This window comes from Uloborus diversus, chromosome 6 (assembly GCF_026930045.1).
Source record: "Uloborus diversus isolate 005 chromosome 6, Udiv.v.3.1, whole genome shotgun sequence".
Classification (NCBI taxonomy): domain Eukaryota; kingdom Metazoa; phylum Arthropoda; class Arachnida; order Araneae; family Uloboridae; genus Uloborus; species Uloborus diversus.
In genome coordinates, this window is record NC_072736.1 from 42,588,481 (window position 1) to 42,660,569 (window position 72,089).

The 72,089-nt window shown below is 31.4% G+C and overlaps 2 protein-coding genes across 2 annotated transcripts in view; one reads left to right on the forward strand and one right to left on the reverse strand.

The window, feature by feature from the left end:
* Positions 1–1,689: 1,689 nt before the first annotated feature.
* Positions 1,690–36,962, forward strand: LOC129223935 (signal peptidase complex catalytic subunit SEC11A-like). The gene is made up of 6 exons (XM_054858316.1): positions 1,690–1,851; positions 7,735–7,844; positions 17,149–17,298; positions 29,548–29,667; positions 31,663–31,720; positions 33,144–36,962. The coding sequence occupies exons 1-6, from the start codon at positions 1,807–1,809 to the stop codon at positions 33,192–33,194; spliced, it is 534 nt and encodes a 177-aa protein (XP_054714291.1). The 5' UTR covers positions 1,690–1,806; the 3' UTR covers positions 33,195–36,962.
* Positions 36,963–66,422: 29,460 nt separating this feature from the next.
* Positions 66,423–72,089, reverse strand: part of LOC129224364 (forkhead box protein N3-like) — a 17,752-nt gene continuing 12,085 nt past the window's right edge. Inside the window, exons 6-7 of the mRNA XM_054858806.1 lie at positions 71,805–71,877; positions 66,423–66,744 (exon numbers count right to left, since the gene is read on the reverse strand). Coding sequence (XP_054714781.1) covers positions 66,423–66,744; positions 71,805–71,877 — 395 coding nt within the window. The remainder of the gene's footprint in view (positions 66,745–71,804; positions 71,878–72,089) is intronic.

The window sequence follows — 72,089 nt, forward strand, 5'->3', positions numbered from 1 at the left end:
TTACAAACGAGTTTTGATAGGACCCCCTCCCTCCCTAGTTTATATCGTGATGATAACTTTAAAAGGAGGTTTCTTGAAAAAGCTCACGAATCTTCCATCCCTTTCTAAAATATGTATAAATATAGTTGAAAATCGAATTTTTAGAGCCTCAAAGGCAAAATATTTCCAGGAAGGAAGGATTCTAAGCACCTCCACACCTTCTTAAATGTAAGCAAACATTACCAAAAGGTGTATTTTTAGGCTGAACAGCTGAAGAACTAGAAGAGCACCCCTCCTCTTCTAACTTCTCAATGTATAATGACAGAATATTTTTTTTCTAAGCTTTATTTTCAAAAAGTATTTTGGAGCCAGCGCCCGAAACCTGACCTTTCTCTGTACATCATCAAAAATAGACAAAATATGTTTTTAGTTTCCTAATTTTCAAAAATTATTCGGAAATTTAAATTTTGAAACATTTTCGAGGGAGATTCCTAAATCCCCCCTCACCTGATGTCTCAATACCCCGAAAATTGAGTTTTTAAAACTTCATTTTAATAAAATTTCTGTGGAGTTATTAGGGTCAAATTTCCCAATAGACAGAGTAGGCAGCTGCCTAGGGCGGCAAGCTTTTCAGGGGCGGCAAATTTGCTATTCTAATACACGTTTCTTGAATTAAATTGTTATTCTTGAAAGTAAAATATTAGCATTCTTTCATTTTCCGCAGAGACAATTTTTTCTTGTCATTTAATAATGATTACTTTCACACATCTTATGAAAGTCAAATGTTTTTCAATGACGGTATTTATGAATCGTCAGCAAAATTTGCCGAATAAAAAATTTTTTGGAAGATCACTGTGATCATTTCATCGGGGAGTCTCAGAATGTGAAATGCCATCATTTCTTCATAAGTTTGACAGTTTGAATCTGGGGAACCCCTTTTTACGTTTTTTTTTTTTTTGAATCAAGGATATTTTGCTTCTTTTAGGGGGGGGGGTGGCAGATTTCAAATTTGCCTAGGGGCGGCATGGAGCTAAATTCAGCCCTGGGGAGTTTTTTCAAAAATTTCGGATGGCCCCTCCCAAAACAATCGGCTGGATCCGCCACTGCCGCAGAGTGGGTATGTCTGGCTAATCGGAAACTATGGTCCCGACTCAAATTTAAGTACATTGTGCATAGAGTAAAATTAGCATAATGGGAGGGAGGACCGGCTACTAACATGGTGTACGCTTTGTCTCTCGGCGGGGGCCCTGGTTATACAAAACCATGGTTCTTCAGTTAAAAAAGAAAATAATAATAATTTGAATTTTGACATCTGGAATTCAAATAATGTTTTTCGCAATCACGAGTGTGTGTGCGTGTTTGTGTCTGTGTGCAGGCATAAGTGTGTAGTTACGTGTGTGTGTGTGTATGTATGCCCGTGTGCATAATGGGCCTCATACATCAGCTTCACGGGAGTAAGTTGTGCAGCACGGCCCTATTAGAACGCGGCTGACTACCCCTATTATACGCGACAGAATAACGGGTCTCTTAGATCAGCTTCGCGAGCCACACATAGCTCGCGGGCTGAAGGTTGTGCACCATGGCTTCACTAGAGAACACGGGTGATTAGTCATTGGTTAACCATGGTTGCTCTACTCGAACATACCCATAGGACGTTAAGAAGGAAAATTCCACCTCAACTAAAACTTGATGCGTTGACGTGTGCTTCGCCGTGTGCTTTGCTGCGCTCCGTTTAGTTTGTTGTGACTGTATGGAGTTTTCGCGTGGAGAAACACGGCCGGTATTTTAAAAGTGATTCCTTGAAACTATAAATTATAACTAAGCAAAATGTGGGATTGTTTGGAAGATCTTAAGCGTATGAATAAACGCCAGGTGTGTTATTTATTCGTAGTTTTATTTTTAGCCGTTTAAAAAAATGGAGAAACTATCGGCGTTTTAAACATACGGTGTCATGCATTTTGCTTGCAAAATTGATCTTTTTATTGACGTTATGGTTGTAGAAATGAAAGCAAGTATCTTAAAAATGTAGATATGATTGCAAGGTTATACTTTAATCGTAATTAATACAGTATTCAGTACATCTGTCAATTACACTAGCTACGAATTTAAAACTTTTGTTTGCTGCCTAAAGTGAAAAATATTTTTATATCGTGTTAATGTGCTGAATCCGATTTTTCAGCCCATTTACTTCTATCACGTAAGATTTTCTTGCATTTACATGTATTGTAACTACTCGAATTTCATCACAAACATTTTCATAAAACTTCTTTATTTGAAAGAATAATACAGTATTTAATGTACAAATCTTTTTGATTGCTGAATTTAATTACATATAATTACTTTGAATCTATACAGAAATCATACTGTAAGGAAAATAGAAGAAATTTAAGAGGGGAGACTCAAGTCAGTATAAAGTAATTTTGATAGGTATAAAAGAAAAAGTATATTATCAATGTTTTAATAGCACAGTAAATATTTCGTTATTTTGATAATTATTTCATAATAAAATAACATTTGAAGTGCATTTTTCTTAAATTGATGCAATGCATTTTGAGAAAGTTTAATTTAACAAAATAAATTTTTTTTTCAGACCTAATCATGTTGCATATCACTGAAAAGGTCATTCAAGTGACACTTTTTCAGTTCTGTGTCTTAATTGGAAAAGATTCTAGGATATTTTGAAAATTGGTTCATTTATGCATTTTGACCAATTTTTGACACCTTTGTAACACTATCTTCGAAACAATTTCGTATTTTTTCAAAAGAAAAAAAATAACATTTTCCTATGTCTGTACAAAGACTGCTTCAGTACTAAATTTCATAAAATCTGAGAGGGTTGAATGTGAATGTTGTTTTTTTCCATAGGGGTTTGTACCCACTTGGGTAAAAATTTAAAGTTTCTCGAAAAAACTATGAAATTTAGAAACTTATAATATACACTTGATCACTAATGTCTGATTGATGATTTCACTAATGGAAATAATTGTTTGAGTTCTGAAAAAAAAAAAGCAGCTGACTTTCTCTTTTTTTAAGGGTAAAAGTTTTAGTAAATTTATGTTTAAAAAAAAACATGGTTTACACCATCACTGATGGCTTTATCATTTTTATGTTTTCTAAATATGGTATTAAATGCATTTTAATTTGTAAAAAATAAATTTTTGCAGAAAAAAACTTTTTCTTCCAGTACCCAAAAATTTCCGGAAATCTTCCATCTCCTGTACATTGTTAACCAGGGCCGTACTTAGGGGGTAGCAAACTGTGCGGCCGCACAGGACCGCTAAAATAATGTGAAAAAATGTCTTCTTTCTAGTGGTACCAACAAAAAAAGATGCAATGGGAAAAACTTGAGCTACGGTGCATTAAAAATAGGCTATCTTTCATGTGAATGATTTTGACAGCCACTTTGAATGCCAATATCTTTTAGAAAATCAATATTTAGGCTCTGCAACTGTAACCCATTAAAAGCATTTATATTAACAATAGAATTACAAAGCAAGAGCTTTTGAATCATTTTTGTTTTTTATGACAGAATTTATGACATTCTAAAATCCAGGAAAAAGTTTCTCTACTGCGTTTATCTTGTGACTTGGCATGTGTGCTACATACAAGTTAATTCATAAAAATACTAGAACATACTGACCACTAAAAGTACTTCAAGATCCTAAAATTTCAGGCCTCCAGTGTGATAAAATTTCTTGTAATCTGAACTTAAGCATGGCAATTCATTACGACAGACAGAATTTCAAACTCATTTTTCTATCCTTAATCAAAAGAACACCATCAAAGAAAAATCTTATTTTGAAAGGAAAAAAACTGTTCTTTCTAATGATGTACTAAAACCACTCCAAATGGAAACCCCTCAAATGCAGACACCCTTCTTATGCAGACAATTTTTAATTCCCCCAGGGTGGCGACAGATCAGGGAAATCAGGGAAAAGTCAGGGAACTTTATTAATCAGGGAAAAGTCAGGGAAATATCAGGGAATTTTGAAAAAATCAGGGAAAATTGATTTTATGAAGAAAAAATTTTTTTTTGCTTTACAAAATTAAGTACTCTAATTCCCTACGCATTTTCCGCCAATTAACTGTTCAAAAAAAAGTAAAATTAATGAGGTGAGATTATACACTGCCGCATATTTGTGCATCTGTTTTCCTCAACGTCAAAATATTGAATCTTACTTATTAACCACAGGATGAACGTCCTAAAATTGCTTTTATGTCTATTAGGTTGTTTATTTTACCTAGGGACTTGAAATTTCCTTTTACGCTTTCAATGCTACGTAAAATAAACAACCATACAGGCAAAGAGAAAGCCTTCATTAATGCCTTAGCTCCTTTGCCTTTATTCCATTGTCTCGAAGTAATTAGCGTACTGTAATCACGATTTCAAGAAGAAATCTTTGGTTTTTGAATTAATACTATGAAAGCTTAAAAGTTATTACTTCTTCGCGATTTTAATTTAATTGCTAAAATTTAACTTTCAATAAAAAAAAACTTTGTTTTTTGCCGTTATACTATTTGATGTCACCGCAGATTATAAAGGTTTTATTTTCTTCAGACTGAAGTGATTCTTTAATTTTACAACCAAGTTGTATTCTTCTTTTATATATTTTGAAATTAACTAATTGTTTTTTTTTCTTGCATTTCAAAATTGTTTGTTACAAAAGCAATCCAAGATTTTTTTTGTTACATACTGAAATCATTTGAAATAGAGTTAACATGTGTACTTAAATAAATATCTTAATTTTTTTACTGTTAAAATGCTGTATTCATTCATTAAAACCTATGTTCTTGATTAGAGAAAAACTCCCTATGAATAGATGTCGAATGGTTTCATCTGTTTTGCATAAATATGTCAATTAGTTATATAAGAATAACTACATTACTTCTATTCTTTCACTATTACTTGTTATTTTTGCAACAATTATTATACTCTTTGAAAACTTAGTTCAAAATAATTTCAATTACTTTTTAGTTCTATCATAAATACACATGTTTTTAAGAGTAATTTTAATAGTTTCTTAAAATTCTTATGCTAAGTGATTTTTGAAAGTAAAGTAGTTTTTTTTTCTATAATCTTTTCATTGTAGAAAAATTTAATATACTGTTTTGTAGGTCCCCCCCCCCAAAAAAAAAAAATTGATATGTTTTTTTAACCATTTTATTAAAAAAAGTAGCATCTTTTTAAAATATATCTTTAGTTCAACAACTTTACACAACTTAAAACATTTAAAATACTGCATTTTATGCAAACATTTCAAGTAGAGCAAAGAAAGAAAACCATTATCATTGGTAACGTAAATCAGGGAAATTTGGTGAACTTAATCAGGGAAAAGTCAGGGAACTTTTTTTCACAGTTCCTGTCGCCACCCTGTCCCCGATTCCAAGGCAAATAGCATTATTAAACCCCTGTCCTGCCGACACCCTTCTAATTGCGGACAAAAAATTTTGTCCTGTTAGTGTCCGCATTAGAGGGATTTTATTGTTTTAACGAAAAGGTGATGCAAAGTGACAAACTTGAGCTACAGCGCTTTGAAAAAAAGCTATTTTTCACTTGAACCGCTTTGATAGCCACTTTGGATAACAATATCTTTTAGAAAATACTGTTTGACCTCGGATTTTATGGAATTGGCAAACATCCAGTTGGGGCGACTCCATCTGAATGAGGGGAAGAATAAAAATATTATGCACATATTCCGCTCATTTGAACGAGACTCAGCTTAATTTAGAGGCTAACATACATCTGCAAAATCTGACATCCCTGAAAACTAATAGATGCTTCCATTTCCGCGTGAAAACCGGATGTTTACCTTTCCATACAATCAGTGAATAGACAGTAGATATTTAAGCTCTGTGAAACTAACCCAGTAAAAAGAAGTATTTTTACAATAGAATCTCAAAGTAGGAGCCTTTGAATTATTTTTGTTAAGGTTTTATGACAACCTAAAATCCAGGAAAAAATTTCCTCGCCACGCTATTTCATGAGTTAACACGCTTGCTATAAAAAATCTAATGAGCTCAAAGTTTCAAAAATGCTTGAATATTACTTGAATTAACAGCTAATTGTACTTTAAGCGGCAAAAATTTCAGGCTTCCAGTGTGATAAAATTTTCTGTAAACTTAGTCTAAACTTGGCAGTTTGGCACAAAAAGCTAGTTTGCCATTTTGGATTACATTTTTCTGAGATTCTAGATCCTCTGGATTTGGATCTAGGAAGCTGAAAATTTGCATCCAAATCGGAGATGGTTGAACAGGGACCCTAGGTTACTTGACAGGGAATGACTCTCTATATTTGCTAGTAGAAAAATAAGTAAAAAGGCAGAAAAATATCCAAATTTTTCATTCTTTTTCCGAAAGTTGTTCTGAAGTTAGATTTCAATTTCGTATTTTATCCCCCCCCCCCCAACTAAAAATAACGCAATTTGGATACCAATCTTTATTTCATCAATTACATCTCTTTCGGATTCCAAAAATTTTCTTTGTAACCATATTTTGTGTCATATTTTTTCACATTATATTGTAAATACTTATAAAAATCTCGAACTAACTTATACAGCTGGGTGACATACTACAGCGAGTTATGTTTTGGATGAGAATAAATAACTAAAAGGATTATTTATCGACTATTAAAACAAATTTCCCACAGGGCCGCTAAAACTGTAAGCACGTCCTTGTTGTAAACTATTTTTGTGGCATGGTTTTATTGTGTAGTAGTCAGGGTTGGCTTTCTGCCGGCAGAAACTAGTTTTTGCCGTGCCAGTGTCAGAAACTGGTTATAACCGGTAAAAACCGGCAGAAACTGGCAAAAACTTAAAAGCATCTTTAATTACTTAAGTGATTGCTAAATGATATTCATTTAAGTAAACTAAAAAATTAAACTTCATTTCATTTAAAAAAATAAAATCCTATGATAATGCCCTAGATTTAGTTCGAGAAGGGAACTTTTCAATTGCAGATGCTCGTAATGTTTGGATTAATCTAACAAAGGACGGAAAATCATATAGGTGCTCAGGAAAGAGGAGCGACATACAAAATTAAAAGGCATTTCTGATTTTATTTTGCTCACTTATATGTTTCATCTAAATTGTTTGTGATCAAAATTATCACGTCCTTCAAGAAGAAAGTGCCAGAATTTTATTTGCCAATATTAACATAGATTTTGTACCTAATGTCACAGCTTTGCAAAACAAATTATCCCTATTTCTCGAAACTTATTTTCCAGTTGGATTTCTCCCACTACCCCAGTTACTACATGGTGGACCAGTTAAAAAAAAAATTACAATAGATGAAAGTCTCACAAACATTGCTTGTTCCTTCATGCATTGCCTGCTAGCTCTTCTGTTGCAGGAATATTCTAAAGTTTCTCATTTGTACATATTAGATTGAGAAACTGTTTAGATTTTAGAAACCACCTTTTCTAAGAAGCAACTGCAGTGTTCAAACAATGTAACATTTGATTGTAAATTGTGGTATTATTGTAATTAAATTGTGCTTCGGTTAATAATTATTTTTTCCATGCACTTCCTATTGCATGTCAATAATATAATTTTTTTTTCATTTTGTGAGTTTTTGCCAGTTTCTGCCGCAAATGTGACAGAAAGTGGTTTTTGCCATGCCGGTTTTAACAGATTTCTACCAGTGGTTTTAACCGCCTCGGCAGAAACTTGCCAACCCTGGTAGTAGAAAATGATGAAAAGTTTTTTGTGCATTATATCAATTCTTAAAATATTGTCTAGTGTATTTTTTCTTTTCCAGTTAATGTACCAGGTTTTAAACTTTGGTATGATAGTTTCCTCTGCGTTAATGATATGGAAAGGTTTAATGGTCGTAACTGGCAGTGAGAGTCCTATTGTTGTTGTTCTCAGGTAATTTTACTTCTGCTTCCTTATTTTTTTTGAAAAGATCTTTAGAAGCTTATGATGAAAAAACAGATATAACTTTATATTGCTATACATTTTACTATGTAATGAATATTTTTCTGTAAAAGTAGAATAGAAAAAATAGATAAGAGCTCAGAAAATTTTAAAGCATTTTGGGATAGCAATTGTGACTTTCACAGGTAGCTCTCAAAAGGTGAAAACAAAAAAGTTAGTTTAAATTTTAATGTTATGTTCAATTTTTTTAAAGTTTTTCAAATTTTCCATCAATTCTATTTTAAAAAATTCAATTCTTGCCAGGGGAAGGGGGGAGGGGGTAAAACACATCTGTACCTATAATTTCTAATAATATGTACCTACACCTAGAACATAATATAGACAAAAGTCCCTGGTCTGTTATGTGAGACTTTTTAAAAATATTTTTAAGTTATTATGTGAATCTATATTAATAATAAAACGCGGAAGAGTTTGTTTGAACGCGCTAATCTCAGGAACTACTGGTTCAAATAAAAAATTATTTTTGTGTTGAGTAGTCCTTCTGTTGAGGAAGACTATAAGCTACTAGTCGACCCGTGCGGAACTCCGCACTATGCTTCGAATCGTTTCATTAGGCATTTCGCTTTTTAAAAATTTCAAAGGAAGAACATTATAAAGAAGAACCGAAAAAAAGTAAGCGCAGAAGAGAAGGTATGTAATTTAAAGACATCAGTAACAAAACCTCGTTAAATACAACATTGTGATAATTTGATCATGGCTCACCTTTTGGTTGTACGTATTTTCAATGCAAACAAAAATATCATTAAAAGTGACTGAGTAGTGACTCGTGAAAAAGCAATATTTGTGCATGTGAAAAAACAGGTTGTGGCAAATACAGTCCTGCCCATGTGTGCATCTGACGGAAAAAAAAGAAGCATTAAAGAGATATTTAGTGGCACGGATTTGAACTGGCGCCATTCCGATTAACAGTACGACCCTCCAACAAACCTAGCAACTGTGCCTTCCTTTTCGAATGCTATTCATTGAAGGAATGCGTAATAAAACATAGTAAAAAAGTTTTTCGCCGAAAAAAATATAATAAGATCATGCGTCTATGTTTTGTCATTAACCAGAAAAATACGATTTAAAATAATTCGTAAAACATGAAATTTGATTAAAGAATGCGGAAGATCTCACGTAGCGATTGAAACAAACATTCTAGAGAAGTAATAAATTCGGTTGAAAAAATGAGTGTTTTTATTTTTGAATATTCATCAATTTCCCATAGCAGGCTTCTTTAACCTGTATGGCTTAAAAGCCCGCACTTGTTTTTCTTTTAATCGAACACTTAAAATTCAAAACCAAAACCAGTTGAACTGAGTCCGTTTTTTAAGTGTAATTTTTCGAACGTAGACAAAATGCTTTTTTTTTCCAGCCGAAAGCAGAAAATGATTTCTTACTAATGAAGTTGATAATAATTTTAATGTTTTATATCCTATTCGAATAAATAAATAAAGATTTACTGGTTGAAACTCGTAGTTTTATTTTGGCGTAGTATTTTTTCATTTGTACAAAAGTTCGAACACTGCTATTAGAAAAATCTACATTTCAGCATACAATGAAAATGTTTTTCTGCACAAAAAGGATTCCCTTGAGGTAATGCTTACATTATGCTCAGTGGTCTGGACGGAGTCAAAGCTTTAAAAAAAAGGGAAGAACACCCTTTGATTAGCAGTCAACTTATCTGAATGATAACTGAATCCTGCATAAAGGAGTCGAAACACCAAATAGCATTTCAAATGCATTTATTTTATTAAGTGTGTTATCTGTTGTATGTTATGAGTACATGTAATGCGTAATATTATTGTAAATCTGCTATTATGTCGGTCAGCCCGATCTGGCCCGAAGTTCAGACAGTTTATAGCCGAACGCTCAACCGAAAAGAAAAAAAAAAAACCACAGGTAATTTTAAATTTTTTTTCTTGCCGAGAAGTGTTTTTTTAAAAAAAAAATTTTTCCAATTTGTTATCGCAGGCTGTTTGAACCGTTATAACTTAGATGGCAGCATGTGTTCATCATTTAACAGCACGGTTAAAATACAAAATAATTTGAACTAAGTTCTTTTTTAAGCGTAGCTTTTCAAATGTAGTAAAAATGTGATACGCTATTTGTTGTTTTTTTGCAAAAAGAAGAAATAAATATATATATTACCCCTTAAATTGAGGTAGCATTTTTTTTATTTGTACAAAGAGTCAAAAACTCGTTAGAAGAATCTATATTTCAACATACGATTTATTATATTTTACTGAACAAAAAGCAATTCCGATGTAGTCTGAAATCTTAAACCTGATACTTATATTTTCGCTTACATTATGCTTTAATTTTCTTCCCGGAGCCAAAGCTTATCAATTTAGCTCCGTGTTACATCAAATTTTCATAACAGCTATGAGCGTTTCTACCTCATGTATTCCCTCATATTTGTTTTTCATTGTTTATGTAATGCGCGATATTTTTCTAATTTTTTGATGCAGATTGTCCGGACGTGGGACTGAACACGCATTCTCCTGGTTACCAGTCGAATGCTCTGCCAATCAAGCTATTCAGCTCTGTCGGTATCAGTGCAAGTTAAAGTTATAAATGTAACCGAAAACCTCATTCTGGTTCTTTAAAACAGGTTTTTTTGCCCGAAAAAACAATTTTTAGACCGTGGGTCTATTTTTCGTCAGTAGCCTGCACGATAAGCTTTAAAATAAGGTGTAAATCAAAGAAATCGATCAAGAATTGAGGAAAATCTCGTGTAGAAACCAAAAACAGGCTACAGAAATAATATATAAGGATAATTTACATTGATATTTTAATTAGAAAAAAGGTTATTCTATGTTTTACGCAATTTTAGTGTTTTTTTAGTTTTTAGTGCTTTTTACCTCACAGATCTCGAACCAGTTGTGTCAGAAAAATATTTTTTCTATTAAAATGTAGGAAACTTATTTTTTGTATGATGAAAAAAAAAATTTTTGCCGATAGAGCTTTTTTTGTATTTTTTATGAATTTTTGAAAAAACCTTTTGTTTTGCATTTATTCCTAGGTTTAATTTTTTCTGAACTCGTCTTGCAACAAGTATAAAGGCCTCTTTTCTGAAATTTAACTATAGTAGTAAATCCATTTCATCTTCTTCAGAATTTTTTTAATGCAGAACACAGCACGACTTCTAAGCATAGCCAAAGTTTTGTAAATCTTCAGTTTAGGATGGTCAATACATCATGGAAATAATGTCATGGTCACATGATCCAACTGCAGTGCTCGCTTTTGTTTCTTTTTTTATTTCCATTTAGGAATTTTATTACCCCCCCCCCCCGACGTTTTACTGTTTAAGGTTACATTTTTATGTGCATTTGATTCAATAAAAGATGTGAGTTTTTTTTTATATTTTGCACATTGCAGAGAACAGAGCTTTTTTTTTTGGCTGTATTTTAATTATATAAAGTGCACTTTTTTTTGCATGATCTATGTTTTATATACATGGAAAGAGATTGTAAATTACCGTCAGCGAAATAGATATGCTTCGATCGTATTGATATATCGATAGATAAATAGAGGTTAATATAAGTAGATGGTCAGTAACAGATATAGACCCATATTTCCGGAACTTCAACAACGGGTGATTTATGCTAACACCCCCCCCCCCCTCCCGACTTAGAAAAAATAAAGCATTTACATAAAAGTGGACGGGCTTTTTGTTATTTTATAACTAAATGGGCATTGAGAGTACACCTCCCCCCCCCCCCCCTCCTTCGGGGCTGCTTGCATAGAACGATCAACTAGCAGGTCGCCACAGACGGGTTATCTTTTTGTGAGTTTTGGTAAATAGTTTTAAATTCCTAAGAGACTTTAATAGGTTTTTTTTAAGGTTTGTACGTATTTTTGTTGAAGAAAAAGGATCATTTCACATCAGAAAGGGGAGGGGGGAGCATGGATTCTTTTATTCAACCGACTTCCTTTAAATTCTTAGCACGAGCAACGCCGTGCGGGTACTGCTAGTGAATTATGTTTGTACATAACATTAATCAAGTTAATATGTACCTTGTATAGTGATGTAAAATACCCAGGTATTTATTTATTATTCTGGGGTAAATACCCAGGGTATATACCCGGGTAAATACCCAAAATGGGTAAATACCTGGGTATTTATTTTAAAAATTTATATTCAACCAAAATACTTTTCTGTATGTATTCCATTATGTATATATACAATGAACCATATACAAAACAATAAAGTTTTGCCCAAAAATTGTATTTTGACCACATATTTAAAGAATTATTGTGCGAAACAGCTTAGCAATCTAATATGATATTCACATTAAATGTGTTGGATATGTCTAATCAATGTTGATAGCCAAATTTCAGATATAAAAAGTCATTCTACAAGAAGAAAAAAGCTTAACTGGTTACAAAAAAAGCAAACATCATTTTTTAAGCTCCTAGTCTTTTATAACCCAGTAATATGTCCCTGCATGACATCAAAATGTAACGAAGTGTCGCTCAATTTATTATTACTATTTATTTACCTATATCTTATGCAGAAATTTCCTCCAAACTTAGTTCAATTGTTCAGGTGTATTCTGTATCACACACATATATACATATATATATACACACACATAATATACATAAACATTTAAAAGTCATTTAAAATTTTTAATCTTTTATTTTAGGGTTCATGTTTAAAAAAGAAAATATTCACTTTTTAATACTACCTAAATTTTTTTTGCAAAATGCTCAATTACTAGGGGATTTACCCTGCCTTCGGATAAATACCCAAGAAAATATTTATCTTCCCACCCTACAGGGGAGCAAATGCAAATGAGCAAGGCAACAGAAAAGAAAATTTCGCTTTTTTTTTTTTTTTTTTGCTTATTAATGTGAAAACTGTTTCTATATTTTCCATGTTATCACTTAAATATCAGTAAAATAAATAACACCATAGTGTCTTAATAACTTCTCAGTTTATTCTTCCAAACATCCCTCATGCTTCCTTTTATTTCATTTTGGATATGACTAACCTAGATTGTGATTTTGAAATCCTGAAGTTCATAATGAATTGCTTATACTTCTCCAATTATGACATTGAAAAGAAAGATTCTTTGGTTCACGATATGTTTCTTTCATGATTTCATCAAGTCTTTCAATAAAAAATATTATAAACTGTGTAATACATATGTATATATCAGTTTTACCAATTTTTTCATATTTAGATTTTTAAAAAAAAATTTCATTCACTTTTTTGCATTTTTTATACAATACCCAGTTTTTGGGTATTTACCCAGGTCTTGGGTAAATACCCAAAAAATATTTACCTACCCGCTGGGTATTTACCCAATCCACATCACTAACCTTGTATGAAAACCGTGTTTCCTGCTATACAAAACTTTGAAATAATATGAATCAAGGCAATGTGTATCATGTTACATCAACATCAAGTTTAAAGGTGTAAAATTTTACGATAGCTGAAACTTGGTTCGAAGATACAAAACACTCTATTTGCATTTATAAAAGTAAAAAAGTGAGAAAAAAACTTGATCAACTTTATTTACACAGAACAAAGCACATAGGGGAGAGTGGTAATGAACGGGCTATGGGGAGGATGGGTCACTAACAAAATATGAAAAAGTATTTCCATAAAATTATTTTAGATGCCACTAATAAATGGAGCTATTTGTTCTAAACTCATTCAATTTTCAATTGTTTGAGAGAAGCCATTTTTCCACTAGAGTAAGATGGTCAAGAATGATTGAAAAGTAATTTTTTCTCTTTTCAGCAAAATAAATTCCAGCTAAAAAGGATCTATTATTTCACTGCATTTATGTGCATTAGCAAGTCTTTCCATAACTGTAAACTAATTTTAAGATATGTTTTGATGTTATTTGAATTTCGTGTATTAAAAAAAAAAAAAAAAAGAATATATTCCAGAAGTATAGGTTGGGCTGAATGGGGGCATCAAAAGGTGGTTTTTCTTTTTTTTCTGATTTTCTTTTTAATATTGAACAGAACTGGCTGTTATAGATTTGGATTACTGTCTTGTTAGAAAAGGTTTATTGTAATTCTTAAAATTTGCACATTTTAACCCTAAGAAATACTAGCTATTTGTTAGAAAACAAGTGAAATTCTATAAATGATTAAGATGAATTTTTCAGTTATTCACTACATCTACCAGTATTTCACCATTTGGGTTTGATATGAGTGATTCAATCCAGTGTTTAATAAATAGGTTAGAGTAGAATCGTGTGCTTTTGCTTTGTTGATTTTATATGCTTTTTCGAAAATGCGTATTGTTTGCTTTTGTAGGCTGATGTATGTTTAATTTTTTTTTTTTTAAATTACTTGTCTATTTGAAAATCTAAATAATTCTTATTTATTATTCACACTTGTATTTTTCTAAAAGCAATTAAAATTTTAATTATTAAAAAATATAGAAAGTTTAAAAGTAATTATAATGAAACTGATAAACATTTTCATTTTTGCTTGTGTTTTTGTTTATTTATGAGAATTTTTTTAAAGATCAATTCCACATATTTTCCTTGAATTCATATAACTATTCATTACCTTCAATGGCCCATTCAACCCTATAGTTGGGGATGAATGGGCCAAATTTTGAAAATTTTATTTTCTATTATCAGTTATTATAAACATCTTCTAATCTGACTTTTTCATATAATCAAATAAGTAAAGTAACTAAAGAGCAAACTCTGAGCTAAAAAAAAACATTAGAAAAAATTACAAAAATTAAAAACCAAAAATTGGCCCATTCCTTACCACTCTCCCCTACTATCAAAGCAGAATCTGATTTCTGCAGAAGCAATAAACAATAGCAATATTTTTTTTTTAGTTTATATTACAAGGGAAAAATTTAAAATAAATAGAACTAATCTGTTACTAAGTTTTTAATTTATCGTTTGACAAAATTAGCTTAAAATTGGTTTCTATGTTTCTTTAACAGTGAATTGAATGAATTTGTAATTTAATTTAAAAATTGCATTATTTCAAAACTATGTAATGTTAAATTCAACTTTTCTGTGGTGTTATATCCAATCTGTGTTATACAACGACTATGCTAAACAAGGGACGCCTACATACAAAAAGACAGCAAGTGTTTGTAATGTAAAAAAATAATGGACGAATTTTATCATCTGCCCCAAACCCCCTCACCCAAAGCAATCAAAAAATGTCCTATAACTTCATTTTGAAAACTTTCTTTTCAAAGAAATTGCACCAGACTGCTTCTCTGTTCCCAATTTTGTACTTCAAACCCTTTTTCCAACAACAACACCCTTCAAAGACTGAAGCTGGATCTGCTGCTGATGACACCAGTGTTATACAGTCAATTTGCAATAATTCGAATCTAAAGGAACCGACGAGAAACTTCGACTTATCGGAAGTTCGACTTACTGCTAGTTTCGGTTTTTGACATTTTAATATTAAAAACCATTGAATATTTTAATTAATATGTGCACAAAACAGACAAAATTACAGAACTTAAAAATTTTAAAGCACAATATGCAGTTTTTTTTTTAAATATTGAGAGAAAAAAATAAAAAGCATGGTTTTGATTTCAATACTGCTGGAACCACTTGAATAGAGCTGATTCTACTTCAGGAAAGGTGCACTTCTTCATTCGTTTCAAATTTGGATTCATGGATTCTACCGCTTTAGAAGTTTCTCACTTTTTCTTTTAATATCATTGAAAGAGTATTTGCTAAGACAACTTTAATAGCTAAGAAAACTCACTCTGTCTCTCAGGAACTTATCAGCAAATGATCGAACTAAAGAATGAAGGGGAACACATCTTAACTTAGGTCAGCCTTTGAATAAAGGTACAATCAGTTCACTTGCGAACTTGAGAGCTTAAAAGCAAATTCGTAGTCCAACAACCTGTCAAAGTGTAAACAGTACAGTACAACAAAAGAAAACAAGCCAATTCATTTCCGCACTTGTAACTTCTTTATCGCACATTGGCTTAATAGATGCTTTTCTTGCAAGTGAAGGTGAACTAATTTTTCTCTCATAGTTTCTTTTCTTTTTTTTCGTTTTTTTGAGTCGTCCTTGAAAAAACAGAGAGTTAAAGGATGTTAACTTTGAGATATTGAGAATAATTAGCATGGAATTAAAGACAAAGGGATCGGAACTTAATAAAAACTTCGAGTTATTGCGAATTGACTGTAGTTAGAAAAAAATGTTTTGGGGGAATTCACCTTGAGATTTGGGGGGACTTGGAAAAAAGGAAATGTGGTGTTCATTACCAATTTAAGTTACATTTGCATTATTTTTACAATAAAAAAATGTTTCATGGGAGGTCCCCCCCCCCCCCTCCAGCTACATTACTAGTGAACGCCCAGGGTTGTAAGAGTTTCAGTCTGTGGTTAGTTTTAACTATGGATAAAACCGGCTTGGATAAAATCAGTTTTGTCCAGTTTTGGCCATTGGAGGTTGATATAAGACATGATAAAGTTTAAAATCAAAATAAATGAGTAGGTATATAAAAGAAATTTGGATTATTAATCCCATACTCAGTAAATGGTTAATTTTACACCCTATGCAAGTAATAAATTACAGCATGTTCCAAAAGGTTAATCACATCATAGGAGAAATATGTGATATTTTTTAAAAAATATGTTTACTTCATTAAAAAAAGTAATATATACTTGTTTTATAGACACAAAATGTATTTCAAATTTTATCAAAGTGTATTACTTATATATTTTAATCCATTGAATACATGTTGCAAGTTTTGCCTATTCGTTAATATTACCGGCTGTTTAGTATTTGTAATAAACGTGTGTCCTTTGTCTTTGTTGTGAACAATGTTTAATATTAATATTTGAAAAGTTGCTTTTAAATCATTAAATCAGTTTTTAAAATTATTTCAATTATGTTTAATACACATCCTATTTCTTTTAATTATACATTAAAGTATGTAACATTATGCATACAAACTGTATGTGTACACATATTAATGTGCTTTTATACAATACAGTTTGGGCAAGCTCTATGGTGGTTAAATCCAGTTTTGGCCAGTTTTTACCAATGGCAATGCCTAAATCGGTTTTGTCTGGCCAAAACTACAACCAACATCCCAACCTACAGCTAGAGATTTAATGCTGGATGCGGAATTGAATGTGTGGAAAATTGTAAAATATAATTAGGTATCCTCCACTTTCTTTTTTTTTAAATATATATATATATATATATATATATATATTTAGAATGAGTTTAAAAATTTTTGCCTATATTTTCTTTTTGAAATGTTTTTACTTTGTTACAGTGGAAGTATGGAACCTGCGTTCCACAGAGGGGATTTGTTATTTCTAACAAATCACAGAGATGACCCCGTACGGGTTGGAGACATAGTAGTCTTTAAAGTTGAAGGCCGTGATATACCAATTGTGCATCGAGTTCTCAAGATTCATGAGAAGTAAGTTTGACAATTAATACATTTCTCAGATTTAACGTCTGCGACACTTACAAAGTAACTAATTTTGCTCATTAAAAAAAGTATTTGTCTTATTATTTTTTCTTTTACTTGTAGTGTAAACATAGCTAGACAATATGGTTGCAGGCAAGGCCCTAGACAGGAATTTGTTTATGCTAGTGGGGGAATTCTTAAATTTTCGACAAAAAAGACGGAAACATGATGTGTTGCTATGATTTTTGAAGTATTATTGTGCATTAGTAGACATATGGTAATGGTATGGGGGGGGGGGGCGGAATTATTGGTTGTTTTCATTTTTTCTTTTGAACTGTAATTTTACTTAATTACTAAGAGTTAAAGTTACTTTATCAAAATGTTTAAATGTGAGCAAATGTTTCCTCAGAAATTTAGATTTTTTATTATAATTTCATTTAATCAAAATTCAATAATGTACAGGTTTTGTTGGTACAGAAAATGATGTTTGGTGTCTTAAATGTCGCAATTGTGAAAGATACCAATGACATGAGAACCTTTAAGTGACCCTCAAGTTGGAACATGAAATAGTAATATGTACCACAAATCACTTTTCACGACTTTTGAAAGTCAGGAGAGCCCAAATAATTGTTTGTAAAGGGAGGAACAGACCTAGGAGTATTTTTAATATTTTGAAATACATGCAAACTGACACTGGATTTGGTATCTCATTATAGAGAGAGATATATCTCATTGTGAACGCTCCCCTGGAAATTTTTGAAGCCTTAAAAACTCATTTGGGGCTGACCCCGGAAATTTTTGTAATTGAAGTTTTAAAAATGCAATTTTGGGACACGTGTTGACCTGTTACGTGAGGAGGTGGTCGCTTTAACTCGAAAATTCTTTGAAGTTATAAGGTCTACAATTGATGGCTCTGGGGGAGAAGAGGTTCAGGGGCTCTCAAATGATTGGCAAAAAGACTTTAAAAATGCCATTACAAATTCTCTTTGGGTGAGTTTGCAGGAAGGAGAGGAAATTTAGGAGTTTTCCCTTCTTAAAACTCATTCTAAAGTTCTCTTTGATAACGATAGACAAGGGAAAGGGTAACCTAGGGAAAATTGTTTGCAATTTAAGTCCAAGAAATATGATTTTTGATTATGTTTGGTATGACAGGATAAGGGGCAGGTAAGCAGCTGCTGTCCCCGTAAATTTTCGAAATCAAAATTCTGAAAATGCAATTTTAAGTTACCTTTAGTAATATTACAGAGAATAGCAGGGATTGGGGACTCTGATCTGAAAATTTTCCAAAATTAAGAGCCTAAAAACCTAATTTTTGACTGTCTTTGGTCTTGTCGAAAAGGTTAAAACCTTCTTTTGGATTAGTGCTAAGTGTCAGAAGTTGCTGCCGCGGCATGATCCGACTCTCAGGGATATTCCAAAGCCCAAAAATAAAGCAGGGCTCCCAAATGGTCCGCTTTTCCCCCCAAAGTCCGTTTTTAAATGTTAAATCCGCTTTAGACCGCTTTTTAACACTTTGGTCCGTTTAGTCTGCTTTTATATTGTTTTTGCTAAAAAATCAGATTTTAAAAATTTTCATTACATTAAAAGATACTGTGTGCTGACGTTTGTTACGCCCGAACACGCGGCCGCGGCGCCGTTTTTCTATTGAACCTGACTTTCTGGTATTATTTCGCTTCAGATTGACGACATTACTCCTCCTTCAACCGCTGTAACATGAAAATCTAGCAAATGGAGAGGTATGGAGGAGAAGTTATGACATCAAATCAAAGCATCTTGCTACCGATATTTCTCACGGGTTCATACGCCCTTGAAAAAAATCAAGAATGTTTCATCAGTGCAATTTTCTGAACTTTTGTTCGATATGTAGCTTCGCGAAAAATTACTTCCTGTGTTTGCGAGTTCAGTCTTTTTGCATCTTGTTAATATTTTGATGTTTTTAACAATCAGAAGTTATTTTAACATTCATTAACTTAGATTAGCTTATTTTTTGTTTATTTACAATAGATAATAAACTACTTTTTTTTTCGGAACCATGGTAACATCAAACTTTCTTGGACTTCGCCGAAAATTGCTTCTGGATTTTGAGATTTCAATCTCTTTGCATCTTGTAAATATTTTGATATTTTTGGCAATAGGAAGTTATTTTGACATAACACCTCCTTAGATTAGCTTATTTTTTAGTTAATTTTAATAGACAATTAACTTTTTTGTTTTTGGAACCATAGCAACATATTAAACTTTCTCGCACTTTGCGGAACGTGCTTGTCGTGTTTGAGATTTCAATCTTTTTGCATCTTGTAAATAATTTGATATTTTTGTCAATCAGAAGTTATTTTGACACAATCCACCATAGATTAGCTTTTTTTGTTGTTTAATTTTAATAGATAATAAACTACTTTTTCTTTCGAAACCATGGCAACATTGAACTTACTCGCACTTCGCGGGAAATTGCTTGTCGTGTTTGAGATTTCAATCTTTTTGCATCTTGTTAATAATTTGATATTTTTATCAATCGGAAGTTATTTTGACATACACCACCATTGATTAGCTTATTTTTTGTTTAATTTTAATAGATAATAAACTTTCTTATTTTTGGAAGAATAGCAGCATTGCACGAACTCGAAATTCACGAAGAATTGCTTCTTGTGTTTGAGATTTCAATTTTTTTGCATCTTGTACGTATTTTGATATTTTTGGCAATCGGAAGTTATTTTGACACACTCCACCATAGATTAGCTTATTTTTTGTTTAATATTAATAGATAATAAACTAATTTTTTTTTCTAAACCATGACAACATTGAAGTTACTCGCACTTTGCGGAAAATTGCTTGTTGGGTTTTGAGATTTCAATCTCTTTGCATCTTCTTAATGTTTTGATAATTTTGGCAATAGGAAGTTATTTTGACATAAAACCTCCATAGATTAGCTTCTTTTTTGGTTAATTTTAATAGACAATTAACTTTTTTTATTTTTGGAACCATAGCAGCCGTAGAGGGGAAATACTTGGGTAGAGAGCGCGGAGCAACCCCCAAGCCGTGCCCAAGATAAAATCACGTGACCTGTGGACAAAATTCTGCCTAGCCGTAACCGGTTCCGACAACCGCATAGGATTTGCATTGTGATGGTTGCGTTCGCTTAGAAATTTTAACTGTTCTCGTTATTTAAAGAGCTTTTAAGATTGTACAATCCTTGTTGTACTTTTAAATGTCAAGATAAATGTTCGAAAGACATTGCTGAGCTATTTCGCAGTTACGGGCGACAAATTTACTTGCTTTTTCTATTTAAAAATGATTTTTAAATGTATCAACACTCGCTGACATGATGATATATTATTCTCTGTTTGGTTATATAATTAATTGTTCTTGTTTAATTAGCGATTATTTTTGTTTCAATATTGATTTTGATTGTTTTACGCATTAAAAACTATTGGAGATTAATTCATCTACTGATATTTATTATTTTTCTCGGCGAATAGACTTTATGCTCTTGGCGAGCAATTTTACCGCCAGGGCTATTGAAAACAAAACAGTGTCGTTTCACATTATAATTGTTTTAATGATCATTAACATTCCTTGTTATTCTAAAATATAATAAATTTGTAGAAAAAATGTTTCACACAAATAAATAAATGTTTTTACAAAAAACCCCGAATTAAACGATTGCATGAGTGATTATGAAAAATTAACGAGTATAACACAGTATATCTCATTCACTAATAAATTATAGGGCTCGACCTTTGGCATTTTTTGGCCGATGGGCCGATGCCGATTGTTGGCCGATTGTTTTCCTCCAAATGGCCGATGGCCGATGTTGTTGGCCGACGGCAAAAAAAAAAAAAATCTAACAGAAATAAATTGATAAGATTGTCAGGTTTAAAGAATCATTGATTCATTTCATTTTACTTTCTTTCGACGAATAAGGAATTGTAATCACAAAATATATATATCAGATTTCGACCTAAATTTATAATTTACGATCACCCAATTTAATCTTCACAAGTTTTTTCGGCACATCTGTACATGCATATGTACCTAAGAATATATAGATGACCGAAATTTCCATTTTGAACTCATCCTTAGTTAATTATCGCAAACTCACTTGTGATGTGATGTCTTCATCCGCGTTAACTTGCGTCACTCAAAAACGTTATGAAATAGTAAGTTGAAAACTTATACGTACGTAGTATGATCTAAAAGTTTGAGGCAAGCTGTATAAAACCTTACCCTTTATAGTTCACATTACTGAAGCACATCTATCTACAAAATTGTCACTTTGAACGACTATGCACTTCTGCCAACGTTCGTATAGCTTTTAGAAGCACTGGCAGCCTGTTTCGCAACTTCCTGTAAGGCTTTAACTTCATCGTGAGGAAGAAGGCGACTTTCATGCTGAGGATGCACGATTTGGTTTGTCAATACTCTGATATGACAAACAAATAACATAACGTTTCGTCGGACTTAGCTCCGTATGACTTTTACCTGTTCCCTGCAAAAAAGATTTGCATGGACGCCGCTTTCTTCCGTCAGGAGAAGATAAAGCTTCATCACAGAAGGTAGCGAAAAATGGCTTCCATGAGTGTTTCCAAAAGTTATATGAACGCTGGAAGAAGTATCATAGTCCCTCATGGCGACCTTTTGAAGGTGGATGTGCTTTGGTTATGTGAATTATTCTGGGTAAGGTTTTATACAGCTTGTCCCCCGAACTTTTGGATCGTAGTACGTACAATCTGTATAGGGTGTAGTTATGTTTTTCCTTTTTTGACTGTTGTATGATGGAAGACAAAGAACAACCAAAAAAAGGAAAAGAATAAAATAAAGAAAGAAAAAAAAGGAAGAAAACAAAGAGACTGTTTAATAACCAATTGATTTTTTTAAATTGAACATATAACTAAGATTTCAGTAATATTGTCAAAATGTATGGATTTAGGTACATTAAACATAGTTAAAAAACATTAAATTATGTTTTATCATTAAAATGAAAATTAAGAATAAAACTATAATACCGTCAACAAATAACCGCAATTAAAGTGGAAAAATTGCACGTAGACATTTTTAGTCATCAAATTAAACAAAAAAGGTAACAGATAAATTTCAATATTAAATCATATTAGGAATATTTTTATATTTATTTAAAATTTATGAATAGAAAAGTTTGCATTTTTCATAAAAGCTATAAGAGTGACATAAATTTTGCTGAAAAAAGAAATAGCCATGAAAAGAGCAAGGTTCTTAAAACGCAACTACAATAAACAAACTCAATATTTACACCAAGTTAATAACTGAATACATATACTACTTGATCTGATGTTTGCACACGTAATATTGAATAATTTGATTGTTTAATCTTTTATGAAGCACTACGAACAAGTTCAAATTAAATTTATCAATTTAACAATTTTCTGAAATTTAAAAAATTGCATAATAGAAAATCCTTTAAACTTTTCTATAACATATTATTAAAAATACGATGAAAACGAAAATAACTTATTCATTGATTTTTTATAAATACATAAAAATAGTTACTTATAACAGAAAAAAAAATCGATCGCTATTCATGATGCAAAAAAGATTTCATATTACGAAATATAGGTGAAACAAATATAAGAAATACGCAAAATGACATTTCATGACCAAAATAAATAATCGTTAAATATGTAAGAAATGCTTGACACGACAAGGGTGGGTTAGGAGGGTCACCCTTTGATTTTGGGGTAACTCACAACATTAAACTTTTTGGCCTCATTTTTTTAGTACAGAACCGCTACCACCTACGCCTTGGAAGAGTATCTGAATCTATTTCAGCACTTACGAAGAAAAAATTCAAAAGTCCCTTTGATTTCCGAATTATGTCACTATTCAAAACGTCTTTAATCAATTTTGTTAGATTAATTCTCTAAATTTTTTCCTAAACAAAAAATAAAGCTTGAAAAAAAAAAAAAAAATCTCTAATTTAATGAATGGTGTTACTTTTAAACAACTCAAAAGTACAACTACAGTTTAATTTCAGAAATTGTGGGGGTTGGAGGAAGGGCACGCAAGTGTTCTCGGAAATACAAAAAATAGTCGTAAAAAATAGAGTTCAAAGTAATCATAAACATTGAGCAGAAAAACTCTTTTAAAACTTGCACCCGAGTTTGTTTTGACGTGCAGTGGCAGATTTAAAATATAGCAAATGTTGCAATTGCGCGAGAGGCCCCATAACCATAGGGGCACCCTAGGAGTTACAAAAATGCTTATGATAAAAGTTTTACAACTTCTGTGAAAGAGAAATAGGGCCCCAAAATGTATTTCGACGGGCCCCAAACTTGTAGCTCCGCAGAAGCGATACAAAAAAGACTGCATTACTGTGATTCATATTACAAATATAGAAAAATTAAAAATTACCGTCGGTTCAACAAGAATCTATCAAAATGAAACAAAACCGGTTTCGCCATCTCATATTTGTTTCCAGTCTCCAATTCGGCAATATATCACCAAATGATCGTCAGTCTGAGGCGCTGTATTAGTTTTGCCTTGAAATAAGTAATTAATAGCCACAAAAAATGAGTAAATAGGCTTTTTAGAACATCCGATTCAAAACAAGAAGGGAATTGCACAACTGGAACGTATGCACATCCCACACGCGAAAATTTAGCCTTCTACAGCTTACTATTTTTGAGTTATGACTTATGAGAGATACTTACGTACATTCAACCGCAAGAAACAACGCAATAGTTAACTTGTTTGGTACCTGAATGTAGTATTAAAAACTCTTTCAGGGGTGATTAAAATAAAAATTCATACTGAAATTTAAGTAAACAATTTTATGTGAAAACGATAACTCACTTTACTTTGTATTAAAAAGTAAAACAACAAAGGTCCTTTTTTTTTTTTCAAAAACATTGGCCAATTCCATCGGCTTTTCGATGTTTTTTAAGGCCGATGGGCCGATGGCTAAATTGTTGAACCATCGGTGCCGATGCATCGGCCTGGCCGATGCATCGGTCGAGTCCTAATAAATTATGCACGCCCCATTTTTGTAATGTATATCGATTAAAATTAGACAAGCACTGAACACCATATTTTGCCGAGTACCGAACATTCGATAAAATTTGAACCAAATATTCGGCCGTATACCGAATATTTGCAACAAAAAAAAAGTTTGAACTGTCATTTTGGAGTTTTATAGCTATAGAAAATGTTCATCTACTTTGTAAAATGTAATTCCATTTAACATCGTCAACTTATCTACATAAAAGTATACTTATTAAATTAAAATAAAATAAAACCAGTTTGAATTTTGAGATTTTTAATCCAAATGTGCGTTGTGGGCTAATGGCATCAGTGAATGGTATTTCATCACTTGTGATGTCATGTGCAGAAGCGTAAAAAATGAATTTCAATCTGCACGCCGTTTAAAATAATTGTTAAAAAATATTAAACTTTGTCATATTATTTAAAAAAAGGTTGAATCCTATGTGTTTCAGCATGCTCTTTCAGAAAAAAATATTTTTCAAATTTCGGGAACAACCCCATTGAGAAATGAAATTCAGTACCACCCGAATATTCGGTGCATCTTTAATTAATATTTAATTATTCAAAAATCATGCAATGTTTTGCTTATTCCTTCGATGTCTTTTGATATTTAATACGAGACAAAGACAATAAAGTATTTAACAGTATAGTAATTGATGCAAATTGACTTTTTCAAGATATGTAAATGAATTATTGAAAATGTGTTGTTAATTGCAAGCATCGATTTTTATTTTTAATATCTCTTTAGGGTAAATGAGGTTGAAAAATAATTAACATGACATGAAACCGCTATACGAAAAGCAACAGTCTTTTATTGAACCGAAAAGTTGCGATGTATGAAAAAAAGCTGATGAAACATTCGTGTGCGCCAAAATACGCGATTAACGCCAAATGTTGCAGCTTTTAACCACGTGTTTTGTGGAGAACTCTGGCGTGTTTCTCCAGTAGGGGAAAAGGTTGATTCGGTTCCTCTACATAATCTCAACTCAATGATAGCAGCATTAAACTTTCTCGCACTTTGCAGAAAGTGCTTGTCGTGTTTGAGATTTCAATCTTTTTGCATGAAATTTCAATCTTTTTGCATCTTGTAAATAATTTGATATTTTTGTCAATCAGAAGTTATTTTGACACAATCCACCCTAGATTAGCTTATTTTTTGTTTCATTTTAATAGATAATAAACTACTTTTTTTTTCGAAACCATGGCAACATTGAACTTACTCGCACTTCGCGGAAAATTGCTTGTCATGTTTGAGATTTCAATCTTTTTGCATCTTGTTAATATTTTGATAATTTTGGCAATCGAAGTTATTTTGACATACGACACCATAGATTAGCTTATTTTTTGTTTAATTTTAATAGATAATAAACTTTCTTATTTTTGGAACCATAGCAGCATTGCACTTACTCGAACTTCGCGAAGAATTGCTTCTTGTGTTTGAGATTTCAATCTTTTTGCATCTTGTACATATTTTGGTGTTTTGCGCAATCAAATGTTATTTTCGCATATGCTATCCTAGACTAGTATATTTTATGTTCAATTTTAGTCATGTTTAGTTTTAGGGAATATTTTATTTTTTTTTTGAAATTATCCCAACTGTGAACATATTTTGCGAAAATTTGATTCTCGTGTTCAAGATTTCAATCCTTTTGCATTTTGTAATTATTTTAATATTTTTGAAAATTGGAAGCTGTTTTGACATGTGCTACCTCAAATTATATTACTTAATTTTATTTTTAAAAACTAAAACTGTGTATGTTTATTTTTTTTTAGATACTAATAATGAGTATTTTTAATTTGAAAATATTGCTCTATGAATCTGAGCTTACACATTTATTTATTACATTAAGCTATCCAATCAAAGCAGGCTCAAATTTACATTCAGTTCAGTGTATTTATCGCTTAAGCAGCATTTGTATATTTTTGGAAGTGGCGGCTTTAATAAAAAAAATTTCTTTCTCACTAATTTTTATATATACTTGAAGAAAGTTACAATATTTTTTGGCGCTCGAACAAGTAATACATACATATGAAGAAATGATTTGGATAGTTAGCATACTAATAAATGATTTGCAAACCTCTAATATTTTTGAACTTAGTCAGTCAGTAGCGTAGCCAGATATTACCTCCTGCTTTGGTGTTTGGTCATAAACTCTCATATGTATATAAACATACCATATTTTGGCTGGAAATATATAAAAACCAAGGGCTGTGGAGGGGGAGGGGGATCTCCTGGCCTCTAAACTATATCTTCTTGTCTTGCGGTACCTTATATCAAACTCTTTAAACTGTTTATGTGAAAAATTTTGTAAACTACTATGTGCTAAGGTGTCTACTGTAATAATTGTATCTAAAAAATCTTTCTTAGGTATGCACTGATCAGCACATCAGTCACTTAGGTGATCATTTTTAACTAGCCAGTTTTTACCTGTTAATTAGTAGAAAATTTATTTTACAATTAAAGTTACCCTGTAAGATGGTCAGTTACATGCTTGCTTGTCATCCCCCCCCCCATCCAAATGTTTGTGTAAATAATGTAATTCAATGGATAAAAAGTTCAGTTGTACAGAAGGTGATAAGAATTTATCCTAAAAAAATCATTATTATCGTTAAATAACGATCTTCACGTATTTAATGCCAGGCAGCTAATTTGCCTTTTGGTGCTCACTGGGTTTAACTATGAATGGTCCTCCCGAGGTCCTCTTTTTAATCTTAACTGGTCCTCTTTGGTCCCCTTTTTGATTGAAAATGGTCCTCTTTTACCCTTTTCTGAAGTTAAAATGTGTTGGGAGCCCTGATAAAGGCCTCTTTTTTTTTACTTTTCTTTCTGGGGCTTCTGCACCAGAAAATTTTAGAATTTGTACTCTTGAAAATACATTTTTGACAATCTTTGGTAATGTTAGACGGAGAAGAGGTATGAGGGTAATTGTAAAACTGCAATTGTTATATCTCTAATTATGTTAATAAAAGGGCGGTTTGGGAGCTCGCCAACAAAAATTTTTAAGTTGTAGATCTAAAAACGCAATTTTAGAAGACTTTTGGTTGTTGTTTAAACATGCATTTTAGACAACTTTTGGTAACGTAAAGAGAGGTTCATTGACGCCCCCCCCCTTCCTGTTTTGAAACTGCATCTTTTAGAATGCAATTGTTGATTGCCACCTACTATGCCACAGGAAGGCAATGGATCGGCAATGTTTCCCAATTGAAGCTCCAAAAACATAATTTTGGTCGGCTTTCAGTGATTTTAGGGGGAATCATTTCGGAAGCTCTCCTCCAGAAAATTTTCAAAATTTAAATCATGAAAACTAAATTAAAGACAGTCTCTAATGATTTTTCTGAGACAAAGGGGGAGGGCCGAGAGACATTCCTATAAAAAATTTTGAAGTTAGCTTTTTCAGAACAACTTTAGTATAAAGTTAGTGGAAGGAGAGGTTTGGGGGCCCTTCTTCGGTAATTTTCGAGGGCGCTTCTACAGAATTTTTTTTTTAAATTGAAGCCCTAAAAACGAAAGTTTAGACGATCTTTGGTGATATGGGGGGTGGGGGGGGAGACATCTTGAATTTTTCCCGAGTTGAAGTGCGAAAAATGAAATTTCTGGCAGCTTTTTCATAGTATGCAAGATTTTACAAATTTGGAGGGAGGAGGGTCTGACTCCCTCCCCTCTGACTACAGCCTTGGATGCTGGCACACTAGGGACAGATGCATTCACTGCTGTGCAGGTATATTAGCTGTAGCATAAGCAGCTTGTAAAGGGGGGCAACTGCCTCATCTTTTCGAAGTTAAAAGTTAACAATCTCTTGAAAAATTATAAAAAAGATCAATTTACATGTTTAAAGAAAGAAGAATTGTCTGAATAAGTGTGTGTTTAACATTTTTCTCATGTTACTATTTCATAAAACTTAAAGTGTAGCTTTTTAAATTGGGGGAAGGAGGCAGGCTATTGTGGCCATCTATCCCAATTTTTTAAAGTTCATTTAATCAACAATGATGTTAAAATTCAATTGCTCAATATAAAAAAAAAAGTCAACTTTATGGGTGCCACCCATCAAAAATTCACAAATGAAAATAAAAACGCTCAGCAAGCACATAAAGATTCGGCCATTACAATATTATTTTCGTGAACCGCCTTTATGCCTCTCGCGAACCCCCAAGGGCTCCTGAACCACCGGTTGGGAACTGATGCTCTAGACAACTGACAATAAACTAAAGAAATTACAGTAAAACCCCTCCTAATGGACACCCCTCCTATGCAGACAATATTTAATTCCCCCGATTCTAAGTCAAATAAAATCATTAAACCCCTCTCCTATAGACACCCCTCTAATTGCAGACAAAAAAAAAGATAGTCCTGTTAGTGTCTGCATGAGAGGAGTTTTACTGTATAATGTATTTTGGATTATAATAGCCTTTACAAACAAACTTTATTTTTAGTCGAATTTAAATACACCTATGCCTACTGTTTCCCAGGTCTTAACAACATATATATATATATATATACTAGAGATTTTAAATAAAATAACACATTTTGCATTGTACTATAGCTGATTGAGAAATTATTTAAAGTACCTTGTTTAAGTCATGTCATATCTGATTTTATGAGATTTGTAGATTTCTAGTGAAATGTTTTCTATCCAAAAAGCATCGGCCTGATTTATTTTCCACATATACCAAATGGATACACCAAATTAAGAATAAATAAGAGGCTGTTTTCTATACATTTGTTTTCAGACATTTTAGAAATTGTTCTGAGAACAGAAACGATAATAAAATCTAAAAAACCATCTTAACTAAGTTGGAATTTAGTTGAAAGGAATTTTTCTTATTTCATTCAAAAGGAGAATCCTTAAGTCATTTTCTTCATCACTTTCTTCGAAAAACATATCCTTCACAAAAGCAATGATCTGCATCCAAACATCTGCCATCTTTACTTTTAACTATTCATTTAAAAAGTAAATGTGGTTACCGAAAAACCGATAGGTTAATGTTCGTTAAGCCAGCGAGTTTTGTGAGACTTTATGAATGCACCCTATGACACATTAATAATTGAGTTCGAAGTTTTAGCCTACAGGCTGACATTTTTTTTAATGATCCAGAAACATAATTGTTGTTATTTTGCATTTATATTAAAATTATTTTCTTTAAAATGAAGTTTGAAATAATCCATTTCTTGGAGAATAAAAATTAAACATTAGTTTTTTCCAATGGTCTTTCATCTTAATGCTAATTTTATATTTCTTTTTGCAGAAATAATGGAACTCTAAAAATTTTAACAAAAGGTGATAACAATTCAGTAGATGATAGGGGACTTTATGCTCCTGGTCAACTATGGTTAGAAAAGAAAGATATTGTTGGTCGTGCTAGAGGGTATGTAATAATTTTGTTTGTGATATGTTTGATATTAAAAGTGTAGTTGCCATATTCCTGGAAAATGGGAAACTTGAAATTGTCAGGGAAGGTCATTATTGAAATTTCTGAAAAGTCAGAGAATTCCTTTCGAATTTTTCCATATGAAGTGAGAAACTTCTGTCCCATACATGCAAAAATCTTAAAAAGCGGTATATGCAGCATTCTGGATACGCAAATTTTCCTTATGTTTGAGAGAAGGAAAATTTAAGCTCATTTTTAAATACTGAGGTTACAAATAAAAAAAAAGAAGAAAAAACACATGAGAAATGTCCATATGAAAATCATAAAGCTCTGATTTATATGCATTCACTACATTTTATTTTGGTTCTTTTGAAAAGAAATTCCAATCCATCCTTTGCGCTGGAAATTCCTCAAAACATGTATGGTTTTTTTAATACTATACAGGCTTTCATTCTGCCTTTTTTTTTAAACATTTCGTTTAAATTTTTTAAAAATCAAATATGCCATCATTGAAAGCTTGACTTTGATGAAAATTGCTTATTTTTTTTTGAGATTTCCATCCTTTTGCATCCTTTAAACTTTTCCATTATTTTATTGGTGGGAAGTTATTTTAACAAATTCTGGATTAGAATGGTTTTATTTATTTGTTTTTGTCAACTTTAATTGTTACGAGTTAATTAGTAAATACATATTTTTTGGGGAAATAAAAAAATTGTCAAAAATGAGTCTTAAAGTTTGTCTTTCAATCAAAATATTTGTAAAAAAATCTTTTAAAGTTTTAAAAGAAAATGCATATTTTAGAAGAGTAATGTATAATTTGCCAAGGATCTGGCTAGAAGAATTAGTTTTTTATTTTATCAAAGGTCCTTTTTAAGGACCTTTGATAAAAAAAACTAATTAGTTAAAAAGGACCTTTCACAAAATTCTAATTAGTTTAAAAGGAATCTGCACAAAATTCTTAATTGATTAAAAAGGATCTTCACAAAATTCAAATTAACCAAATTGGACCTTCCCTGGACTCATTTTTAATAAATGAGTGCACAAACCAGAAATCTAATCTATATTGATTGATAACTTTTGGTTTATTTTTTGATATTCTCAAAAAGATTTGATTTTTCACAAAAAAGAAGAAGAAACAAAATAATTCACAAAAAAGGATACTGTGAAAAATCCTGGACTGACCCCTCTGTTTTTATGTTCTTATATATATATTAAGAATTTAAATTTAATATTTAATCATTATTGCAGAAAATATTTAGCCCATGATTTTATTTTTTTAATTGAATGAGCTATGATTTTTATGGATCCTTGCTTGCCAAAGAAAGCGTTAAGATTTTATCCTTGCTGATTCAGTGCTGATATTTTTTCCACACGACTATGTTATAAGTTGAGAATGTAGGTAGTATCAACAAGGGCTTGATGGTCAAAAATTTGCAAGAGAGAAAAAACATGTTGGTGAAGTGATAGTTCAAAATGTATAAGACCACCCGACATGGGACAATAATTCATTAGTTTTCTTACGCTTCATAAAAAATTTAGAATCAAGTGTTTTCATTACTTATTTTAGTTATCTTAAACTAATAATTTCTCTTCTTGAGATTGATGCAGAGTGATGCCTATGTATATTATTTTTTGTTGATGATCTATGCTATTCAAAAATGATGACTAACTGAAATGTTTCGCTGCAATACAAAAGTTTCACTCTGTCAATGTGTCTTTATAACATATCCTGTTTTTTTTTTTTTTTTTTTTTTTCCAAGTATTATTTGGTTAATAAAGTAGGTTTATTTTACAATAAAAATAATTTCAATGAGTAATGTAAGTTATCATCCATCAACCTGGATTTTTTTTTATAAAATAGACTGGAAAGCCTGGAAATGTCAGGGAGATCCATTCTTAAACTTTTGTGGCAACCCTATACAAAATGTTTTGATGTTAAACGTAAATGTACCCTTGTATTGCTAATAATATTATGTATTTCTATCTTTTTAGTTTTGTACCATATGTTGGTATAGTGACTATTCTTATGAATGATTATCCAAAATTTAAGGTATGTAGTGAAACAAAATATTATACTTGAGACTTCAGTTTGCTTAAAATCAATGCATGTACCATACGTACTTGTTAAATAAAATTTTTCAGAATTTTTTCAATTAGCTTGCAAAGCTAATTGAGAAGCTTTCAACTTTACACGAGTGATTTTTCCAAAACATGACATTTTCTAATCAGATTCTTAAAAAAAGAAAAATAATAAAAAAAAAATAGTGCTGTATTTTTTTTTAACAGTATACTGAGTCTTTGAGGAGCTTAGTAAGATAAAAATAAATACAACTCACTTTAACCATATTACATTTTAGCTATACTGTCCTGGTACATAAATGCCAGGAGAGTGACATTTTACTCACACTGAGCCTGTTACCAAAGCCTAGAATTATATTTAGGCTTAAAACTAGTACTTTTTAAATTCTTATCCTTAATTAAGTTATGCATAACAGAAATAACTAACAAAATTCTTTGATATAAAACAGAGATAGGAGAGTGATGGCAAAAATTATACATACCTCAGTTTTGAAGTTCAAAATTGAATGAAGATCACAAGGCAGATCAGAACTACAAAATAATCTAGAAATACAACAAAATGGTGAGAATAAACTGTTGCTATACAGCAGATTGTATTTACATAATAAAATTAGAATATTATCTTAAACCTTTAATTATGCCTAACTTACTCTATAATTTGTGCAATGTTGATATAAAATTTTTAAATAATTTAAAATTATAAAAAGATTCAGATCAACCAGGGTAGTGACTTTTTGAGTATTCAAAATTTTTCTCAATCAAAAAATTAATGAATTATATTTTGAGAACAAATATATTTTTTGTCGTTATAAAGCAACTTCAACCAATTTTGTAAGTTTTAAAGAGACATTTGTCTCTTTTTTAATAAACTGGTAAGTTTATCTCTTAAAACTAATATGAAATAATTGCTAGAAAGTGTTGCATATTTGATCTTGTAATCAAATTATTCATTCAGATAAACAAGAAAAACATCAAAAAGAGTTTACCCCTCTTTGATCACTCTGTTTAAAAAGTTGTTTTTAGAGTTTTCTCTTTAGTTAAATATAATCTAAAAACAAATTTAAGAAATGCAGTAATGAATATTTATTTTATAAATTTGCTGTTTTTGTTCATTTATATGCCCTAATATCAATTCACATATGTGTTAGTTCATAATCATTGCTCTATTGAAAATTATATTGAAAACTTCGATGTAATTATTTTAGCAATTTTCCACATATTTGAATATATTAATTTTCTTTTAAGTATTTTGTGTTTTCCCTATCACTTTCATCTACTGCTGTAAATAATGTTTATAAATGAATCATATTCTTGTTTATAAATTCTCTTATATGACTTTGTATTTATTTGAATATTTTTTTTTTTTTTTTTTTAATTTACTATCTCTTTTTCAGTATGCTGTTTTGGGATGCCTTGGTTTATTTGTATTAATTCATCGAGATTGAGTACCATCTGTTTGGAGGAAAATAATATTTTTCAATAACCATCCAAGAAAAATGTTTTTAAGCTTGTTCAAAAAAAATGTGCACAAACATTTGTTAATATTTTCATTGAAAGATTTCGGTTGGTTTATTTTTCATGAGATTGCTGCTTAGAGTGATAACTCCTATCCTGGAAAAACTTCAGGTACAATCTAACTGCTTGAGCTGTTTTTGAATAATTTATACTGTTCCTGAAATGCAATGAAGTTATTTGAAGGGAAGGAAGTTGTATGTTTTTTAGTTTTAAAAAAAGGACAATTTTAATTCACGCTTTTGTTTTTGGACAATCCCCCCCCCCTCCCATATTCTATTGAAAAAGCTACTTGTATGCTGGTTTGAAGAGCAAATTTTGCATGTGCATAATTTTACTTGAACAATGAAGGGAAGGAAATTTAGATGGAAGCAACCTGTGATGTATGCTTTTTTTTTGCTAGATTGTATTGCTGTAAATTAAGGCAGTATATATTTTAAACAATTGAATTGCTTTTAAATAACTTTTTATTTATTACAAAATTCATATGACCATTTACTTGTTATGAATTATCCACACATTTAGGGAAGAAAACACCTTTTATTTATCCCCCTTCCTGCTCCCTCCCTGTTATATTTACTTTTTTTTTAAAGTGTCAATGTGAATTGGAATTATCTGTTTGAAACCTTGATAATTATCTCTTAATTTACAGATTTAAGCATTATTTCTATGCAATTTTTTAAAAATTTAGTTATGAAAATGAAATTAGTACATTGAAACCTGTATCAGTTGCCCACCTGCAGTGCATGATTTTAGTGGTCAACTTATGGAGGTTGATGTATGATTCAGAATTAACTCTTTACCTGACAATAAAAGTCGACTTAGACAGGGGCTTAACTTACAAAGTTTGCCAACTTTACAGGTTTTACTTTAATAGTGAAATGATTTTGCTGAAAATGTGAATATACAGGTGAATGTTAAAAAAATTGTTAGTAATACATAGTTGCATTCCGAGTCAATTCCCCACTCCATTGGCGTAGTGTACCACTCCCAACTTATTCTTTTATCTTTTTCCCAATTCTTCACTTTCATGCCTGTACTTATATTATTCTTTTAACATAAAAATATTGTCTGGTGTTTCTAGTATTGTTGAATATTTATACACATTCAGCCATAAAAGTTTCTATTGTATATGTATATACATAATATATGTATGACTAAATTGGACATATTATAGCTATTTTTGCATTTTTTACATTATCTTAATTCACATCAGATCAAGTTTTTATTTATTCATTTCTACTTGGATCTTTATGTAAGATGCAAAAGTAGTGTCATTTAGTAATTTGCAACTGTCTTTTATTGAGCATTCAAAATTAGTTTTTTTTTTACTACAAAACTAAATCATTTATATCTGTTGAGTGACGGTTGTTTTTACATTCTCAAATTGAGCCATAATTATAGCATTCTAAATTATAGTAACATAATAATTAATACAAGTAGGTGTCTTGTACAAACTTCTTATTTCTCTTAAGTTTTTGAACCTTTGACATGAACAAAAATTCATCAACATTGACTTAAAATAATATTTTATTTTGCTGTTAGATATCACACAGTGGGTAGATTTGAGCCGTGACGAGTATTTGAATTCTGTACCAAAATTGACATAACTGATATAAAGTTTTTGTTGCAGAATGCAACAAGTATTACGTAAAACCCATGTTAAATTGTCAGTTCTTTTCTACAACAATATATTTAACAAAGTTGCACAAATGCTTTCTAAACTGTAACCAGCAATGCTATTCAGTAGTGTAGCAACTATACAGCAAGATCATACTTTTGCAGAATACAACACTAGTCGGGATAATATCTATGCTACCTGAAAGTCAAGTGGTGCATGAAAGAGGTTTAATCTTTAAATATCAATTGCATTACAAAACTATAATGAAGCATTGCAATTTATTTTTTAGAATATTGCAAACTATTCAAACTTTATTGTAACTACAAAAAACTTAGTTTATTTTTAAAACATGGTGTAGGTTTAAATATGCAATTGGTTAAGCTGACTGTAATTCGAAGCTTTCTTTCAAGTAAAATTGTAAAAGTAATAATCAAATTTCAAACCATACACATCTTTTGTGTAAAGATAATAAGAATAATACGTATGCAGTTGATGCTCGATGTTATGAAATCTTAGAGATCACAAAAATTGTTCATAAAATCAAGACTTTGTAAAGTTGAAAAGTAGTGTTTCAATGAAAGGTTTTTCAAACATGGTAGACTGATCTTAAACTTGTGGGTATTTGTAAATTAGAGGTTCGTTAAATCAAGTTTCAACTGTATATGTGTGTTATTAGTTCATAATAAGTTGTATTAACCACTTTTGGACAAACACTCTTTTATATAAAGCAAAATGAAAATGTAAATGATCACTTTTGCTTGGAACGTGCATTTGAACAAACAGTGCTCTTCAGTGGAAATGGAGTGACACTATGAGAAATATAGCTATTTTCTTGCATAGCTCCATTTCTTTACAGATAAAAGTTGGCTGTTGCTTTTAACTCCAAAAATATGAACGCAATTTTATTTCAAATTTGTAAACTTGGGCTTTGCTCAGGCAACATTTATTACAGTTCAAAAATCAAATATTACAAAACAAAAAAAAAAAAAAGAAAAAGGAAGACACGTTAAAATTTCAGTATTAGTCACAATTGCACAATTTTTTTTAGAAGATGTCAGATATAGAAAAAAAAAAGAGCTTATAAACTGATTTATTTAAACAAAAAAAAAAAAAAAAACTTGAATGTTGTTAAATTACTAATTCAGTTTGTGATTATCTAATGAAAATTAGCATATCAGGCAAAATGCAAATATAGGGTTGATGACAGTGGCATAGCCAGGATTTATTTTTCAAGGGGGTGCAATTATATATGGAGTTTTAAAAAAATATTAAAAAACCTAACCCATTAACAGATGTTCTCAAATCCAATTTTGCTTAAAATCTAGCAAACTAATAGTTCTGTTTTTCTTTTTTAAATTTTTTACCCCAATCCCTTTTTAACAAAGGGACAGAAATGATGCTTTGGCTTTTAAGTTGCTTTTTACCAGAAACCACACTGTAAATGTATTATTCTGTCCTAATATTTTTATGTATTTATCTATTTTTGTGAAATAATTAAGTTTTTTTTAATGAAAAAAGAGGGAGGAAAAGATGTTTTCAAATTTAATTTTCCGAGGAATAGGAAATACATATTATTTTATATACTCAAATTCAAATTTTCTTGTACTTGAGCAGAAATATTATGTGTGGAAAAAAATGAACATTTTAATTTTTTGGATTTTGTTACACATTTTAGGGAGAGTCCAGACCCCTTGGACCCTTTCCTTGACGATGCCACTGATTCATGGTTTTACAAAATAGGAAGGAATGAAATGATACTTATGTTTAATATATTATGTCTTTTATTTATTTTTATTATTATTATTATTATTATTTTTTTGTAAATAATTTAGAACAAAGTTCAAGAGAAGGGGGGAGCCTTTGGTTTGGATACAAGTGTATGTGTACCTAATGTGTTCGAAAATACTTATATTGTTTGTATCACTTTAATTGACATTCTACAAATAAGAAAGTTTTCCAGTGTTCAAGGGACTACTTATAATTCTTTTTATCTGATAGAAGTGTTAATATGTTAAAATGTGACAATATTCATAAATGTAATTTTATAAGTGGGAATAAAATGTTTTTCAGTGTTTTGCAATTCTTGGTTTGTGAATGCTATTCTGAATTTTTTTGAAGAAGTTTGTTTTTATTCTACCTTGTTATTTATTTGAAGTCATCAAGAATCATGTAAAGAAAAAATTTAAAAACTTTTACCTTAAATTTCAAGGAAAAAGATTTATAAATTAAAGTGCAAAGATGTGAAATAATACACGCTTTTGTCAATACCTTCGATTGGAGCTTTCCTCTCCGTGTAAGACAATCATGCACAAAATTCCTGCATAAAAAAGCCATATTTCATTATATTTTCCGTCAGTTTTTTTTAAAATTTTTAATACTACAAAACATACTCTTTAAACAAGTTTTTAGTCAAGTCTTTTTTAAGAAAAATAAGGCTTTTCATTAGCCTTTGTTGATCGCGAAAGTTGTGACAATAATTGTTTTATTTTTGTTATATCAGACCCAAAATGGGCACTAACGAACAAAATAATACTGTTGAGTAAAATTAGAAATAACAGTGTTGAACTGCACAAAATGGCAGATCTGCAGTGATTTTTACTCCAGTTTTCAAGAAAATCATTAATTTGCTAGTATTTGATCAAAAAAAAAGTATAATTTGTTCAATTTTCGCAGCATGTTAAAGCTCTTAAAAGCTGCACAGTTCCAATATTTATCGATGAAGATCGATCAATGTATCATTGATGAAATTCTATGTCGATATATTTATACTATACCATTTATCGGAGAATGTGTGCATTGAATGTCAAAACACCACAAGTCGCAATATTTTTTAAGAAATAAGAACTTCATGCATCATATAGTTGAAGAGACCGTAATAGTCACAGGAGGGGGGGGGGGGCTGCTGCTCTGGATTATTACAACATTCATAAAATAATTATACTTAATGTTTTAACTGTGACTAACAATTTTCATTGCAAGCCAGAACATAGATCATGAGTGCTCCCTCCCTCTTCCTTCATATGCAAGATAAGCATCAAACTAAATCGGAAGTTTCTGAGCAAATTTTAAATCTGCAGATCTGACTCGGATGGCACTGCAAGTGCCATCTGTGTCAAATCTGGTAGTTCTTGCTATGTAGTGACATTAAATAAGGTCATCAGATCAATTTCAAAATTGGGTATGAGCCTTGTCTAGTGAATACAAAGTAAAAGCATTTATTGAATACAAAGTAGCATGTAATCAATAAATGCAACATTTTGAAGAGAAGTTTAGTGAATATACAGAAATGTTTAAATCATTCTTGCTTCAAATTTTATGATATGTAAACACAATTTAGTGTATATGAATGTCTTTAAATCCAATATGAACAAAGTGGAGTTTAGATATTTCATTGAAGACTACAAATCTGATCAGTGGCTCACCCACGAAAGGGGCTTAAGCCCCTCCCAGAGATCAGATGGAATTCAGAAGTAGCTATGAGCCCCTTGACCAGACCAAAGAAAAGACCTAAAAATGTGTTTATCGGCATTTTAATTTTGGAAATTTTACAAAATGGTTGATAATTACTCCTCTTTAAATATGGCTGCTGTAAAAATCTTTTCCCAATGTTTTTTCCGAAATTGAGAGTTAGGTCGTTGGTGTGTATCCTTTATTATTTGTAAATTTAAACTGATTTTGCACTTTGATAGCACTGAGAACAGAAGAGAACAATTTCTTTCTCCCTGAAATTTTATGAAGTTTGTATATAATTAAAATAAAAACTGTATTAAACTTCACCACAGTCGACTCCCAATTAATCCTCGGAATAAGGTGGCACGTTAACAGCAGATAAGCAAATTTGCAGATAATCTGCAAATTAGCCAAAAGCGATGCTAGTGCATGCTACAGCTTATACAGATCAATAACACTTGCACACATGTAAACTATATTTAAAACGATAACAGGTATATAAAAATTCGGGCTCAACTAATGGCAATTTTTGGCCGATGCTGATGGAAACATTTTTCTTAAGATGGCCAAAATGTTAGGTTTCAAACATTTTTAAAGCTTTCAGTACGATGTAGAAAATGATGGCAAGTCATATTTAAAAAAAAGATGAACGGATAAATGATTATGATGGCTAAATAAGAGCTCCTGGCATATTTATCTCTTTATCTCTCTTTTTAATGAAAATATTGTATCAAAAATCACAGAAAATTAGAGAAAAGCACATGGGCCGTAGAAATATGTTTCTAATAGAAGAAAAGAGAGGGATTTAAAGTAATGAAAAGTCACACTAGTGCACTAGTAGTTTAATATTCAAAGGTAAAATTGGAAGTAAAACAAAACTTTATCTAGAGATTTGTGGTATTTCAATAATATTAAAAATATAAAAAGAGATCTGCAATATTTCTATCAAAAAGTACAACTTTTAAATGTTTTTGGAAAAGAAAAGCCAAGCAGAGCAAAGAGAAGCTGTACTTGATATCATTTCTTTCCGTAGTAGCTCCAAACGTGCCTTGTAATTGCATTTCCGGAACTTTAGTTTTAAAAATCTCTGAAGTTACAAACGATGGGCTGCAAACTCGTTTTCAAGCCTATAATTTCGAAAAATATCTGGAGGAAAGCCCACAGCCTCTCTCCTCTATGTAACACTTTTGAAAATCATCTAAAATTGGGCTCTTGTAATTTGAATGTCTAAAAATTGACCTGTGGGAGGGCCTCCAAACTCATCTTTTTGTTTAACGCTACCAAAAATATGGTCTACAACTGCAATTATATTCCTTCCATTTTAAAATGATTCCCGGGAGTGTCTCCTCCAAGCTCCCCCTCCCAACATCATTAAAGTTCTTAACATATTTTGGAAGTTCAACTTTGAAAAATTGCTGCCGAAGAGGCCCCCCGGCCTTTCCTCTAGTATCTCCCTAAAATTGTGCCGCGAAGAGGCATTGCACCCAATTACGATTTAGGATGTTTTTTTGGGAGGGGCATCCCCTGAATTTCTCCCGCTGCCAACGCTATTGGAGGGCTTTGTAATCTTTTCAGGACTTCCAATTTTTTGAAATCTCAGTTGAATGGACTCTTAACTTCTCCCCCTAACATCATCAAATGTCACATAAAATTGCATTTTTAGAATTTTATTTTCGAATAACTAATGCAGAAGATTCTCTAAACCGTATTTCTTCTTCTAATGCTACCAACGATGGTTTGCAATCATGTTTTGAAAACAAACTGGATAATAGAAATAAATCAAAGGTTAAAAGAAAATATTCACTTATGAATATCTCTGACACATTACAGCACAAAGACCAGTTCTATATACATACTATAATGCAAGAGCTTTTGCATTGCACCAAGTGCAGAGATGAGCATTCATTAGAAGGGTGTTAATTTTTTTTTTATGTGTTTTGGATTCGTTCATTTAAAAAAGTTGTTGCGAGTGAAATTTCTGCGAGAGTTACACTCGTAAATTGAAAATGTTTCATACTATCACAAATATTCTTTTAAAGAAAATTAGCTAACAGTAAGAAGATATGCCGATAAAAATTTTATCAAAAAATATTTCATTTAGGTTTAGATGTATAAAGCAATGATAGTTCATTTAGTACAATCCGTTTTTCCTTTCCAAAAGTCGTTTATTGATTCCTGCGCTTGGCACAGCTTTAAATACGTAAATTTCATTCCATAAAAGAAAAGTAACAGAATTAAAAAAAACCAAAAAAACAAGCACTTTTCATAATGCACTCAAGTCCAAGAATATGACACCACAAACGAAGAAAAGTGCGGCTCAAGTCATGAAGAGAAATTCTTATCATTATCTAGCTTTCAATCCAGAGCCGTGTCCAAGGGGAGGGTTTTAGGGGTTAAACCCCTCCCATTGAAAGAAAAAATCAATGAATCATTAAACGATTTTCCAAAATGTATTTTAAGTTTTGATTAATTTTAGAGTTAAATTCTGATACAGTATTCACCCTCTTTAATATTTCCCCACGTTTAATAATTAGCATTTTCCTCAATTGTAGGATTCCCAAGCCCCTTCGCTTCTAAGTACTTGAAAAAATTAACGACGGAGGAATGGCTGAAGAGTCCGCCAATGCTGTAAGCATGCAGGGGAAAATTATTTAAAAGAATATTAGACAGTGACTTAGCCCCCCTCCCCCCCCCCCCCCAAAAAAAAAACTTAGGGGCAGGGAAAATGGTTACTTTGCTTACTGTTTTTTTATGGTACGCCTTTAGTGTTGGATGAATGAGTCGTTTCACACATTAAAAAAGTGTTTCTATGCGAAACAGCAATTTCTTTTAAATAAAATTTTTATTTTCATTCAATTCCTGTTCAATGTTATTTGATGGAAAAACAAAAGAAAAAAAAGAAAGAAACTGGCATTAGGTGGCATAAAAGAAATATGTGTGCTGTTACAAAATGTTCAACTGTACAAATAAGATTTCATTAAAAAAAAAAAAAGCCTAGTTTTCGAACTAAAATGAACTATAATTCAACACGCGTAGTTAGTTTTCCTTTGACAACGTAAGTTACAAAGGTAAAAAGTTTCAACCCCTCCCTTTATGAAATCCTGAACACGGGCCTGTTTCAATCATAACTTTGAGTGTTGAAACATGCATATTTTTCCGATTGGGAAAGTTTGGTTTGAAATGATTAGAACCGCACTTTTCTTTGTTTGTGGTGTCATTTTCTTGGAATTTTGGAAAACTACAGGAATTAAATTGTTCTTTTTGACCCAGAAAAGTTATTTTGTCCTTTTGAGTGCATTATGAAAAGTGCTTGGTATTTTTAAAAAAATTCTGTTATTTTATTCTTTTTAGGGTAAATGTATTTCAGAAATAGAATAATTTTACCCTCACGAAACTTCACCTTACTTTTTCATATAAATGCTCGGTACTAGAGGTGGGCAATGTCGTTCTTTTTAATGATCCGTTCATCAGAGGTCCGTGCATTCTTTTGATCCGTTCATTTAACTCGATCATTTGAATGACTTTGTTCGTTTAAAAAGTTACTAGTGATTTCTCTGCACGACATACTCACATACATTCGAAGTGTTTCATTAGATCAGCAATGTTCCTTGAAGGAAAAATAACTAAAATCATATAAAAGTAGGAAAATATGCCTATGAAAAATGAATCAAAAAAACTTTATTCAGGTTTAGATGTATAAAGCAATTAAAGTTCATTTTGTAAGATATTCCTCGGTTGCCGAATGGTAAGATATGTTTTCCATTCCGAAAATCGCAGGTTCCATTTCAGCACATCACAAAATTAAGAAATTAAATTTTACTATATAAAAATAAATTGTTTGTTACTGTAGAAAATTTGCAAAATTGAACTTATGCAAAATAGTGCACTAATTCTAAATAGAAATATCATATCTCCAAACGTAGTATGGTCACAGGTGCAAATAAAACAAAAAATAATTTTAAATCTGTACTTAAGGTTACATTTTTTAAAAAATGTAAATCACGAAATAAATAACATGGAGAACTACAAAAGAAGAAAAAAAGAAACGGGATTCAATATTAAACATGAGAATAAAGAAATGTTTATTAAAAACAGGGCTATGGAGTTGGAGTTGGAATGATTTTGGTATAAAGGAGTTGGCGTCGGAGTCTTAGAAAACATGCCTACTCCGACTTCAGTCTTGTTTTTTTCTTTTATTTTCACTGGACTCCATTTGCATTTTTTAAAGAAACAGACTACCAATTGGTTCAATTACATGTATACAGGCCTATAGTAAAAAAATAACAGTTACTGGCAACCAGCTGGCTTGATTGTTTATCGAACTTCCTGTAATAGCAACGTAACACCCTCCACTAAATTTGCTTGTTTTTTAAACTTTCTTTAACTTCTTGCAGCTATTAGCAAATGGTTTTGTAGCCCAACATTTTCGAAGTAATCACTCTCAAATAGAAATAATAATACATTTTTTACTTCAATATTAGTCATAAAATCGTAAAAGGGATGTATCCCTTGAGCAAGTCGGGGATCTTAGCTCGGGAAGAAAGTTCCGAGGGTGTTTGGTAAATTCAAATAAGTGAAGGCGTGAAAGCGCAAATCCAAAAGATCCGATAAAATCTGTTTTTTTTCCTTAAATCTGAAGACTATATCTTTAAGCTTGGTTCTCACTAAAAGTATGAAATAAAATAACATAGCTGCCAACCTAAAGATTAAAAAAAATAGGAGCACCGAAAGGAAAAAATAGGAGCAACGAGGGTTAAAATAGGAGCACGAAATTGTGGCCTGTGCTAAGCCTTCCTTCTGTACCAGTGGCGGCGCTAGGCGTCGGCGATGTCGGCGACTGCCGACGGCCTAGCGCAGATAGGGCCTCGCAAAATTCTCAGAAGTTATAAGAAATTTTTATGTTTTCAATTGAAGCTCTTATTGAATACAACAGATACAAAAGTAATCAAAATAGTGCGTGAAGGGGAGACTGCACTGAGCCAGCCTTAGCAAATGCGGGGACCGATTGGAGAATTCAGTCGGGGCCTTATACAAAATGATTGTACAAATTTGAGCAGTGCCTGATCGTCGATTTTCCCAGCACGCGCAAAGATTTGAAACTGTTGCAATGATCCGACTTCCTTCAAGTTTCTACATCACGTTTTATTTATTTTAGTTTTTTTGAAAGAAATTAATGCGTGAAATTTCTTTTGTATATATATAATTAAAAGTATTCAATAGTTACAGCCTATTGATCAGCTAGCTCTACTACCCCACCCCCGTCCTTTTTCTTTTCTTTTTCCCCAGTTCGTCTAAGAATAAGAAAATATTCAAAATGCTGCACCTCCGAACTCCCCCCCCCCCCCCCCCCCACACACATACACATACCCACCGAAAGCATTATGGAGCATCTGAAATTTCGCATCCAGATCTTCAATTTCGCGATATTTCCAGCTGCAAGACCCCAAATACTCAACAACATCGAAAATCGCTTAAAATTGCGTTTTTGGAGCTTTAATTTCAAAAATTACTGAGCCTAATGTTACAAAATATGGCCTTTTAATCGCATTTTTAAGGCTTGAATTTCAGAAAATATTCGGGCAAGGGTCCCCATACAGCGTTTTTTTTTTTATCATAAGCAATTAGGTTTTTTAAACTACACTAACAAAAAGTTTAAGTGGAATGGCTCCTGAATATAAAATATTGCTTAAGTTTTTAGGACCATAATTTTCAAAAATTTTCCAGGGAAGAGCTCCCAGAACCTCCTTTCCGTAAAATCTTGAAAGTTTGTCTGAAATTGTTTTTGAAACTTCAATTTTGAGAACTTGCAGGGGGGGAAGGAATTAATTTCGACCTATTAAAAAAAAAAGAATCGATTGGGGACAGTGTCTGACCCTAGAGTCAATAAATATTGCCTATAAATATGTTTTTAAGGCTTCAATTTCTAGAAATTTCCGCTGAGACCCCTGTACCTTTTTCCCCCTAACATCAGCAAAGAAAGCCTAAAATGGCGTTTTTAAACTACAAATTTCAAAATTTTTCCGGGGGAGAGCCCCCGGACCCCCCTTTCTATTGGGTCATTTTTTTCACCTTTGATGTATCATCCCCTCTCCCTATTACCAAAAACACTTCTTTTTGATTGCGCTGCTAGTCACGAAATGTTTTTATTACAGCAATTAAGAAATGAGTTGGTAATTCTAAGTGCTAATAGTTAATATAAAAATGAATTCCATGAATTCAATTATTTGTCTGAGAATATTTTATGTTTAATAGGGCCTCGCAAAACTGCATCGCAGACGTGTACTTTTGCTCTCGCGCCGCCACTGTTCTGTACCATAAGCTTCTATAAGTTTTAAGCACCATTATAATGCTTTTCTGAATTTTCATGTTCGATTTTCAGCAAAACTACAACCAAGATTAAAATAAAATAATTTTACCCCCCCCCCCCAAAAAAAAAGCATCGTTACGTAGCTACATATTGAAAAGTAAAAAGACATTGCAATAAACATCTTATTCCGTTTTTGGAAACTAGGTCATTAAAAGAGACTTAAGTACTTAAATCTCACAAAATGACCAAATATTGTGACTAAGTCAAAAATTAGGATATAAATGTTTGAACTTGTTGCATACAAATAACTTAAAATCCTCATGAAACTACAATTTAATTGAAAATTGCTTCCAAAGCAGTGAGGATAAGATGAAATTTTAAATAGTATGATTTTTTTCATTTCTCAAGAAAATTATTTAAAATATTTTTTTAAAAAAATTGTAGCACATTTTACTTTACTTTAATGATTTTTCAGTTAAGAAAAACACCCGAATCTGCTTCGTCTTTGAAAACTTAGGCGCTTAGCATCGTCGACTTCCATCTTGTGAATGACCAAACATGGCGACGATGTTTTACACGCGTGCAGCCGAAATGCTCGATCAAAAACTGATGTTCTCCGGCGCACCCGTCAGTGTTTATCCTGACACTAATAGTCCTGGCCCCACAATGTAGTCCCGTAAAAATTTTTAGGTCCAGAGATTTTCTCTTTAGAATCTTGATCTGTAGGTGTTCTAATGTGAGAATATCTTGGGTAGACATGTTGAATCCTGCGCAAAATAATTTTACAGGCCATCAAAGATAGTGGCCATTTTGGTTCACTTGCTCATTACGTTTTTCGCAACGGGCGTACCTACAAATTTATTTTTAGTTTTGAACTGCAGTTTTTGGAGTTAAGGAAGTCAATTAATGTATTAATTATGTCATAAAATCCGGTGTAGCTGTTTCTTCAATTTTACGTGGAGATATCTCCGACATTTGTTGTTGAATATTCTGGTTACTAAAAAGGGTACAAAAATTAATAAATAATCCAAAATGCTCATTTTAAACTCCTGTTTATCACATACATGTTTCTTCAACAACACAATAAACGAAAAATACAAGATTAGTTACTTTTAAAAAAAGGTTACGATCTGTTTTTGCATTGCATGTTAATGCACTACGACGGACGTCTGTATCATTTGATGCCGCAGCCACTCTTTTTGAGCAATTTTTATCAGCCCAGTCTATGTGTGGAAAAATTTGTAGATCTGCATCTTCTCTTGAGTTATTCTAATTAAGCTCTTCAATGGTGTGTCTCAAATCTGCTATGAAAAGTATTGCAGATTGCTTCTTCATTAACTGTTAAACCACTAGCAATAGCTGAAAATGTAGCATTTTTGACATTTCTTCTATTTTCTTGCGTGCTAGTTACTGTAAATTTTTCTTATTTGATACTGAAGACCAGAATTTTTCTACCTGCATAGGTACTAGGGTTTTTCTGTCAATTACAGCAATGTTTGTTCTGCCCTTAGTTGATTCTCTTCTCATCTTTTCGAATTATTTCACAACATGCTGCAAATAACTATCGAACACAGGATGAAGGTCATGAAAAGAGCATACAGGAACGAATCCGGGCAGAACATTGCTGATAACTTCGCCAAAAGTTTTCTTTATTTGGCGGACTTGTGACATGAAATATATAACGAGGGCAGTTTTTATTGGGGATACTTTGCTAAATAAAAAATGTTCTGGGAACGGATATTTCTGCAATCTAGCTTGGTAGGTGAATCACCACCGCCAGGGGCGTGCACCGGGGGGGGGGGATAAGAGAAACCTGTTTGGCCGGGCCTGAAGGGGGCTTATTATTTTTAAAACTAGGGATGAAATATGTGCTTAAACAATATGGAAGGGCGGCCGAAACATTTGTGGGCATTTGTGACGGGCCCCAAATTTTCTGTGTACGCCCCTGACCATCACATAATGTGTTCGTTGGAAACAAGTCCTGAGCTAAAATATTTTTAATGCATTCTCCCCTTTCTTTCGCTATTTCCATGTCTCTGTACCCTTGTTAAAGTTGATTCTTCCCCATTAGCTTAGAAGTGATATTTTATGAAGCTTAGAAGTGATATTTTATGAAGCTTAGAAGTGATATTTTATGAATTGTATGCCTCAAAGCATGGTAGGTTGACTTTGGAAAGTAAATCAGACAATTTTTGAAACAAAATGTATCCAGTCTAAACTGGCGGTACTGTTCTGATCAATGATTCATGATGCTGAGAAGGCGAATCTTGACACTACCATTCACAAGTTGTTTAGTGAGAAAGCTGTAAAGTTGCTCTGTTTCAGAAATATCATAGGGATTTACATGTTGATGGATAAAATCAACAAGTCTTTTGACATTTTCATCAAAATACTGGCTACGATTGCCTATAAAAATAAGGATGTGGGACACTCTCACAGTGATCCATTAAATGAGAACTAGTAAGACCACGAAACACATTGCATATCATTAAAATTTCATGATACTCTAAATGCCACTCGGCAACATACTTTTTCTCGTCTGCTCTGCAATTTCTCCGGCACTTTTCTGTGACCGTTGAATCGTTTGTTCCAATTTCATCACTGGCTTCACAGCATTGAATTTTAACAACAAATTTACCTTGAATGAATTTTTCTTACAGGTAGGGACACTCATTTTCTAGCGCCCTTATCCTCTCTACGTACCATGTTTCATATAGTAGATAAATGATGCAATCAAATACACGAAAGACTGGAAACAGTAATTCAACAGTTTGAACGTATAGTTTGTAATTTTCTTCGCGATCAGCAATAATCAAGTGTTTTACAAGTGATACCAGTGAACGAAACACTTCCCAACACTTGCACAGTTCTGATTTGTCACTACATCCTTTAACAAAAACTCAATCTCTGTTTTCAAGCTTTCAATATTTGTGCGTAGCGATTGAATCATTATTTGACTTTTTTCCTCATCCATTGAGCCAAGAGCATCCTGAACCGTCTTTACTCGCTTAGCAGAACTTCTCTTGTAGTCTAAAATCAACACCTTATAATGATTTTCTCAAGATTATCAATGCTTTTCTGCAGTCTTCACAGCCTCTTGTGAGCTAAAAGCAGCAGCAAGTACTTTTGGAGATAAATGACTAAAAAAAAACCAACAAATTGTCATTCTTTCTTTTGGAAGCACAGAAAAGAATCCTTTCATTATACGTTGTTACGAGAAATAGTTTTGTTTCATTTATAAAAACCAATGCATTTTCATCTACATTGAGCATTAAGCATCAACTCTTTTATTTCTGAAAGAATAAATCCATGCCCAGCATTTAACAGAGGCTTTAATATTTCATTTGCCTTTTTAAACAGTTCAAATTTTGAGGATAGATGTTGCGCAGACTGTGTATTGGTTTCTCGCGCATACTTTCGAATATGAGAACTTATACAGTTTGGATGTGCATATGAATTCGCAGCAGAAACATTCATATCGCTGTTAAGATCTGCTACTCTGTCAAAAACTTCGTCTTGATTTGGACCTCCTTCAGTACTTTCTGATTTTTCTAAAATATTGTTTTCACTTTCAAAATAACTTGTCTGTGCATTTTTTTCTACCATTTTTTTAGCGTTTTTCCTCTCGTGTATTTCTTATAGCACTAGTTGCTGCAATGACACACTATATTTTCTTGCCGCGTTTTTCAATATTGCGTCTTTGCGTATTTCAGCAGCTTCCCGAACTCGTTTTTGGTCGAAGAACATAATTTTTCTCTTGATTCCTTTTGACAAACTACATATTCGTTTGTTAAAACTGTCTTCAAGATGTCTTCAATTGCCTACCAAAACTTTCTGAACTCAGTTTAGAAATATCAGCCATTGCTAAAATAGTTATTGTCACAGAAAAACATGAAATAAAAAGTTTTTGGAACTGTGGAACATTTTTACTCGAAAACAATTACTTTGATAGCAGACGATAAATAACCTTGAACAGCGTGGACCGATGGGGGGGGGGAATCCCTATAGCCACTGGTTTTAACATGAATGCAAATTTTAATACAGTAGCTTATGCATATGAAAGGGCTGTTTTGATCAAAAAATCCCCTTCATAAGGTATTTTTTATCAAAAAATCTCCTTCATAAGGTATTTTTGATCAAAAAATCCCCTTCATAAGGTATTTTTGATCAAAAAATCCCCTTCATAAGGTATTTTTGATCAAAAAATCTCCTTCAGAAGGTATTTTCAATCAAAGAATCCCCTTCAGAAGGTATTTTTGATCGAAAAAATCCATTCAGAAGGTTTTTTTTTTAATCAAAAAACCCCCCTTTAGAAGGTATTTTTGACCAAAAAACCCCTACAGAAGATATTGCTGGCTACGCTGGTGACCTTGAAAAATATTGTTTTACACTTTAAAATCGTTTGGTTTCATTAAGAGTTATTAATTTTTGTACACTTTTAAGTAACTAGAATGTGAAACAAAAAACGTTACAGATACCTCACGTAAAAATTGTAGATAAAGCCAGAGCGGTTTTTATGACATAACTATTACATTAATTGACTTTCTAAGGCCCGAAAATTTCAGTTCAAAACTAAAAATAAATTTATAGGTACGCACGTTGCGAAAAACGTAATGAGCAAGTGAACCAAAATGGCCGCTATCTTTGATGGCCTGTAAAATTATTTCGCGCAGGATTCAACATGTCTACCCAAGATATTCTCACATTAGAACACCTACAGATCAAGATTCTAAAGAGAAAATCGCTGGACCTAAAAATTTTTACGGGCATACATTGTGGGGCCTGGAATATAATGCTTCCAAAGCATCAAATTGTCTTCCCTTTTGTTGAGTTTGTATATAAGTCCTGCCTTTAAGGATAAGGAAATTTCTTGTGAAATCGATAAGTGAAGAAAAGTCGAAAAATCGGAGTTTTTTAGAATAAATCGGATTTTCGGAGTACGCAATAAAAATCGGAGAAACTCCGGGAAAAACGGAGCACTTGGCAGCTATGAAATAAGCATATGGTTTCTTGGTTACAACTCAATAATTTGGAAAAAATTTTCAAGTTGAATTTTTAACGTTGTATGCATCTTAGGTTTTTTAATAAAATACAACACGAAAAATTCATTAAAGTGGAATAAATATTTCACTTTCTGTTTAGAGGTGTCACCCCCTCCCCCTTCCCATTAGAAAAGGGAATTGAAAAAAATAAAATACAATAAATAAATTTAAAAAAAGCTGGAGTCGGAATCGGACGGTTCAAAATCCAAGAGCTGGAGTCAACCATTTTCCTTCTGACTCTGCAGCCCTGATTAAAAGTGCATCTTAAATAACATAAATTTAACAAAAACATTATAATCTTAAAATGTCCGCTTTTTACATAAAAACTGGCGTAAGTTGTCGAAACTGACCTTTTTTGACCCCAAAACAAACATCTGTCAACCATGACATCTACCCAAATGAAATAGGTGCGGTCCTCAAATATTTTTTCACAGCTACACTACTGATACATATAGTACAGTGGTCGCTGCTTATTTGAATCGTGTTTGTTCTAAACAGTTTTGATTCCATAAAACGGCTGATTCAATAAAACAGATAATTCAATAAATTTACTTAACCACTGATTCAATTAAACAGTGTCCACTTTTTTTCCAATAGGTAACGAAAAAGTAACAACACATAAATTAGTGGCTCTGCCGAAGCACCGGATAATTTAATTTTAAAAAAAAGACACCTAAATATTAGGGAGCTTCAAAATTATTCCACAGTACCAATGAAAACAGAAAAAAACCCACACACACACAATATTTTTTGTAATGGAGGAAAAATTAGACAGTAATAATCCTTATTTAAAACTTCTGGATAATGGAAATGAAATGTAAAATTAAGTGACTTGGAAGTCGCCAAGCAAGTTAAAAATAAAGTCAAATCAGTATAGATGGTAGTTGATAGGAAGAATGTTATAGAAGACAAAAGGATCACCAGAAAAGTGATAAAAGGCATACTTGTAGAAATAATTTTTACAACAGAAAGTGTGAGAAGCACCAAACATTACTAATGGATTTACGGGAAAATTGCAAATGAAGAATTGCAACAGTTAAAGAAAAATGATGAATAAAGAAAGTAAAAAGGTTCAAACTGATTATATTGTACTGCACTGAGAAAAAGGAAGTTTGAGATTGATTAATGAGTTAAAAATTTGAAGATGAATGTATATCAAAAACAGAATATGCAATTTTATCACAAGTGCATCAATGCAAGGTTCCAAACTGCTCACCATTCAAAAGAACGGTCGTTCATTTTTTAGGTGAATGAGTGGATCCCTTCATTTTAAGGATTCGTTCTTTTTAACCTGTTCGTTCATGAACGACACATCCCTACTTCGTACTAAAAGGGAAAAAAAACCTATTTACGTGTCTAAAACTTTAAGCAGTTGGCACTAAAATTTAATCCTTGTTCCTCTCTAGGATTTATGCTTGCTAATTTCATGCTCGTTTCAGAGAAGCCTTGATTCAAAATTTTCATTATGATTGCTTTTAACATTACTGTTGCAAGGCAACAAAATTTGTAACAATGGGTTTTATATTTAAACATTTAATAGGAAAATTACATGAAATTTGCTGTTTTCCATCCTAATTGAAATAATTACTTTTATTTTAGGATTTTAATTCTTCATCGCTAAGTTGTACCTTAAGTTTAAGCAAATCATAGTGAAATCCGGAAGTCTCGAAGTGGTCTAGCTGCAGAGATAAAAGCAAAACCAGGTCTCAGATTTCTCCGTGACAATCAGGACAAGTATAATAAAAGTGCTTAATAAATAAAATTGTTGTGGCGTAAGAAAATTAGCAAAATTGATTTTTAATAAAGATTATCGAACACTGTTCTCTAAAACAACATTTCTCAACCTTTACCTTCTGTGATCAGCAAAAACTTTTGAAACATATTCGCGAACCGGTGAGTTTTTTTTTTTTTCCTTTTTACTCATTCACCGTAAGAAAAAAAATTTTGGAACTGTAAGGGTTTTCTCTTTTTTGTTTCTTAGCAAAAATAAAGCAACTCGCATTCCATTAAAAACAAATCAAAATGACTTTGGGCCGGTGGGGTTTTTGAAACAAAAATAAATGAATAAATAACACTGAGTGGTGTTAAAGAATTGTCCCAAACAATAAGCGTTTAGATAAGTAATTTGCAACAACTAGAAGGCACCACCCTCTGCTGCTCACAAACCCTTGAAGATTGCTTTACGCTCTTATTTGGTTCATGAAGATCTAAAACGCCTGTTAAGAAGAATCTGATTAAAATGCACATTAGTTATCTGAAAGTAGTTATATTAATTTTTTGAATATTTTTTTAAAACTCAATCATATTAGAAAGAATTCAATAATATTTAAATTTTGTTTACTTTAACCACTCCCCTTAATAGCTGCAGATAAATTATTTTTTTAAATTAGTTTATCACAATGTAAACAAGGGGAAAGTTGAATATAGAATTTAAGGAAATGTACTTTTTTTTTCTCATTTTACATCCCCCCCTTCCTCCCCAAAAAATAAATAAATAAACTTTTTTAAAAAGACGAACTATAAATACACATTTCAGTGAAAAAAACCACTCCTCTTTTTCGGTCTTGAAAGTGAAAAAGAAAAATATGGACTTACAAAGGATTTTAATTAACATACAAACCTTGAATTCGGCATTTTTCGCTCTTATGAAAGAGCTTTTGCTGCAGTTAAAATCCAGATACAATTAAGGGCCAGATTATATATTAGAATATAAGGGTATTTAATTTTTAGTGTTGATGAAGTCGGGGAAAATAACGAGATTTGTTGATTTTTTTCGGGAAGAAAAAATGTCAGAAGTTTTGTCCCCTGGCATAGAGTGACCCCCAAATTTGAACCTCGTTTTTTGTACAAAATTGCTTGATTAACACGTTAATATATTTGGTATTTATTTCAATTCAAGAACGTAGAACTCTCAAAAAGTGATTGTATGATAAGTGTCTGCCATGCATGTCGGGGAAAATTTCGGGAGTGACCCAAAATTCAGCATGCTCCAAAATTGGTGTTGGTCTCGTTGCTGCTTGACTTCAGGCCCTATGCTGTAACTTTTAATTATGCAGTAAAAATTAGATAAATAAAAATAATAGGTTTTTTCCCCTTCTTTTCCAAAAAACATCAGCATTTAGATGTTTTTAAGGCCAAAGGGCCGAAGTTTTCTCCATATTAGCATCAGTCACCGATGAAGATGGCTAAATTTTGAACCATTGGCGCCGATGCATCAGTCAAGTCCAATTGATTTTTCCTCATGTAATTTAATGATCTGACAGCACATAGCGAGGCCTGTGTCTCTGTGCTTCAAACAAAACTAAATTTTGACTTCAAAACATTTTTTGACACAAATAATTGACTTTCATACATTTTAGTTATAAAATATTAATATGGAAATAACACAAAATAACACCAAAAGTTTTTTTATTAATCGCTCATTGATATGTACATGAAAAAATATTCAAGTGCAATCTGTTAAACATTACAAGGCCAGAAATACATGGGTAAAATGGAAAATATTTATAAATATAAATAACTATTCAGAATGAGCTACTTTGATGGTGATGACAGCTGCACCACCCACAATTCCGATCAAATAGAATGATTCATTTCTGAAATTAATACTCCAATAAAACAGCAGTTGAATTTGGCACAAGAATGATTTAATGATTTTGTTCAATATGGAAGACAGAGGGTTATATACCTTTTTTTTTTCACTTAAAAAAATAAATGTAGCCATTTGATAACATAAAAAATATTAATTGTGTTACTTTTTTTTTTTTTTGGAAAGAAGCATAAGAGGTTACTACTTTCTCAGTTCAATTTCAGTTTTAGAAGCTCTAATTTATTTTGCTAAACTGATTGCTAACAATTGCAATAAATTACTTTATTTAAAATATTCAATAAATTTTTCCCTTTTCTTTAATTCTAACCACAGAACCACATGATGAATAGGGTAATAATATTTCTTGCTGACAATTTCACTGTCTATACATGGATCTGCAAAGCACGTGAAAGATGTCTCCCATAACTCACAAACAATTCGCTTAATTTGACAACTTTTCTTAAAATTTTGAGATTTTAAGATCTCATATTTCAATAATGGGGACACACGGGCAAATAATTTATGCATCCAGAAAAATGTTTTACTATGCTCTTTCAAATGCTACGAATTTATATTTTTAAATTAAAATATATATAAATATACTTCTGTCTATTTATGTATATATATATTCTTTTCTGACAATATATGAATAGCTTAAAAATTGCCTTGAAAAACAGCCTCTGAATAACTAAGTGAAATCTCTTTAAAGCACTTCTTTCATGTGACAATTGTTTGTCAAATATTGAAGCCTACTAACTTTAATGATGCTCTTTGAAATTAAACTTTTTTCCAAGAAAATACAATACAGAAGCAATACAGTCTCTCGGTGTCATCTTTATATTTCATCACCACCTCTTAAGAGTGTGTTATCAATTCTGACACGATAACTTATTTAGTCCTTGAACTTGTAATCAAAATTTTTTCAAACGTTGACTCTTTTGACAATTTAAGACTCTTTTGGTAATTAAAAAAAAAAGTAGTAAAAGTTGTGCATGATAATGTCTCTTAAGTTACTCTTGTTAAGTACTGTAATATCATAAAATATTGCCTCTTTAGATAAAGAAGACAATTCTATATGTATTTCAAAATTAATATAAATTGTGAATAAGTTTTAATTCTAGACCAGGGGTGGGTATATAATGTGATCCGGACACTTAATTTTTTTTTATCTTAGTCCACAAAAAATTCTTGTAATCAACACTGACCATTCAATAGATCTAGCTATTACTTGTAAAATACTAGAAAAAGAATAAAAGTAGCACCTAAAGGTTTTATTGCCTGCATTAAGTTATGTTTTGATAATTTATTTGTGTCAGTTACACAACTTTCAAAATACAGTGCAGAACCTTTTATCCGGGAACCAAAAAACCGGGAAATCAGAAAATCGGCAACCTTTTGCCGATTTTCCAGCCATTTTTAAAAAATGCGCATTTTCGGCAATTTTCGAAAAACTAAGCATTTTTTTGAAATACCTAAATGAATATGAGCAGTTTCTTAATAAATACCATATTACTCACCTACAATTCGGGAAAATGTTTTCAAAAACGAACTCAGCGCGTTATCCTTAACGCGGGGCAAAATTTCCGAAATATTTTCTTGAACTAAAAAGTACACTCGTAAGTAAGAAATTTTCGTTTTTTATTCCAACTGAATACTAAAGAAATGGATATTGTCACATTCTAATGCAATATTTTATTGAATAGTCTCTAATTAAAACCGTTTGGAGCGTAAGTGACGTCGGAAAAGCACGGGAAACACCGAAAATCAGATTTGCGAATTTTTGGGATAGTTTATAGTGGAATCTGGAAATTGTTAAACGCAAGACTCATAAATGAAATTTCTATTGGTATGAACTTAATGCAAAAGCAATAGTTATCAATAACTACCGTAATCGCAAACACCAAACCTTTACAAGAAATAAAAAAAATAAAAAAAACGCGTTCAAGAAAACCAATTCTTTCATACACTATAGTAGAAAAATCGCACATTTATGTTCAAAAACTTGTTGCTTGCCCTTCCTTTCATTTTCTTTTGTCTTAAAACATTAAAAAGTGGGTATTTTTCCCCTTTTCAAAATGAATGTGAGGGTCTCAGGTCTTTTGAATAACTTTCAATAATAAACATTTCTGAACTGTTTTCTTTTTATTTTAATATGTATTACTATTTATTATAGTAATTTAAGTTTCATAAGCAAACGGCCAATAGCGCTTTTTACCGATCCAGAAAACCGGGAAATTCAGATATCCGGGTCAGCATCGGTCCTGAACTTCCCGGATAATTGGTTCTCTACTGTATATTTGGTGGTCCAGTTTTTGATCTTCTATGGTCCGTACCTAAGCTAATGTCCACCAGTTGCTCTAAAATCTAATATTTCCTTACCTTTTTCTTTTTTTTGATTAAAAAACTACAATGAAATTTTTATTTAGTGCACAATCATATGGAAGTTTACTTCATATACGCATAAAATAATTATTTGGAACATGAAACAGAAGAATAAAAGTTAAATTAATGCTTAACATACAGTTAAAACTTATTTTTGATCAAACTAAATAAGCATTGATAATGTTGCTAGAGTCCAATGTACTAAAGTATGAATTTCAACAGGAGGCTTTCAAACCATGAAGTACGTATGTCTAAACGATTTTTGCAAACACCATTTCACAGGCGTTTTTTTTCACAAAATTCCCTTAGTATAAAGGGATTTTCCCAAAACTTTATAAAATCCAAAAGACTTTGAATAAAAATTGGGAGACCAGGAGAAATGCTCAAAATCCAGGAAACTTCTGGAAAACCGGTAGAGTTGGCAGGTTTGTTGTAATAAGGAGATAACTTATAAACAGAAACATAATTCAATTATTGTACATGATACGTAAATGCTTACGAGTTTAAACTAAGTCTTTATACACTCAAACCTGTTTTTGTGCAGTCGATAGGGACCACATAAAAAATCGTTGCTTTTATAAATAATTTCGTCAATTGTGTCCTAATCTTATTGAAATTTTCATATACTGCACAAAAACAGGTTTGAGTGTATAGTAAGCATAAAGTAACACAAAAGAAGAAGTATAAAGAAAAAAATATAAAGAATTTTTCATTTAAACTTTTTGCAGGATTTTGTGATTTTGTCAAATAAAGGTTGTTGAGCATTCATATTACATAGTCTCAGTAAAACAAACAACATGATCAAATGGCTACATTTTACAAACTGGTGAGGTGCTGTATTAAAAACCAGTGGAATTGGCACATTAATGAGGATCAAGGAACAGGATTGAATCTGTTTCTCGTTAAGATGTCAACATCAGTTGCAAATCTGACCCTATTATGTTTCACACTAAATAATACAAGTATTTCTTGTATCATTCTACATATATATGCTGACAATGAGTTGCTTATCACTAAAATATTCATATAATGCAGCAAGGTTATACAAAATTTATAAAAACACAATCAGAAATTTTACAAACAAGAAATTCAAAACAAGAATTAATTTTTACAAGCAAAGATTAATTCATATGCAATATAAAAAATATAAAGTTACTTACACTTAATTTAATGCTTAAGGAAATAAGTGGACCAAAATTCACAGAAATCAAAGCTTAAACTCAAACTAACTTTCTAATTCGGGCAAAACTGCTATAATTTAAAAATAATTCAACAAATTCTATGAAGGTACCTTAAATGTTTAGTCAACAGAAAATATTTTGCACATGAATTAATTACGTGATTAAATGTTTTGAAAATAAAAGCTACGAAAACAAAATGTGGAAAAACTAAGAGATGAAGAGGGAAACAAAAAGATAATGGGGGGTGATGAAAAATTTCTGAAATCAATTGGTTAAATGATGGTTGCTGTGATTATATTTCTATTTAAATTACTTGGAAAATACTTTAAATCACACTTGGATAATTTCCAAAACGAAAATTATCAATCTTAAAAGCCTATAAGATGAAATAGAATCATAACACTATACATTGAGCAATTTCATCAAACTAATACAGTTCATGAAAAAATATATTGATATAAAAGATAAATTTCCAAATAAAAGTGTAAGATTCCTTAATACAAAGAGATGTATCAACATTTTTTCAACTTTCCTAGTAAATACAAAATAAAATAAAATTTGCAGAGCTGCTTCCTAAATTTCAAAATTATAAACTGTGCTTATTTGCAAGTGTATAGCAAAATATTAAATAAATTAAAAAAAAAACAGCCACTACCAATTTAGCATTGGGCATTTTCCTTTGATCATTGCAAGGTTTTATTCAAAAAAATATAAATGATTTGATATTATTTTTATTAGAAATAGTATTCAAGTATTTCGTAAGCAGTAGGGAGGGAGAGGGGGGTTCATTTTTTCTGACATAGAGAGGGGGATGGGAGTTAAAGCAATTCTTACAGATGCATTAATAAAGCAATTACAGTGCAACAACATTTCCGCTATATCGTGCTTCATAGCATATTGATGTACAAAATCGCACAAAAAATTGCATAAGCAAAAAAAGATGGCAGGGGGGAAGGGTGTACATTATAATATAATTTTAAAAATGCTTACGTAATACTAGAACAGCCCCACACAAAACTGGCAACTGATCGAGCGTTTCTTTTATCAACCTTTCCTTTGCCTTTAAAATTAACAGACATGATTCATTGATTTTAAATTTCAATACTAACTAATAAAAATTAAGGTTTTTGTAGAAATTTTAAAATTTAAATTTTAGCATTGAGAATTTTAATCTAAAAGTTGATCAAGCTCTACATATGATTTTATTGCATGTGGTTCCACTCCTCATGTGTGAATGGAAACATAAAAATTTGAAAACAGATGAAGAAAATTTGAAAATATGTTGATGTTTCCCCATGAACAATCCATCGGCTTAACAATGACAATAGCAGACAAACAGCAACGTTTAAAAAAAAAGTAACTAGAGAAAAAAAACTTGTATTGAGTTTTATATACAATTTTGTGCCAATTAAATCTATTTTACAATATTTACACATTTTTGGAGATGTATTAAAGATGTGATTAAGTATGCCTATAGCTCAATTAAAACAATTACCATTATGCAATACTTAGAATAGATTTAGCATAAAATTACGGTAATACATGCAGAAAAAAAAAATCAAAAATGCTGTTAGAAAACAGATTAATACTACTCACATAATTTTACATACACTCTATGTCGTTTAATGATTTAGTCTCCGAACATAATTAAAATAATTTGATAAAAAGTAAAATAAATTCTATATACCAACTCGCACAAACAATAATATTTAGCAAAACTACAACACACAACACAAATTTTTCACATTTGCACAGCAATCACTGAAAACACCTTTTCAAGTATTTGGCAAGTGTCATGAGATACATTTTGAGAAAATGTCTCATGAAAACTTATCTAAAACAGTAACATGTAATTTTATTGCTTAGAATCAAAGAGCGACATAGTAGAGAATTAAACAAAATCAGCATCACAATAACAATGTATGATTACAGTTAAAAACAATAGGTTTTGTCTCTCGTTTCAAAATTCAATTTTAAAATAATCATATTGTTTTTTTTTTTCCTTCATTTTTGATAAGATCAAAAACTAAAACCTAAAATATAATATCAATATGTATACATATGCTATTTACAGTGAGGTATTTTCTGAAAAAGGAAAACAACAATTTAAAGCATATTTTGTACTGAATTGCCATAAGGCAAAAATAAATTTCTTTTCAAAAACAAAAGAACATTTTACATATATTTTTAAAAAATGTGCTATAAAGGTCTGAAAAAACATCATTTGAAGGACAGATATTATGTATATCATTTTTAGGAGTTATATATCTGAAAGTTTGCCTTTAAAAATCTATATTGTGAAGAAATAAAATTATGCGCATTTTAAATATGACTGACTAAGGTGCAAATATTTTAAAGTGACATGAGAGTTTAGTATTCATCACTTAGTGCAATCTTTTGAAAATTAACAACTTTCTTATTATAAATCTAAACAAATGTAATCATGGTAGTTATTTTGAGGAACAAATTACAATTAATTATGGAAAAAGTTAGGGCAGTTTAATATTAAGAATAATATATTTAAACAATGTAAGCAATAATTGTAACAGGGAGTATGTTTAGAAAATACTTATATACAATCTGCCCACGGATGACATGGAAATGGCAATTGTACAGTTAAGACGAGTCTATCTGAATCGAGGGGAGGGGAAGTAAAAATTTGATGCATGTGCTCCGTTAATTTATGTGATTCTGTCTAATTTAGACGCTAACATACATCTGCAAAAAATGGCCATGGGATGTGTCTATTTACACCTGTAAACTGAATGTTTTCCTTTCCATCTCATCAATGATCAAACTGTACTCGCTATTTTTATATCAAATACGCTTTAAAATTTTTGGGCAGTTTACAGAAATGTTAAAGCATTCAAAGATGCCTATTTTTTAAGAATAAGTTTTTGAAATAAGATAGTTACATTGTCCTAAATGTAATGATTTAAAATTTCACATCATGTTACACAGTAACCCCTCGTTATATTGCGCTTTTCGGGGGACAAAGAAAAAGTATGATACTCGTATATCCAAAAGCGATACAACCGACGTCATTAAAAATAGTTATCCATCCATTTAACATACAAGTAAATTAACATTTGTTCTTTTTGACATAATTTTCAAACTGTTTTGATGTGATTCACAAATGTACTATTATATGCATTAAAATTTAAACAAGACTGCAGTACATTTTCAGCATTGGAAAGGTACAAAAACATTGTATGGCGAATGAAGATGATCTGTCTTAAGTACCACGAGATAAAAGTGAGCATTCAAATACACTCTGATTCCCAAAAGATTTTCTAATCCCTTGGATTTGATGTAAAAAGGATGTGAAAAGTAAAAGTAACTACATTGTTTCCAGAAAACTCTTTCGCCCATACAGATCATTCTTCTTTTTGTTTTGGCAAATCCCGATTTGTGCAACAAAGAACAAATCTTTTCTGTACTAAAAGGCAGTCAGAGAGGGCATATGTCCTCTTCTACTTAGGCCGATATGACACCTGCAAGCTGTCTCCATTTCATTGTAAGGCCATAGTATCAATACAAAAGAAAATGTCAAGTAGTTTCCAAACTACACCTTAAACTGAAATATACTGTTGGTATGTATGTTTGGATAACAGAAATTGCCGCTACTTTTCGAGCGAAGTCAGAAGAATAGAAGCATCTTTGCTTTGTTCATTGACAAAATAAAGAAGAAAGAAACCTTCTCTGAGTAATACCATATGTTCTCATGAATGTTTTCAAGTTTAAAGCGAGGTTTTTTTTTAATCAAGGTTTTACTATTTTTGGAGACAGAAGAAAAGAATAATATATCCGAATGAGCGATATATTGAGGCTCAATGTAACGAGGGGCAACTGTATTATTTTATAAACATTACATACTGGTACTCTTAATTAAGGTTTTTAATAAAATACTACTAAATGGAATAAAAACTGACTTTTTTATTCCCACAAAATAATAATAAATAACAATAATAATTTCAAAATATTTATAATTATTTGAGGTAGAAATTTTACTCACATGATTAAAATCTTTAAAATTATTAAATGCTCATATTTTTGATATTTGCAAACCTACTCCAACAATTTAGATAAAAGGCAATGACTCAAAAGGAATATGAATAATAAATTGCATAGTTAGAAGCTATAAACTTTTCATACACAAATATCACAGCTAGCATACAATGATTATGCATCTATATCTACAAGTCTCTCATTTACAGTACTCAAATAACTGTTAACATTTAAAAAAATGGTTTTAGATGTATAGCAATAACAATTACATTGCTACTGAAAGTCAAGAAGCGATACTTTCCCAACATAAATAAAGCTAAAATTTTCATCACAAAACTTTGTCAGTGTAAAATGCACTATTCAAATAGAGTATCTTTCATTTTCAGATACTTTGCAAATAAAAAAATTTGCACAAATTTGAAAGCAATTTTAAAGTATGGAAGTCAGGAAAATATGCTTATTTTTTCGATGTACAAAATTTTCATTATTGCTTCAAATGCTTATGTAATAGGACATATTTACGACAAACAATACTATTTTATAAACTACTAAACATGAAGGAAGGGAAGCTTCCAGAAATACATTACATTAAACTTTTTGACAAATTATGACCAAAACCCATTTTTAAAAATTATTGCTAAGAATGTCTAGTTTTCAGGACATAAAAAGAAAAAACTCCATCAATATTAGTAGTTAGAAATAATTCTGACATTACAGAGAATGTTTTCTGGCAAGTTTTCAGACTTTAAAAAATAATCCAAGTCAAAAATGCTTACATGAGATTTTTTTTTTTTTTTCCACACAGCAGTCACTTATTATATCATGAAATTATTACAAAGATTTTGTTCATAAAGTGGATCTACAAATAATTCTGAACGACATTTCAAGCCTGCAACAAATTAGAAGATATCTTATTTCATGAAACAAAATTATATTTAACATGAGTTTACTTCAGTAGTATTTAAAATTAAATAGACAAACAAATTTTATATTTCTTCCGCTGAATGGAAATACGTCAGCTCAAAATACAGGAAAACGTAGCCTTAAAACTGTCTGAAAATGTTAATAATATGAGCCTTAATTTAGCATATGATGTACATTACCAAAAGAAAATAGAGTTCGTAAAAGAGAGGGTGGGGGATCAAAATTTTTAGCAATAAGTTCATACGATTTGAGCATGTTATTTCACTTTCACACTGAGTTCAATTTAAGCAGTTAAGCATACAAACAAAGATGCTTCTTAACATACTTGGGACCACAGTAGTAATTAAATTTTCTCAGTTTATATTAAAAATAAAGAAAAGAAAATTTATCACTATTTGAGGTTGAGAAGCTACTTTCGCAAACATTTATACAAAAGCCATAAAATGGGATCATATTACTAAAACTGCAAAATTAATGTTATTTTGACTAAGCATTGAAAATATAGCATCTCTATCATTTCAATTTTAAAGCATTACAAAGTGAAACTGCATAAAATATTAAAAGAAAATGTAGGCTACTAAATAAGGGGGGGGGGAGGTCAACTGAAGGCTAAAATGCATTCACATACAGTTTATCAACTGTGGAGGGAAGTAAGATGTACTGAAAATAATGACCTGGCGCAACATCAGCTTTTACTTTATAATGTGACACACTATTGATATTGCAAGCAATCAATAACATCACTGCTCTTTCATTTCATATTATTACATTGACGTAACCTTATTATTTTTTCATTCCAATGGAAAAAAAATCTTCCTAATGAAGCAAGTGCAACATTATTTTTTACAATTAAAAATATTATTTATTTCAATTAAAAACATTACACGACTAAAAATATGTCATTAATGATTTAATCAAAATTTTATTGAGCAATCTATTTAATATTGTTTTAGGAAATTATCTGAAATAGATTTAATAAAAACTTGCCCCCCCCCCCCAAAAAAAAAAGGAAAATAAGGAAAGGGATTTTAAAATAGGAATGGTGTGTTTGATATAATTTTAATAACAAGTTTACAACAATAAACTTAGCAAGAAAATTAGTTTCATGTGTCTAAACATTCAATTAGGATGTCCTTCACTATCTGTACACTTACTTTTAGAGCAAGTATTTCTTAATTTGCAATGTATTTGTAAGACAATGTAGTGTCTTCAAGTGTCTAGAATATTTTGATTACTCATAACTGTACACTTTTAATAATCTTCTATAAGTCATTTCAAAAACCATTAAGTGAAGTTAATTGTTATGCAAAAAGAGCAATAGCAAATTTCAAATTACGATACACATATAAAAGGAGAAAGTAATGTATTATTTTTTTTCTTTTAAAAGTGCTTGTGCACTGGAAAAGTTCAATCAAAAATGAATCAAGGCTTAAAAATTATTTTGTTTTAAATGCCAGAGTTAATAAGATACTTCAAGAAATATTGGGAAACAAACTTAGTTGTGAATTATTCTACAAAAACTAGTCTTTCATCAGTCCATAATAAATACGAAAAGGAAAATATTTCATAATGTATTGGCAACTATGCTCACAATAAAAGATCCTAAAAAATTACGTAAAGTAATTCAACAAACATAAATAATTTAAAAGAATAACTGAAAACAACTAACAAAGAATGTACGAGCAATTTTTTAAAATGTATGCTTTGGCTCCTTAACAGCACGGAATTGCGACATACATGTTTCGGGACATAAATAATGCTCAAAACATCCTATTTGGAAACAATAATTTGTACATTTTTCAATTTAGTTCAATCTCACAGTAGAATATAATCACATCACTAAAATTATGGGAAGCACAGTTTTAATAAAATCATTTTTAGATCCAAACCTAAAATGGAAGACTATAATGCATAAGAAATAAAAAGAAAGAAGAAACTTTAAACAAATAACACTTGAGATTCCTAGTTTTCAGCTTTAGTATATAAAACAATATTCTAAAGATATACACATTTAAAACACTAATAAAATGCCTAGAATACAAGCAAAATATTAATGACTTACTATGCAATACATAATAATCCAGATGAAAATTTAATATATGTCTTTTTCTTAATAGTCTTTTAAAGATATAAAGCTGTCAAACATTTTAAAGCAGTAAATTCATGACAATTATTTAGTGGCAACAAATCCCAGTGTTTCTCATTATCATATAGGAAACCCCAAAATTTTTTTCAACATATCAAAGAATAAGAGCTTGTAATGACTCACAATAGTTCCGGAAAAAATTTGTATTTAACAAAGCTGTTTTTTTCTTTTAAGTTAATTTTTGTAGAATAAGGTTATGTTACAAAAAAATTGCAATTCTAACCTAGTCTTTAGGGGATAAAAATAAATATTGATCTCCTTTAAATGTTTTATGCTATATATATCTAACTTTAAAACTTCCACTTACACTAACATAATGTCCGACCAATATTAACAAAGTCACTACACAATCAAAGGACATTTCTGTTCAAATAAGATTTAAAACAAAATATAATTCATTAGAGCTGTAAGAATTTTTTTTAGGAAAGATTTTTTCTTTTTTTTCAGAAAAAATTTGCATGTACCGAATACCAAAAAAAGAAAAGGGGTCCAAGTAGAAAACAAGTACAAAAAAAGTTTTTAAAAATATTAATATTTATGAGCTTTTGATATTGAAGATGTCTATCTGATCTAAAAATTAATATTTCTAATAACTCAATAAATAAATTTATCGTATGTAGTCCTTATTTAAGATTCAAGAACAAATATGCAGTCAAATTTGAAATTTCTTTGGCTTATTGTTTCCAAATATGGCAAAAGATACAGAAAAGCTTAAATTTCAAACACAGACTATGAACATTTTTCTATTTCTTCACCAGTATGAAGTAAACATATCGAAACACAAAACTATTAGAGCTGCTTAAAAATTGGAAAAACTTTGAAGAACATTTTCTTTTTAAAATTATTTAATAAGTAAAAGTTCATTTGAAGATCAAAATTGATAAATACATAAAAATAAAGGGAGCGAGAGGGAGACAGCTTGAAATTGAAATTACTTCCATATTGGAAAAAAAAAAGGCACTTCTAATAGTTTTAGTAAGAACAAATAAATAAATGAAAATCTTAATGTCGACTAGGTTTAGAAAAGTGACAGGAATTTATGATCCAAAGTAAATTACTTCATTGGTTCTATTCCAAAAAAAAAAATCAAAGTATTATTTTAGCCATTATACTATTTCCCCTAGGAAATATTTTGTTATCTTGCAATCAGTTAAGACAATTCTTTCAAATGAATAAAGCATAAATCACTGAAATGATTTTTCACAAACACATACAAATCACAGAAAAAGACATAACAGGATGAAGGTCCTTTAGTAGACAACAATAGTAAGCTTGAAAAGCATCTAATTTATAGATTCTTTTAGTCAAACATTTTAAATATACAATGAAAAAATAAAGGTCTAAGCACATTTACACAAAGAAAGTAATTAAATTAAACACAAATATTGAAACAAAAATAGTGAATAATAATGATTAAATATGCAATTTGCAGCAAAAAATTCTAAACCACTTGAGTCAATAAATGTCATAACACAACAAATGAATTGATGAAAGCCATAAGCTGCAAAACATTTTTTTATAGAAATTGTACAGCAAAATGCTGTCTGAACCAAAAGATAAATATTCCATTTTGAAAATCAAAAAACCATTTCATTATCATTTGTTGTAGCACTAATTTCACGAATTACTTCTGCACCAACAGGCACTTGAGAAATATTTGGTGCATCCACTCTTTTTGTACAAACATTTTACATGTGACAAATGAACTTACATTTCTTCAAATTTAAAGGGCGGAAAAAAAAAAGTATTTCACTCAAAATACACATAGTAAAGAAACTCGAAATATTTCGTAGCATTGCTCGATCAATCAAATTGGAATTACCAAATACTTTTCAAAACACTTAAGAGGTCATGCATTAATTATGTCAGGGTCCCCAGGGGTTGGAAAAATCTCTACATACCCTTACTTTAGGGGGAAGGGGCAAACTCATTCTAACACAAGATTTTCCAAGTCAAAATTTCATACTAGAAATCGTGCGGTCAAGTGGTTTGGCAGGGATCATATTTCATTTGCGTCTGGAAGGTAAAAAACGTATTAGGCTGAGCTGCTTTTAACTTGTTTTACAAATAATGAATGGTGTGAAATATAATAAAAGAATCTCACATTGTATGGCATGTTTTACTTTAAATTAGTAGCTCATTACATACAAAAAAAAAAAAAAAAAAAGTAAAAAAAAAAAAAAAACATCCAGTCTGGGTTCCAATTTTTTAGTAACTATTTTTTTGCACAAAAAAGGTTTTTAAAATTTTTTTAACAATTCCAGTAAGGAAAGATTCATTATTTATTATTTTGAAAAACGAAATGGAATCTTACGTACCCTAACATAGGGAGAGGGGGGGGGGGGAGTCAAAATTGCCAAAATCATCCTTACATAATTAATGAATGGCCCCTTAGATAAACAAACAAACAATGAAAGAAAATGTAGCAGATATTACATTTAAAAAAGTCTTTGTCACACCATAGTTTTAATGATTGTACTACAATTTTTAACAAGCAAAAATCAGTTTTACTCAAGAATTATTCTTAACAGTAGCTTTTTTTAGCAATCGTTTGGAAGCAATTTCAGCTAAATTCATCAATGCATGTGCTCCTTCTTCCTCTTCATTGTTCCTGGCCTGTTTTGAAACACTTTTAACTGTGTCACTCAAAATCACAGGTAAAGTTGCATCAGTGCTATTTTTATCATTTCCTGACCAGGTCTCTTCAGCGTCTTCAACACTGCTTTCTGGCTGATTTAGACAGGCACTATAGGTGTGATCTTCACTAGGACTGGTGGTTATGACAGGTTTAGCCGTTTTCATTTTCTTAACTGCTGAACTCTGTGATGATTGCCTGTTAAAATGTAAAAAACAGCTTTAAATTTAACTCTTTCTGCTTGATAACTTATTTCGTCCTTTGGTCATATTCATCTATAACAATGTTTGAAATATAAGCCAGGGCGCCCATATGCAAAATTGTACGAGGGGGCTCAGATATTTTCCCCATGATATAGCACGATATTTTCCCCATGGATTAGCAGGATATTTTCCCCATGGAAACTGATTTCAGTGCAGATTAGAGTTATTAAAATTTGACATTTTTAGTAACTTATTCATTAACGGCTGAAGAAGAAATATCTTTACATTTTTGCAAAGAAAAAAGTACTAAAAGCAAGGAAGACCTAAATTCTAGGGGGGAAGGGCTTGAGCCCCTAATTGCCCCCCCCCCATATGGGCACCCTTGAATATAAGAATAAAAATAAAATACTGCAAAACCTTTGGTACTCGTCACCCTGAACTATGATTTATTTCCTCAGTATTGGAGGAATTTGGGGGGAGGGGGGAGCTTTTTTTAAAAAATTTTTCAAGTTTTGCATAATTGATGCATAACACTTTTGCAAAACCAAACTTTTCTAGACAGAAAATTCTAGAACGAAAAGTAATTTCTACCATAACACGTGCTTAACTTGCTAAAAACAGCTTTCAATTCATTTGTACTTAATTTGTGCATTTATTTCAGAACTGAAAAGTCAAAATAGTGAAAGAAAAATTTAGAAATGTCAAGGTTTTTAAATATAATTCTACATACCTTAGTTCATTCCACCTACCAAATTTGCTGTTGATTTTATTGCAAATCAAAGGCAAATCTTGTGAGATACCAATTTTGAGTGATGTAGAAATCAGTGAGACAGGAGAGTCAAATCTCATCAACTCACAAGGTATAATACCGCAACAAATGATTGTGGTGCAATATGATTAATTGCTGAAAATTTTACTCAAGTATCAAAATCATGCACCAAATTTTCACAAACAGGAAATTTATTTAGGATTTTCTTTTTAAATGTGAGAAATAAGTTGTAAGGCGAGAGATCAACAGAAAAGAGAATGTCCCGAGCAAATTGGGGAGAGTTGGCAATTCTGTGGCTTTTTTAAAATTAGTTATTGTTTAATTTAGAAGCTTCTTTCTTCTTTTCAATCAATAAAATTTATCAGGGCACTGAAATTTCTCTTCACATTGCTAGTTTTTCTCATCTGAAAAAATCAAGTGTTTTGCATTTCAGTACATACAAAGTATGAGTAAAAATTAAGCACTTTAAGGACCCTACAAATCCTGTCCACATATTTTTCAGAATATTCCATAATTTTTGTTACACTTCCATTGTATTCCAGTTCAGTGTTGTGACAATAAACCAGCTTGTTCAATCGTCACGGCGACATAAATTTATTTAGGTAATAATAAGCAAATCAATTTGATTAATCAATACCAAAAGTAGTAAAAATATTATCTCGCTATTTAAACTATTCCCATTTAAAAGCAATAAATTGGATCAGTCAATAATAGAAGGTGAGGAAAGCATTTTAGTCATGTTTAAAAGGATGGTGAAATTGAAATGAACAAAAACAATAATAATAACAAAAGGTTTCAAAATAAGGAATTAAAAAACTAGGGCAGAGTACTTTCAAATAATTACAAGGAATGGCTAAGAAAAATCTCCAAAAAAGTAGCTCAGTGGTCGGAAAAACATTTTTTTTCATTACTTTTTTCTTTTAATGTAGCGACTACAAACTACTTTTGAAATGGAATCGCTTCTTTGCTATTAAAAAAATAATAATAAATAAATAAATAAATAAAAAGCATACATCCACACTGTTTGAGGTTGGGTTTGGGTTCAAAATGTCGCCACCGAAATGTCGCGGGACAAAATGTCGTGGCCAAAATGTCGCTTGTCCAAAATGTCGCCGGGCCGAAATGTCGCCGGGCTGAAACGTCGCCTGTCCAAAATGTCGCCTGTTCAAAATGTCGCCGGGCCAAAATGTCGCCTGTCCAAAATGTCGTAGATCCAAAATTCGCTCATTCACTTGGTAAGAAAAAAGCAAATGTACAAAAATGCTGTTTAACACCAAATTTGCAGAATAAATGATTACTGCCTTTAATGAATGTCACCGTTAAAAACGGGACTGGACTAACTGAGTTTCTTGATAAATTCTAACAAGATTATTCCGTTTTGATTCGCAACTGTCGGCTGTTTTTCAGCAAACAAATAGAATACAAGCGTTACGTTATCTTATTTCTTGTGACTCGCTATCTACCAACTTTAAAACGTTCTGACGGCGTTCAGTTCTGACGTTCGCTAAATTATTTTAAACTTTTCTTCAAGAATAGTGTGCGTTTGTATGTGACCGATTTTTTGGGGCCATTCTACGTCAAAACCTGTAGTAAGAATTCGAACGATACCCGCAAGTACCCATATATAATTTAGGGCTGCGTGGTTTTTTGCGTCAATTCGTTAAGATAGTGGAGTAATTGAGCGTTTTCATCGATATGCGTGACTGTCATTGCTCAAAAAATGATGAACGGAATCAAATAAAATGTTAGGAAGCAGCAGGGGGACAGATTTTGGGGCCAATAACACCAGAGGTGGAGCAATCGAATGTTTTTTTTTCCTTTCTTTTTTATTATCTGTGACTGATATATCTCAAAAAGTAATACAGTAGACCCTCGTGTTCAGCGGGTTTATTTTACGCGGTTTCGATTATACGCGGTTGAAGATTTGACACCTTTATTTTATTTACGCAGATGCGGCAATGCAAATAGGTAACATTTTCCTCTCTTTCAAAAACCAAGCTCCTAACGATTGCAGATTACACATAACTAACTGCATTTTGGTGTGCTAATAATCGAACTTGGGTCCTTGGAGACATTTTATGCGATTGGTTCCAGAGCTTTTTCCATCAAAAGTAAAGTGATTAAACTCACACAGTTCAGAACTCACTGGAAGAAGAGCTTTTAGGAGTGACAAAGGAGGTCAAAACCAACGAGGATACTGACTCTGGTGACACACAACCAAAAACGCTCACATTGAAAATTTTGAACCATTCGTAGACAATAGAAATGATCTTTCCTATTTGTTAGTGAAGGAAGATTCTATCAAGGAAATGACGCAAGTGATCATGGATGCGTTAATGCTCCGCAAAGAATTAGAGGAAAAATTCTTAATGACTACCAAAAGACTATCATAGCCAGCTCTTCTTTATAAACAGAACACGAAATTAGTTTGTTTTCTTTATGCATATTATGCATAAAAATCGATATAAGTACACATTAAACTTATTATACAACTAGTCATCACTACAATGAAGTATTTTTTTATCTAGGGAACCTAATCCCTATTTTGACACTAATATTAGGTCTCAATTTACGCGGTTTCGATTTACGCAGCATTTCCGTGGAACATAACCCCCGCATAAAACGAGGGTACTACTTTGGTCTACTGTACAAAGGTTAAGACAAAATTTGATCTACAGATATATCTTAAAGGGCGAGTTGCTCATTTATTTTTGGCTTCAGTCATCCCAAAAGGATGGATCACTAAATAATTTTTATCGTTTTATGTGACTGCTATATCTCAAGAAGTAATGCGAGGATTCATACAAAAATGTAGCATCCAAGTGAAATTAAACGAAAACAAGACTTATTTTCGTTCTAAGTTGAGTTTCGTAATCGTTTACGTGAGTCAGTGTAATTAAATCAACAATGAAAAATATACTGAATTTAAATATGAGAGGTTGAGCATGATATCAATAAAATCTAAATTAGCCGTGTATTCCTCTCATTCTTGTAGCACTTTAACTAGCGTGGGTGTTAAATAAAAACTGAGTTTGCATTCTTATATAATTTGCATAGTAAAATTTCACTAATTAAAACAGCAATTTTTTCTGAGAGAGAAAAGCTAATTTGTTTATTATTATTATTATCAATATTCTTTTCTTTCTGAATTACCAAGCTATATTGAGCTGGAACTATTACCTTTTGAAACTCATTTTAAAAATAAGTCTAGGTCAAAATTGACCTGAATAATCTCATTGATATCAGTTATTTCACCCTACATTATGAATTTTTTTTTTTCCTACTTAAAATTGGGAAATGTGATTAGCTGAAAAGCGCTACTTCGCAAGCATGAAAGTATCCTCTTGAAAACCTTCAATAAAATAACTGTTCTGAAATCGTCCCGTGATGTTCTATCGAATATATAAATTTCATGAATGCTGAGAATTGAAAATATTTGTTATCGTTTTTCAAAAATCTGAGTGAAAGACACCTGTTTTAGCAGTTACGGGTTTCATTGATTTCAAAAGATTTGACGGTGAACATTTCGGCGTAATTTCATAATTTTACTCATAAAAACGTATGTTTTTCTGAAAACTATTGATTTTCTGGAATTAATCAGATGTTTACGAATTAAGACAGGAGAAAACGTTTGGAATTTTTGAAGGAACTTACTTTGAAAGGCAATTAATCTTCTTTCTCAACTTTTATGCTGAAAAGCATCGACGTACATTTGAATTTTTCGTACTAATTGACCTCGCGAATTTTGGGCTGGCGTCATTTTTGACCGCCGACATTTTGGACTGCCGACATTTTGGGCCGGCGACATTTTGGACTGGTGACATTTTGGGCCGACGACATTTTGGACTGGCGACATTTTAGACCGGCGACATTTTGGTCCGGCGACATTGTGGACCGGCGACATTTTGGGCCGGCGACATTGTGGACCGGCGACATTTTGGGCCGGCGACATTTTGGACCGGCGACATTTTGAACCGGCGACATTTTGGCCGCGACATTTTGGGCGTATACCTTGAGGTTGAGCCAATTTTGGCCATTCTAAGCCATTTATTACAATTTTTATGAATATTCTCTGCAAGAAAGGGTTAAAAAGTTGAAGGAATTCAACCTGCAAATTCTTAATCCTTTCTTGCCAGTGAATATTTAATTCAAGAAGTGCAACTCGGCTACTTGAAAATGTAAAAAGGAAGCAGTCATAATTTGAATACATTTTACAAAGACATACATGTACGTAAAATTGATTAGATGAGTGACATTAAATTGCAATGTGTCATATTTTTACTCACTTTAGACGTAATTTTTTACGAAGGAACCTATGATGAAATTGTAAGGAATCACTCTCGGATTCTTCACTGATATCTGTTGAAAAAATAAAAACACTTTATTTCAATAGGGAAACAAAACATTTGAAATACATAATATAAAATTATACAAGCTTTTGACATTAAGGAAATATAATTATGAATTAATTTAACAAAGACATAATAAGTAACATTGAATAATTTCTCATTCATGTGTTGCCTCTTTAATGCAGCTGTCAGTTGTATGAGTTTTTTAAAAGTTGCAACAAA

What these genes read in the sequence shown, in the direction of transcription:
- LOC129223935 (XM_054858316.1), top strand. Translation starts at nt 1,807, where the DNA reads ATGTGGGATTGTTTGGAAGATCTTAAGCGTATGAATAAACGCCAG. An exon ending in CCTATTGTTGTTGTTCTCAG is followed by an intron (nt 7,845 to 17,148) that starts GTAATTTTACTT and finishes ACTTTGTTACAG; the next exon opens with TGGAAGTATGGAACCTGCGT. An exon ending in ATTGTTGGTCGTGCTAGAGG is followed by an intron (nt 29,668 to 31,662) that starts GTATGTAATAAT and finishes CTATCTTTTTAG; the next exon opens with TTTTGTACCATATGTTGGTA.